The following is a 62947-nucleotide window of genomic DNA, read 5'->3' as shown; positions in this document are numbered from 1 at the left end:
TTCCCGTCTCCACTCGCGGGGTTTTGCGAACCCCGAGGATGCGGGTTCAGCAGGTGAGCAGACACTCTCATTAATTAGTGCATGCATGAGGATTCGCATCATCTTGCAATCGAAGGAAAATGCTCTCCTGAATCATATCATAGAATCAATGTTTGCGCAGCGTCAGAAATCGAGCGTCGAGTAAACACGGAATCCCAACCACCAGCGCGTAGAGAGAGCGAGACGGGACATCTGCAAAGACCACTTTATCGGTATCGATCGATGACGCAGGTTGATGCCGCGGCTCGGATTCGATGCTCCTACCTAACCGGACAGAAACTCATCTCGACAGATGTTCCCTTTCGTACAAGACCTCTTTCGAGTTACCGCCATATAATATTGTCGTGTTCCAGAAACCAACGAGGAAACTCTCTCTTTGAGAAACTCGATGCAACGGTGCTCCGAGGCTCGTGTCTCGTGTCATTTTCATGTCCGGCGTACGCAATCGACTTCGTTGTCGAACGGATTCGGAAAGGCATCCTGCCGTGGGGTCGCTCATATCTCATAATACATAGTGGAACGGATTCGTAACAAAATTGTCAGATCTCCCGCCAATATTAATCGTCACGTTCAGCGTGTAATCCGCTACCAAACAATAGACGTGACCTGTGCGTCATTGAGTTCGTCCTGAGGGGACCTGCGGGCTGCCGGCCGCAGTCAAAATTATTTTCTACGGACTCCCAGAGAACACCGTCGAATGACGTTGGGTTTGCATTAGGTGACTAGCCGATGCTCCTGTCGAGCTTACCCGAGCTTCGAAGGTTTTAATGAATCTGAATGTCTTGAGGACCTGTGGATCGAGTGCAGCCATGATGGACATTCCCGTACATTCTGGCCGGAACACATATGTTCCCGTCTCTGTCCGCAGCGGACCCATTGCAGGAAGGCAAAAAGTTATCTGGAGCATGACTGCGGCGACAATGACGCTCCAAGTGAGTAAAGTCGAGGAGGACAGTGCGAGCGGCTCGCGTCGCTCAATCAAAGTCTCTCAGGGAATCCTGGAACGCTCGATAATGCGCCACTCTGGCGGTTGGGAAATCACTTACGACTCGGATCTCATAAACTACAAAGACCCTTCCCATTAGGCAGCCATGTTGTTTCTCAACAAGACAAACGATTCCGCGGACAGCTGTGCTGATTAGACACTGATGGCCGAATCCTGGGAGAAGAGGAGACTGTTTTTCTCGCTCGGACGCTTGATTCCGCACTCATTCCCACTCGAAGATAACTAATGGCAACGCGCTCGGCCGAGTGCCGACGCTACTACACTCGCTACTACACCTAGCTCGGCACTTACACTGCCCAGCGACGATGATTCGGGCTCCGATATTCAATTCGGTGTCATTAAGCCGGAACGAGGGAATTCTTGCGTCATTCTCGCGTTCATCGCCCCGGCGAGCCACTTCCACCGGAACAGTTGCTCTGGTGCAATAATTCATCGACTTCGTGCTCCGGTTCTGTTGATTGCGTCGCTCGAAGGACCTCTCAGAAGGTCGAGATCTCCGAAGTCTTCATGTCGGAAATTGGATTCGGAACTGAATTCAAACCGGATGCTATCCGATGTAAAGTATTGGCAGGCCATGACGTTCGAAAACCCCAGAGACTCATAGAAAAACTACCATATTACGTGAGCCGGGGCGCTCGGAGTTAGAAAGCTGCAGGACGGTCGGAGGCTCACGCTCGGAATACCGCTCAAGCCTCGAATTTCGGTCCTACGCCATCAGACTCCCTTGAATACAGAGAATGTTCTCCGATTTCCGAAACTTTGTTGCGATCAACGGGTACAGCAATCTCGCCGGAAGTATCATCATTCCGGAATTCTTCGAACATCAGGCTGATGGCTATTTTGCCGATGTGATCCTCGTCAGCGGCAGAAGATTGTTGATCGAATCGAGCACGTCAGAAAGAGTATCGACTCCCTGAAAGATCCGAACTCTACTGTCAGACTCGAATTTCGCTTCCCATAACCCAACCGAAAATAGAATCTCCACGAGCAGAGAGAGAGAACTCCAGCCGAAGATATAAGCATCTCATATCTTTCTCGGTTGGCATCGGGAGTGTAGGCTAGCGTCGTGTGCGCCGCTTCCCCGAATCAGACAGCTCCTATGGCATGACGAGTCGTCGCGCGAACCAATAAGTTGAAAAAGAGTCCACCGTTCTTTCTGCGACGCGACAGTGACGCTGGAACGACACGATGGACAAGTTTCCCATGGAAACTAAAATCTCCGGAAAGCTCCATTGTGAGTGGAAAAGCTCGGGAATCCGAACTCGATTCCAGGTGTCCGATTCCGACGGTTTTTCGGTTCCGCCGACATCTATTCTAAGCAGGTAACGTCCTAATAGAGTTTTGTTCGGTCGGCGCTGCGGAAGCAGAAGCGAATGGTCAAAGACGCAAGAGATCGAGTGATTCTCGTTTCCTTGAACACGGCTGACCTTAAGCTGTATGTAAACGGGGCGGATGGCACGACTCCTCAAATATCGTGAGCCTTCCGGAAGAATTCCGGTCCAACAATTCAGGACCCCCGGGTCTATCCGAATCGCTGAGAGGCGATCTCCCTCACGGCGAAACCGATTCCCGGGATGGCGATGAGCCCCGGCGGAGAGCAGTCATACAAGTACGAGATTCACTCGTTGTTCGAGCCCTCTTTCCCGGGAAGAGCAGGAGAGCATCAAACAACAACAGGAGCAGCAGCAAGCCACAAAAAGCAGCATTCGGGCTCGTCTTCGGTGAATCGATACAATGTACACATAAATGCCAGACGTTGGGGTTTTATCGAGCGTTCACTTGCTGCACAACTCGCCGGAACCCAGTGAGCACCAGGAGGGGATCTATTTCAGAGGCTACGTGCTCTCGGATTGATGTGCTCCTGCTCAAACAAAAATGTTCTCATCCCATCATGACCTTCAGTGACCTTCTTGTGTCTGGATTCGCGCCATTTAATGCGAGAGAGCATTCTGGCGAAAACACTCAAGCAGAATCTGGGAGATATGTACGCTGCCTATCGTACACTCAGCGGAGAAATTCCTCCAACAAACGAGAAATTCTGGAAATGGCAAACGAGGTAAACAGCCATTAGATCGACGCGATCTAGTGGGCGGGACCCTCCTCGCGCATAACGTCCTACAAGAAGTCGTTTCCTCTGTCATACGACCGGAGCCGAATCCCCCAATCGCTGCTGAAAAGGAATTCTGTGGCGGGAGCTCAAATTGATTCTGTGCCTTACGAGCCAGACGCCAGCTAGAGGCCGCTCTCGAATCTTACGTCCTGAGGCGCTAATTGAGGGAATCTCCCTCTCGTTCGGGACTCGTGATCCGAGTGCGGGGAACCAGCCTCAAATTACCTTCTGCCAGAAGTTTGAGGCGAAATTTATTCGAGACTTCCTCCTCTGTGAGAAGCGTTTGGGAGCCGATTGCGACTTTAGGAGCTATCGATGTTTACACCCCGACAATTTCGGGCTGAAAGCGAAACATCCAAGTGATCAGCTTCGACGAGACGAATGAAAGTGTTTGCTAGGACTCGTCGTTTATTACTCTCTGAGCAGCCCGGTCGGCTTTCTCGAGAAGTCGGTTAACCGGCCCTCCGGCGACCTGCGGCTACCACTGAAGGTCGCTTCCTCACCGCTTTTCTTTTTGAAAAAAAAAACAGCTCGAGACTCAGGTCCCGGACGATCGCCAACTTTCGAGAAAATTTTTTCACGCGGCCGATTTAATCTGATTCAGGCTCATGGCACAGCGATCGTCATTTCACTGAGGCTCCTCAAAACACAGCTGCGCAAGTCATCAATCCGCACACGGTGCTCATCGGTGTACCGGGAATCGATTTCGCACCTGATCGAGCATTCGGGAATCTCTCGATTCGCTGATCAATTCAAAGCCGATCAGAGCCGCATGCCTTACGACTTACGGACCCGAAGCTCGCTTCATTGCCCCGTGTTTTTTTTCTCTCAAACACGATTTCTGTGGCGCCTTCAATGTGTTTTATTCCTTGCCAGAGAAACTATTGTCGGATAATCACGAGTACGAATGTGTTCAAATGGATTCGGGGATCCGTATAGCTCAGATTCATTAAATTCTTCTCGTATTCGGTTTTGAGCATCTCGATACTCGAAAGGAAACTCTTTATCTAGTTCTGGGAGATATGAAGTTCAATTTTCCGGAAACGAGTTCCCTGGTGTGAGCGCCAAATGTCTTCGTTTCTGAAGGACTTTAATCGGCTCAGAAACTATGCTTCTGGAGAATCGTCCTGTTGAGGCTTGTTCCTGACGTCGAATGAGCATGATTGTTTTAAGAATCTAATCGAAAAAGTTAATGGATCCCGAAACGATTCTTCGTTTTGAGAAATTCTCCTCTCGACAATCCATTCTGGATCTGGAATCTTTCCGTGAAACTGACGAGAACTTGATCCGGCGACTCGAAACTCTCTGGGGACTCTGTTGCGTCTTTGCTCGTCATCTATCCGCTGAGAGAAAGCAGTCGAAGGAGGTCGGCCGTCCGGTCTTCTTTCGGTTGACGGTCGCCTCAACCCCCCGTGGGGTTCCAAATTTTAAACGACGCTCACCGGGAAATAAGAGGGAGAATTTCTCAGATATCAGAATGTCACGATCACTATTGGCTTGAGACCGAGTCTCTTAGCGAAGCCCTCTCTCAGAGAAGAGATTTCGATGGATGCACGCATCATGCATCGGGGCTAGCCGCCAAGCTTAGACAAACACACACATGCGACATACGTATCACTTCAGTTTGAAACAAGTGTCTGGAGCCAGCGCACGAGCGTCCGCCGGGGGTGACCTTCATCGTTTGTTTTTTTGATTTACAAAGGTTTGTCGCGACACTTGTGTAATCCTAGGTGAAAAACGCCGAGACGAGTAGGACTCAAGCCTTGGCCTGTAGTCCGTGGTCGACGGTGATTGGGAAACGAGCTGGAGTGTGGTGCTCTCACTAACCCTCCCGGAGTCCGATCAATTCATGGAGGGATCCATCCGCGGTGATTGATCCGATGGAAGGTTCTCGGTCGGAGTGATTTCCATTTGGGAACGGGTGCGCCTATTCTAGTTTATGTCCCATAAGGATTCCCGGAGTCGCTCGGCTTCAGGGGCACCTCGACAGAGAAAAATTCTTGTTCTCCGCGCGAGTGAACGAGTTGTGAATTGTGCATCATCCTTCGCGGGATTCCGAGAACCCTACTCTCTGAGACATTGCCCTGATCATAATCTGAGGTTTGTTTTTCGATTGCTTTCAGATTGTTCTTTTTCGCAAAGAATCGCGAGAATGAAACAAACAGTATTCCGTCAGTGCTTCGCGGCTGTATTCGCTGTGTTGTTGGTGAACCACGCCGTCGCCGACGAACTGAGTGAGTATACGTGCTGCTTCGAGTTGCCCTTGGGAAACGCGAGAAAAAAAAACGGGTTTCCCCTGCTTTGCACGGACGAAACCGCGCACCGGGTTCTACTCGAACGTCAGAGCTCGAGAGACAGTCATCGGATGAGACGAGTGTTCAGCTCTCAAAGTAAAAATGTGCCACGATAGGAATTCAGAGTCGAAGTCTAGGTTATTTTTCAGTGTCAGGCTTTGTACAAGCGGCAACCAAAGAGGTTCTCAAAAGCTGGGTGCAGTCGCGAGCCAGAAGGAGTCTCACCGAGGAGCTCACGGCAACCGCGAGATCACTCGGTAATGAAATTTCATCTGGCGCGCAAAACGTGGCGAAATCGATGGCGATGTCACCCTTCTTGTTACCCCTCTGGCTACCCCTGCTGGTCCTGGGTGAGTGAGAGAAGCGTCCAACACCTCAGGAATCTTGAGAATTCTCGAGAGGAGGGGATTCACCCAGGGACATCTTATCGTACGAAAGGGAGGCTAATCGAGAGCTCCACTTGCAGGATCCGCTTTCTTTTTCACTATGGTGTCGCCGCATATGCTGCCCTCAATCATCAAAACTTTCAGTCCGGTTTTACGGCAAGCGAGCCTGATCTCCGGTTCCCTCGGCTTCCATGAGATATCCCGAGCCCTCGACCCAGATGAATTGAAGAGGAACGTGCAGCCAGGTAGATACGGGAACATCCTCAGACACGAAGATAAAATGGAATCGAAAAATGTCGTGAATACGCTCGTGTGGTCTGTCAGCCTCCGGAATTCGTAAGGATATACTCGAAGGTCTCCGCACTGTCTAAATGAATGATTTTTCGCAGGAGAGCTCCTGGAACGCGGTCTCGACGTGATGAGCGTCAAGGACAGTGGCTGTCGTCGCAAACTCTTCTGCGAAATCGGCTCCTATACTTTGGACAAGCAGCCCGCGATGGCGAGATTCCTGGACTTGTTCTCCGACACCATGACCCGAGCTCTTCCCAATTATTCGGAGCCTCTGATCCGGGGATTGCACGGCACCGAATGCGTCAAGCTATATAACCAGTGCGAATATTCGCCGTTCGGGAAGCTCCTGAACTATTACTTTGTCTAGATGCTAAGCGAGTGACTTGACCGAGCCTTGATAACTATATGAGGATTTGAGCTGTTTGGAAGTACAACGTTGTAGAAACTCCTCGAGATATCGCCGGAACTTTTTCCGGTATTGTAAACGTGGCCTTATGGTTTTTGAGTTTAACATGACTAGCTAAAACAATAAAAACTGGTGGTACCTACACCGAGCGGCAGGATCCTCGTGACCACACATCATCTTTATTTCTATGTATCAGCAAAAGCTCATCCGTGGGTCTCTGTATATATCGACGCGAGACGGGAGGTAATGAAGACAAATGTCTGTAAATAAAAGAAAGTTTGTCCAGAGTTGACCTCCGACCTTGAGTCTCTCGAGTTATCTTCTTCCCTCCGATGCTGGACGGCATCCGAGTACCTGTTCTCGTGAAGGGCTGCCTTTCGATTGACGATTCGTTCCCTATTCGTGAACGGATAATTGTCGCCCCCGGATCTTGCGGATGAGAAATCGCCACTCTCTGACTTTCAATCTGATACGGAGCTCTCGAACATGCCGAGGAGAGCCGTCAGCCGCGCCGCTCGGCTGAATGGAGGTCTACGGGGAATCTAAATGCGGAGAGACGCTCATTCGGTGCCGAATCCATACATTTGTTTTCACAGTCGCCTGCCGGCTCGTATCACAGCGACAAAGAATCAGCTCTACCGTTTACATCGCCGGCAGCTACGTGGTTACACAATTTTCCTTCTGAGTGAGCCCGATTCCATTTTGTGCGGAGAGACGCTATTTGCGACATTCGAACGACGCCCTCCTACGACCTACGTTGCTCTCAGATCTCCGTTCTTCGCTGGAGATGCGCGGATTCTGGAGGAATACAATTCACGACGAGCTTTCGCTTCGCACGAGCAACATGAAATTCGAGATTCCTGCCTCCAATATGTTCCGAGATCATACCCATTGTAAGAAAGCGACCTTTTCCCCTGGGATATTGAGATTTTAATTCCGACCGAATGTCTGGGATACGCGAGAGACTTATTCCGTTTGGATCGAAATCTCTCTACCGTTTCTGGGGAGCCAAATCACCTCAGAATATCGCCGATTCTCTTCTCAGGAGCGAATTCCGATCGCTCCATGCGAGCGTGCAGAAGATAAGGATGCATGATTGAGCAAGGTAAATTTCGAATAAATAACGCGATTCATCCAAAAGAGCCGAAGATCGCTCCTTGTCGGCTCATACTGGGCGGACGAAGTGCGCAAATTCCACTTCTTTCAGAAGCCGAACGCCGTCGGACTTATCGAGTTCATCTCCGATGCGTGTAGGCGGCCGACTTCGTCAATGGCGAATCAATTTTCCGACATCAGAATCTTTCAGCGGGGGGAGAGATTCACCGGCGCAATATCGCGGTATCTGCACGTAGTCATCGTGACGCTCAGTATTCACGCGAATGAATAGGATCTTCTCGATCATTGACTCTCCACGAGACTAGCAAACTAGCAACCAATGCTGCTTTTGTCGAGTTCGATCCGACAAGGTTTGATCTGGGAGCTTCTAGATTCTTTGGGACTGCCCGAAACTACGGACCGGCCGATCGATATCCGGCAGAGAAAAAAAATGCTGAAGCGACGGGCACACGACGCGATGAACTCCCACTGAGTTCGTCTAATGAAGGTATTTGGGACTATTGGGAACTATTTCGTAAGAAATAAATGACTGACGGAATCGGTAACCCTTCGCGCGTTGCACCCATGGATAGCTGAGCACTGCGCGTTCGACGTACACAAATTTCCAAACTGCAAAGTGTTTCACGCTGGAGCAATCAGTCTCTCGCCCCGATCGGTTCTCTCCCTCGCAGAACGCCCACAGGATATAAAAGTATGTACGCAAATGCTCCCTTGAGATCCATCGCATCTGGATATTTAGTCCGCCGAATCATCACGAGAAAGGTGAGCTATCCCGTGGTCGAATTTTTCTGCTTCCATATCCAATGCGTGAAGCGAATATGCATCCGGTGTGCGGGTATTTCCGAATCGGCGACGTGACGGAGCGAGCGCGATTGTGGTGTTTCGATTAATCATCGACGGGAGTTTTATACGCACGTTTAGCGTGCGGTCCGAACAAAGTTCCGGCGTACAAAGCATCTCGAAAGGGCCGGACTTTCCGGCTGTCCAGAGCCTCAATAGCACTGCGAGGGCAGTCCAAGTGGGGCCTCGGACTCCGTCCGAGTCTCTCGCGAGACATCGACTACTCCATTCCACGAGACTTCTGCCGAATAGGTTTGACATCGCGAGTCGCTGGTGGGTAGTTTCGAACGTTTGGGAACTCGTAACGATGCTCGACATGTCGACGAAACTGCCCATTGAGCGCAATTCGCGACTCCGATTTGCTCCACTTCACATCAGTGCGTTCGATTGCGATCCTCCACGTTCTCCAATCAGGTGCGCGAGAATGCGTTGCTGTGCACTCATTCGTCCGGACCCGAGTCGACCGCGAAACCTCAATGGAGACCGCGCGTGGACGAGACTCGGTCCCGACGATTCAGGGAAGATTCTCCGATCCCGTACCGCTCATTCATCTCTGGCGGCTCGAACGACTCAATCTGCTCGCTGCTCTGTCAATCACGAGTTTTCGGACTTGCGAAAGCGCTGGACACGCGATGCGGATCTCCACCGAGTGAGGGGAAGAACGCGCGTTCATGTATTCTATTATTTGTCAGATGTATTCAGAAAGCCAGCGACGCCCACCATTTCGGAGCCATTGATCCTGACAACAAAATCGTGTGGGAAGACTATTCTGGTCCGCGGATTATTGCGTAACTTGAACGAGCGAGAATGTCTGCACATCTCTCGGTTGATCTGATTTACGACCTGAGAAGTTCTAGGGCATTCGAGGAAGCATCAACGTCTCGTGCAAACTCAAGCTCACATTTCGGTCTTGTCTCAGGATGACGTCACTCACTTCGGAAACCACGGCAATCTACGCCCATCAGTGTCCGAATTTACGGGCGAAACTCCCGTTCATCAATTCAACGCAGGTCGAGAAATTGGAAGAACACTTCCAGCAGGACAAGAATCCTCAGATAGCTGATGTCGTGATCATAGCAGCGGAACTCGGCCTGCCTGTTCAGGCCGCTCGGGTGAGTTATTCAGGATCTTTCCGTGGGGATGAGGAGGCGCTCGGACAGCGAACCACGAGCAGCCCGCATTTCTGGATTCAAGCCAGCCGAGCTCCTTCTCGGTCGCGGAATATGTACTTGCCTCGTCGGGACCTGCCCACACTTGCCTTTCGGAAGTTTGGTCGGGGAGTGTCGAATTTCCGGGGAGCTTCTCTAGGCGCTTGCGACGACTTCCCTCTGTATGCCCATTTTCTTCGCTTAGAAAAAAACCTCCCTTGATCCGCGGGTAGCGTTGTTTCGTCCCTCGAAGTGAGTTTCGAATCTGCATTGCTCAAGGCGGTCTTGTGTCCAAGCTTGTCGCGGCTTCTGCGCGGAGTCTCTTCCCGGCTCGCATGGGTACTCTGGCATCTGATTCTTTCGAGGGAGAATAATGAAATCGGGGCTTCCCGACGCGTCGGATAACAGTCGAATTATTCCATACTTGGAGCTGTTCTGCGATAATCCTGTTTTGCAATTCCAGATTTGGTTTGACAATCGTCTCTCGCAATGGAGACAATCCCAGGGACTTTCACCCAACTGGAAGCTTCTGAATCATGCATGAATCGTCTTAAAAATCAGGAAATCAATACATCAGCACAGACAACCCCCGTGATGAGCGACCCGGGATAAGGGAAATGATTTTCAGAATAAAACGCCCGGTCATCAAATCGACATCGCATTCGAATGTAGACGTTAGGAGGAAGAAATTCCTCTGAGGCTCCCTGTTTTGGAATTTATTTCCCGATTCTACCGGATGTGGAGCTCGCTCCAGCCCGGACTGCCGGTGTTGGCAGCTGACTCGCAGTCAGCGAGTATAAAGCGGTAGGCTAGTAGGCAGGTACCGATCTAACTACGGAGTCGACATCAAGACTTTGTTCGAGCTGTCGGAAGCTCCGTCCCATCAAACAGGATAAGCCCCAGTGTCGTGGGATTACCTGCAGGAGGAAGCGAGGCGAGAGGTTGATCTTCCAATAGATGGTCCTCTGAGGAGTACGGAGAGAAATCTCTAAACGAGATCGCTCCTGATAAAGTTTCGTGACCGCTTGACAGCGAGATTCCGTGGCTTTTTCCGTCCGGTTTCCTGCAACACTCTCAGCGGATGACGGAGGTTTCAAGTATGCCCATGATGCTGCGAATACCCGGGGATAGGCCGAGCGTATCATTCAAGCTGGATCGGATGCTTGTTTATCGGATGATCCATGATGAGATCAGCATACATTCGATCAAAGACGATCGTCGCTGGAAGACTGGAAGTTCAATTATCGGAAAACCTATTTACTCCGACCTGGCTTTCGCACGAGCATCGCTCCGAAGCCATCAAAGCCGATTCCGCGTTTGACCAATTATGGCTGATTGAGGTGATACGATTCGCCAGTAATCCAGTAAAGCGAGATTCTGACGACAACAACAACAGATACTTTGTTCGAGCCGAAGGTTGCGCTCGGAGCCTCTCCGGGTTCCCCGGGAGCGTCAAAGCGACTACAGGGCGGCGGTCAATCCATTGTACCAGTCAGGACGATTAATCAGGACAAATCGTCCGCCCGCTGAAGTCTAGAATTCCCAATGATCTCCACCTCTCGACGAGTCTCTCGAAGGCTGACGGGGTTGAATGGAAGAAGCTCTTGATTTATTCGAGAGGAGATAACTCAAGATTTTACATGAAGCTCCTTCGAGAGCCCAAAAACGAGAACGGCCGTCCCGAACTGCCGGAATGAGATTTCTCGCAACGAATCAAAGAACGAGAGGGGTCTGGTGATATGACGACAAGCCCGATCAGTGACCATCGTGTCCTGAACACAGTTCTTCACACTGTTGGACGTAGAGTTGTCGCTCGGCATATTGCCGGACCAGTAATCTCCGTCGGCGAGGCTGATCGTTGTTCGTTCGCATTCGCTCCGTGAGGAAATGGCTAAACGGATAGAGCTTTATTGCGTAACATCGCTCACTCCTTCTCTCCATAAACGGATTAACTCTTCTGCGAGCAAAGACGACAAGCGCTGACACCCTGATAAGCTGTTCTCCGTTGTTCAGCCCTCCCAGCCGATTCTCCATCCGCTGCCGAATGCCGATGCCAAACACCCAAACAACCCCCGAGCAGGGCGCAGGGGAGCGATCCTAATCTAGCCGCTTGGAGTTTTTCCCCTTCCCCTTAGCCTTGGGCTCCTCTGATCGTTTTATCATCGGTGAACAGAACACATCAGATGCATTGGCGACATCAAATTTATTGGCTATCGTGATTGTCATATTTCAAGTTCAATACTTGCACAGCATTCGTTTAATTGCTTCTGTCCCGAACCACTTTGACCCGGGTCTAGGCCGATCAGACTTAAAAATGTAGAATTCGGGATCCCGGCTTAAGCGTCTCTCGATATTTTCGATTGAACTCTGTCGAGTACTTCAAGGTTCCCTCCCTTAAACATGGGTCCTGACCACCGACACCATGTCGACATTGTGTGTGGGGGCCCGCTGAGGGATGGTCACGGGCAGGATTGACTTCACAGGACGAATTACGACCGGGCTCGTGATTGCGATTTGTTCAGAACGGAATGTCTCGCTTTTCGACGATTTGGTGAAGCTGGCGGAGGACGTGGCTACTGTCGTTGAGGTAACCGAGGAAAATGAGCTTTCAGGCGTGTCCGAGTGAGCAACAGTGCTCTGAATCACTTTCATCGATTGAGAAAACGCGGGAGACGCCTTCGACGGGAAGATGATCGTGGGTTTGATTGGGTGCACGCGATGGATTCCACCGCTTGGAGGCTTGGCATCCTGCGATGCGGCGCTTTGCAGCTGCTCGATGGGTTTCGCGGGCTCGACTACCGGACTTTTCACAACAGGTTTCTCCGTGGATGGCGATGCTACGGAAGTAGTTTCAGGAACAGTCTCTGTCGTGGTGGTCACTTTTGGAACGGGAGTCTGCACGGTCACCGCTGCGATGGAAGACTCGGCGGGGGAGTGATCAGCTTGAGCGTGGCTCGGAGCCTCTTGTGGTACCGGGGTCGTGACTGGCGGAAGGACCGCCGGTGACGTCACTATGACTGAGTTTTTGACGACAGGCTCGATCGTGGCCTCGGGGATGGGCTTGACGATTTCGGTTGGACTTTCGATCTTGGGAACAACAGGAACCTCAGCCTCGAGCGTCGGGGCGACTCCAGCTTCTGGGACTTTGGGAGTGACGACGGGGGACGGAGCTTTTACCAAGGGAATAGAAGTTGTGGTAGGAATGGGCAGCAGAGCAGGTGTAGAAACTGGCTCAGGCGAGGAGACGAACGGAATTGTGGTCACGACGGCTGAAGGTGAAACTCCACCAATCGTTACCGTCTCAGGAACCAAAACCTCAGGCACAGTTACTGGGGCCGATGTTGCCGGAGCAACCACTGCCGGTTTGACATCGACTGGTGCCTCGTCGACAGGAGCGGCCTTCGCTACTACACTGTCGGCAGGGACGGCCTTCGCCGCTGTGATGTCGACAGGAGCGGCCTTCGCCACTACAATGTCGACAGGAACGGCCTTCGGTTCTACGGTATCGACCGGAGCGACTACCGGGGCCGTCGATTTGGTCTGCACTGCAACAGGGGTTTTGACATCATCTGCCGGAACGATCGATACTTTCGTCTCGGTCGGGGGAGGCAACGTGGAGGGAGACTCTTCTTTGACTTTCGACACGGCCAGGGATTTCTCTTGCGCGACTGGGGTCACAGCGAGAGCTGGGGCTGCAGCAACGACTGGAGCTGTGAGCGGCAGATCCTTCTTCTCGGCCACAGCAGCCACGGCCGCAGTAGGTTCAGTCTCTGAAGTCACGGCGGACTTGGGTTGGAGCTCAGGCGCCGCGTGGGACGGCTGGGGTTCCGCTGTCACGAAGGGAACCTGCGCGATCTGCTGAACGGGACTGCTCTCCGCAACGTCCAAACTCGCCGTCAAATCCTTGGGAAGTTCGGTGATTTCGGGAGATGGTATTTTCGCTGGGAGTGCCGCTGGCCGAACGGTCCCGACAACGCTCTCCGTAGTCAAATCACTTTCGCTCCCGACAGTAGTCGATTGAGGTTTCTCGGTCGGTGTGGGTTCGATTTTACTCGGAATCGAGCTTGTCTCAACAGACACCCCCGTGGGCGTCGTCGGAGAGCTACCGTTGACTGACACGATGACGTCGACAGATTCCGAAGCTGCTCCGACAGGTTCGGGAGCAGCTTGAACGATGGGTTGCGGTTTCAGAGCGGGAACCGATTGCTGAGGATGATGCAGAGGTTTCACGGTCTTGCTCTTGTCAGGAAGGTGGTCGAGAGGAATTTTAATGGGCTCTACGTTCTCGTGAATCGAGAGTTTGGGGTCGCTGCGTTCGATTGCCGCAGGTCCTTGAGACTTCACTACGGAAGAAGTTGACGCCGGGGAAGCTTCGACCGGTGCCGCCGTCGTCGTCACGGTCGAAGCTGGTGAGGGAGCCGCAGTCGTGCTAGCCGTTTGAGCGCTGACTCCGTGGGGTCTCCTACGCCGCTGGATATCAATGAATTTCTGCAGAGAGGGAATTCGGATTATTTTTCTCAAATTGAGGCCGAAGAAGAAGAAAATTGATAAAGTCCTAGGACACCTGGACTAGAAGGAAACAGCGGTCTTTCCACTGTCTGGAAAGGGAGCTCTCGCCCGAGACTAATTATCGATTGATGATGAATGCTAAATCCATCAATACCGATTAATTATAATTGTGGATTGATTATTATAAATAGATTGATGATAATCAATCGTATTATTTTCAGTCTTATTTCTCTGTCTGGGACCGAGAGCCTACCTTCAAGCGGCTGCAGACGTTATTGACGTATTCTTCGGTCTCGTTCCAGAAACGCTCAGTCCGACGGATTCGGTCCAGCTCCTGGAGCGCATCTTGACGGAAGTTGAACCTGACGAAAGACGGAACGAAAAAGCGGCGCGCGTTGTCCTTCGCGAGGGTGGTCACACCTCCTCCGACACTGTTCAGGAGCAGGGTCACTGGCTTGACGACATTTTCCGAAAGTTCATCTGCAAGATGAATGACAGGGATGATTTACGACTTGACAGGCGGAGCGCGTCCTAGCCGTGCCCGCCTCCAATCTGGAGATTCGATGGCGGCCCGGCTCTGAGTCTTCGGTGTACTGAATAAATTAATTGACGGGGCGAAGCGCCTATCGGTATCGTTTTACTAACTGGAGTTTTTCGAAGCGTCCTGGTATACGGCAGGGGTTGCAGCGGTCAGGATGGTGGAAATTCTGGCAACGAGTGCAGGTATGGCTACTTCGGCATCAACCTCCGTCGATACGACCAGAGCCGGGTGATCTGAAATGCGAAAACGAATTCGAAAACCTGAAATCCGATCTGAAACCCATAGCTAGACTCCGATCAGGGACGGAGACAAAGCACCTACGTAGACAAAGTACGAAGAACTCACCAGATTTCTCGGAAATGTGATTGACGCCGTCCGCGACGTCTCGAGCCACTTCGGCCGTGGGGGCCGCTTGCGCCAACCCAACAGCCAGACATAGGGCACCGGCTATAGCCCAAAAGGTCGTCATCGTCACGACCTTCTCTGAAACAAAGAGAAATGGCATTCTGAGATTCGGTGTCCAACCATTTGGCTCGTGATCGCTGAGGCATATAGAGGTCCAGTGATCCGGAGGTGTGCGTCACATCGAGCGTCACCCCGAGGGAATTCACGGTCCGGGGAGGAGGGAGAGGCCGCGGCGACAGAGCGAGCTGCTGCGCGACATTGAGAGTCGCCGATTCAGAATGCAAAATTTGGGATCGTTGAGTCACCCCCATAAAATATGAGTGCTCACTTCTTCGGACGCGTTGAAAACTTTCGCCGAAGAATTCCCCTCATGAAGAGCTCGGCCTCTGAGTACCCGATTTGCGTGACGACCTTTGCCGCGAGCGATTTCGATGACATGCGTGGACGCCGTAATTTTTTTCGCAAATTGTGGGCTCCTCCCATGCACCGCCCTACGGGTTCCTCGGCAGCAGCGCTTGCGCACTTTTTGCGAGATTGGAACCCTGAAGACGAGATATCTCATAAGCTTTCGGACGACGTTTCCCAGACTTGGCAGAGGACGGAGTAGTGACCACTGGCAGCTGTCGGAATGACGCCATATGCAGGCACATATCCGATGACCCTACGATACACTCCAAGGTTCCGTGGGGTTCTCCCTTATCTGACTGAGATTTCATCTGAGGACTCTTCCTCATCAGAGCGAACTACATTCTCTCGATTGTCATCAAAAAAAGCACAAGTCATCGAAAGCACCCTGTGGGCGATGTGTCTTGACATCGTCGTCCTGTCTGACGTCAGGTCGGGGACGTAGAAATGCAGGCTCCATGCAGATGCTCTACTTCGGGAGCGGATGACGCTCATGCAGTTTTTCGTCAGAAGGCAGTCTTTTTGACATCGGTGTTGAGAGAAAAATCCAAGAGAGACACTCACCCGATCAGATTGACGCTGAAGACTGGTCAGGTAGTTCACTGGCACGCGGTTTTTGAGGAGCTTCTGTCTGCCACTGCGTGAGGAGGCTTTATGTGTGCCCCAAGGAATGCGAGCTTTGCAAGGGGTGCAGTGAAGTGTGGCGTCGAACTCGGAGCTTACTGCTGTCGCTGCTGATGCCGCTCTGTCAGGGGTGAGGTCGGCTACGACGATGACTCAGCCAACTGCGCAGTGAGTCGCGGTCGCCATAAGAAAACCCAACTCCACGACGCTGACTGAGACAGGCCAATGACTATTAGAGCCCCACCTATTTGCTTGGGACTTCGGAGCTGGCGGACAACAGTCGCCTCGATTGATCGGCCGGGAGGAATAACGGAACCGCGCGTATTCCCTTTGATTCGGTCGCGCTCTTCTGGGAAGCGGAGGTCGATCCTCTTGACTCGTGGCCCGGGTCCGAGCTCGATGCTCACTCTGCCTCTGAGCCTGTGCTTCGAGGAAATTTCAGAGCGTCTTCATTAATGCTGTGCTCCGATTCCGGAGATGACAAACGTACACCGCCAATCGGCTCGTTCGCGGTAATACGAACACTGTCGGACCATCGGTCAGACAACACGAGGAACTTTGGTTCGATCGAAGTATTGGGATCCATTCGGATCGCAACACTTGATTCCCAGAGCTGCACCCTCTATGGAGTCTGGATCCGACGAGAACGGTCGGGGCCGCACCCCGACACCGATAAATGCATCCAGTCTAGAATTGCCCTCGAGGAGCCGCTCGCTCCGACGTCCCGAGCATCAGCTGATCCATCCCGATCTCGCGCGTGAGACGGACAACGCTCGATCCGTCGGCGTTGTCTGGACAAAGGTTCTTCTGACCTCGTCGTCTCGTGACAGATTCCCTCCGCGAAGCCGAATCTCTAGACCGAGCGAATGCTTCATCTGGCCCAACCCCCGACTGGTCATCGTTCTCGAAAGATTCTCTCCTTGTCTGGAACTGGTAATTCTCCCTTCACTCGGTTATTCATGTTCCACATTCTTCAGTTTAGGATTCTACCATTCAGATGGCCTCTATGATATTCATGGACCTGGAAAGGAGTCGCGGAATATTCCACAGCGTCTGTTATTTGTCTGATTTTCAAATGAGTTCACTTGGGAGACATTGAGTCCTTCCTGGAAGTCGCTCAGCAGCCTCTCGAGGTTTCCATTGCCGCCAGACGCTCGAGGTCTTCCATCAGATCTTGTTCGCGCATTGAGCAACGAATCGAGCGAGGCTGCTGGTGGCTCAGATCGATACCTCACGCAACTCCATTGTATCCATCGACGAGTGGCTGCGCATGCCGAGGCCAGAGCGGATCGCTATTCAAGTGTCACGAGCAGCTGAATCGTACAGAAATCCCCCATCGCGGGTCAGAATGATCCACAACAGGAGATATTCTAGGGATCTCAGTGTTCGCGTCCTAGAAAAGTGCTAGAGAGCGGAAGCTCGAGCGCCGTCCTGCCGTCATCCAATCGAGAAACTCTTCCAGTTCCTAGTAAGTGACGGCGGGAGCCAGCAAATTCCCTCTCTGCTCCGTCTGGCCCTGGTAGCTACCGAGAGAACATTATGATGGATCGCGTCTCTGCGTCAAGAATCGCGAGGAGAGCTCCGCATAGGATTGATTTATTAAATTCCAGCCGAACAAGTCGCACTCCATGCGCGGCCTGCTCGACTACAGCGTGACACGCATATGCGTTCTATGATATTTTCCGCGACTTCCTCTTCTCGACGCACCCAGTACGAGCGAGGTCCCTTCCACCTCAATTGAGCGATCGCGTGGGAATGTCTTCCTCTCAGGAGCCTCCTCCTGCTTTGCAGTTCGATCCTGCAAATCTAACCATTTTCCGCTTCCAGACTGACATCCGTACTGACTTCAAAGTGCTCCAATCTGTCTCCTTGCCCATCGGTCTGGCTCCCTAAGCGAAGGTTTAATTCCCGCCTTCAATCGACCTCCGATCGTGTGGACCGACGAAGGCCATGCGTATCATCATCCGCTATTTCCTCCCAGCTTCTCCGGCTAGTAGGAGTATAGAGCAAGGATTCGAAAATTCGAGGGAGGAGATAGCGTCGTCCTGTTCCGCTCTGACATGAGTCCTGTCTCCGCGCGTGATTTGGATCAATGGTGGTCTAGCGTGTAGCAGATCTCTCCGGACCGGCTCGGATGCCTCATTTATACCAATATGGGCAGCCACAATTTATTATGCAAAATTGCCTTGCCTCAGATACGAGATCGAAAGAGGGAACTCGTGATCGGTTGTCGAAATCGGATCTTCGCGGGACGGTGCGTTACATCGGCCTGCGCATGGAAAGTACGTTAAACTTTCAGACCTCTCCCCTCATCTCTCCTCGTAAGCTCCAGTTTCCCGTAATAATTCATGCCGACTTGGCGATGGGAATATCCCGCATCTTCCCCACCCCCAAACTCAGGGTTCTTAGTGCTCGAGAGTTCCCCTGCCTGAATGTTCGCTCACCTTCATGCCTTACTGGATGCGTCGCTCGGTATATAATAATGACGACAATAGGTAATGAGTAATAAGATATCGCCGACTTACGGGTTCTGTGTGATACAGTAAAAGCTCGTTATAACGACCCCCATTACAACGAATTTTTCGGAACAACGAACAAGGAATTTCTCCTGCTTTGGCCAGCTCGCCATAGGGATAGTGTTGAGCGGCATTCTTTACAGCGAAAACTCGGTACAACGAACCAGTTTCGTCGGTCCCCTCGTGTTCGTAGTAACGATCTTTTACCGTACCACGATGCGGGAGGCATCCTGTCAGATTAATGGGAGAGGGATTCGAATCGCTCGGCGACGACACATTCAATGAGAAAGCCTCTTCCGGAGGCTGGATTAGTCTCAATGCCGTTCTGCGAAACCCAAGAGCCGCATTTACGCGAGAGCTCGGGAGGTCCAACGCGAGCAAGGATATTCGACCCGAACATGAAAGTTTTGTCTGTTATGTAGTGTAGTAGCTCGCGAGGGAGTGCAGACTCAGACGCCGCGCTTCCAAGGAAAAAATTCTCGGCGATTCTCCGCGCGTACCGAAGAGCTCTCCTCCTGGGACGAATAACTGAAAAGCCCCCATTCACAGAGTCAGAATGAGGCCAAGGTGCTTTATTCTGCCTGAACGATGCCCGGCTATATTCGGGACGTAAAGTGAATCGCCAGTCCTTGCGGAGGTTCTTTCCCTTCTCGCGCGAGAGCCACGGCGATCGCTTTCGTTGTATCATAGTACCTTTTCGCTGCCTCCGAGAATCGTGCCACTGGGGTCGCTGGAGAAGAGGGTCTTGGGGCGAATTTCGCATAGGTGCGCGCTGATCGCGAAAGTCACGACGTTCTCTAGCTCTGCGGTTCTCAACTCTCTCCCGCTCGCGGCACCCTTCAGCCTCTCGGTTTACCCCGCGGCACCCCTTGAGATCAGACTCGGAAAAACACGAACGAATCGCGGGTTCCGGGGGTAGTGGGAAGAATATAGAAACTAAAATTCCGAAAATAAATTCTGCGGTGCCGTGGCACCGAGGTTGACGCACGCTGCTCTAGCTCAACCCTAGGACTCCAGGGTTCTCGACAGAGGTTTCCTCTCGACCCCGAGTGACAGCATATGTTCCCTATCTCCCGGTAGCGTCCCGGCAGCAATCGGAAATCAGGGTCAGTGAATCGCTGTTTTATTATTGTGTCTCCAAACTTTCTCCAGAAATGTACAGAAATGTATCCATGGGGAATATTTGAAATCATGCCTGTGTCTGATTTGCTGGCAATCGATGCGTTTAAGCAGAATAGATTTTCAATGTTCGATCTTGACTGACCGAAGCTACGAAAGAGGCGTGGTGTCCGAATCTCACACCCATGGCTTCGGCAGTATGGTCCTGGAAAGTGGCGACGAGATCCCACTGTTTGCTCAGATACACTCGAACGTCTTTCCCTGCCAGAGCGAGATACTGACCGCTCTGGTCGAAAGTGAGGTCGTTGACGACGTAATTGTCTTCGAGTTGTATCGTCTTGATGTTTTTCAACTTCCGCAGATCCCAGATCTTGACGGTGGAGTCTTCAGCCGACGTGGCCAGATAATAGCCGTTTTCCGAGAAAGCGATACCTGTGATGGGGCCATTGTGACCGGGGAAATAGGCGACGTTCTGTCGCTCTTTCAGATCCCAGATCTTGATCAGGGAATCCGAAGTTCCCGTTCCGAAAATAAGACCGTCGGGATGGAACTGAGCCGCCGTGAGGGTGTGGTTATCCACAGCCTGAGAATCATTGACTTTAGCCAGAATTTTCCCGGTGCGTATGTCGCTGAAGGCCCAGTAGTCGTCGTTGGCGGTTGTCAGCACGTAATCTCCGGTCGCATGAAGCGAAAGCGCCGACACCGGACCATCGTGAGTGCGCAAGAGCTGAATCGTTTGAGAGGTGCCAATGTGCCAAAGGCGGACCGTGGTGTCAGGACTGGCTGTGATGACGTGCTCTCCATCTGGATGGTAGATGGCATGGGTGACCTTCTTCTGATGGCCTTTGAGCACAGTGACGATTTGCTCGCTGTCCTTGTTGAAGATGACCACCTGTTTATCGTTCCCGCCGGTAACGAATTTGGAGCTATCCTTCGGGTTGATGTCGAGAGCCAGAATTCCAGGAGTTGACGAGGCGTGAATCGAAGTCTGAGACTGAACAGTCTTGTAGCTCTTGATGTCGTCTGGCTTCGCGAGTTCCTCGGGAACGTTCCGGCCGCGTTTCTTACGCTCGGCTGTGAGCAGCGTTGCACGGTCTGTGAGTTTCTGGAGACGAATGCAGAGAGGGAATTATTTCCGGAAACCGAGGAGGAACATCCGGGGGAGCACGAGCGACTCGTTCGGACATCGATGGAGTCATCCTGCGAACCGGAAATTCGGAGTGGCTTCTTACCTGAACAACTTCCTGACTCATTCCGATGACCTCGTCTTTAGACGTGGGAGACTCTTGAACCTCCATGTGGACAGCGTGGGCCGCTTGGGGTTTGAGCGTGGCGAGCGCTTCGCGAGCAGCGGTAACCTCCTTCGTGAGTCGCGCAATCACCCGGCAGGCTGCATCGTGTTGGTACAGAGCGTGCGAGAGCTCCTGACGCGCGGTATGCAGCTGTTGCCGCAGCGAGAAGCTGTTCAGCATTACAGCGTCCCATTCGTCCTGTAAATTCGGGGATTCCGAGTCAGCGAGGATCGATCGGCATTTGACTTATACGGCCATTTATGAAACGCCACGAGTAAACAGCTCCCGGCTGGCGCCGTTCCTCACCTGGAGCGCCTTGAGAATAGCGGGGATACTCGTGAGCGATGGTGGTCTCGGCTTCACGAGCGGCGGCGTTTTGATTTCGATGAGTTGCTCGGCCGAAAGCTCTTTCTGATTGATCGGATCACAGCCATTATCTTGAAGGTATTTCAGGATAAGCCGCTTCTCGAACACCGCTCCCGAAACCGGCGAGATCACGGGGCATTCTGGAGCTTCGTCGCTCAACGCGCACACGAGTGCCATTTTCTGAAAAATTCGAAGATCCAAATCAATGACAGTGCTTGCAGTCGTTTTCTCCGTAGGAAAATCGAATCGTCACATGCACAGAATAGAGGCGAAACGAGACGCCGGTCGAAGTTAGGCCTGCACATTCCCTCTCCAAGCGATTCCTGTCACCGCGAAGAACTCACATCAGACGGTGTCTGAGGGGGAACGGATCACTGTCTCTGTGCTTGCAATTGAAACGTTGACGGCCGTTTCTGAGCCTTAATTTCTTTACGGAACAACAATGCTCCAAGCAACGCGCCTAGACTCAGAAACGGGGGTCTAGGACATTTGATGGAACAAAAACAATGGGGAAGGGGAGCGCCAGAAGGGCCGAGCGGAGCGCCAAATTTGAAATACTCAGGGCACTGCAGTCCTGCATATCTTTAGATCATCCAATGCTTACAGGCTCTTCTCCCCCGTTCGATGCTCCCCTCGATGCAGCTTCCTGTCTGTTTAGGAATCGACTATTCAGAGCATGGCACCTGCCGATTCCTCCGGGCAAGTCGGTTGGTTCCAGCAGAAGGGGCGACCGAGTCGGCAAGCGGCGCTGAGAGTCAGCTCGGCGCGTTTTTTCAAAACTCGGAGAGCTCGGGGAGTTTTAGCAACAGAGCACGGAGCCCTCACAAGAGAAAAGACCGAAAATGCTCGGTTAGAGCAACCTGATAATAGACGGACCTTGAGGGGAGGAGGGGAAGAAAGGAAAAAGAGCGAAACATTCCGAGGATGAGGGTTAGGAAGATATAGTATAGTCCGCTGAACGGGACCACATGGGGACCGATCCGTCCTGGCCCGAATAAGCAGAGAGCGGAGAGTTTGATTTATCGCACGAAATTCATCTGGAAAACAAATTTGCGACAGCGCATTTTGGTCCGAAAGTGCGGACGTCGGACGTGCTGCTCATCCAGTGGCCTCTATCGGGCGGGCTATGATGACTTATTCCCTCATCCCCATCTTTTTTCCGGGAGGAAAATTAAGTGTTCCTGCACGCGCCGCGATCACCGTCGCATGATCAGCTCGGTCAAAGGCCGAGCGCAATCATTGGTGTGATGTCGAATGTGGAAGCACTGCGCCATATTTCGCCCGCAGCTGGAAACTGTGCAGAAATCTAGCCAAGGATTTGAATTCGGATGATGTCGATTGATCGTCTACTAGACGACAAGGAAGATAGGGCCTCGCTCGGGAGGTCCACGAGTTGAGAAGAATTCTCAGTGATTCGAAATTTATTTCGTACGCTGTCCCAGTAATCGAATGGCCGAAGAAACAGCTGGGACAACCCCAGTCCGCGGGTTCTGACAACGGCCTGAAACGCTGCCTTAACCCAAACAAGAGCCCTAGTCGATGGGTGAGGAAGTACGAAATCAGAGGAGCTCGTATCGCTCACAAAGATGCGAGAACCAAACGAGCCTGATTCGGGTGTCGTCGTGGTTGTCGCGCCAAGCGGAGCTGCGCGTATCCCAGAATACCAAGAGGGAGTGAGGAAAAGGAAATGAAATGAATACCTCGGAAATGCCACATGCGCCACCGCAACAGACGGAAGCAATGGAGCAGGGGCATTTGCTTCCCGACTCTTGCAGCGTGCAAGCTTGCACGGACCTTCCCGCGGAAGGTTTGAGGAGCCGTAATAGATCGCCGCTGACGGAACGTCCTTCGGGCAAAATAGATATACCGCTGGCGGCCGGACGGTCAGCGGCAACACCTCTTCACCGCTCTTCGAAAGGGCCCTCGAGGTGATACAAACCCTGAAAGGGCTCTAGGCCGCTTTTCCTGCCCAAAGCAGTCGGTTAGTCGCTTGAATAAAATCAAGACGTAAGCAATGACGAATGAGCGGTACTACGGATAGCTTCTCTTGGGCTCAGATGCTTCGTGATGGCTGATTTCATTTTAGATGGTCATCTGGCGATTCTGGGTGTGAACGGGATTTGCCCTAAAATCCGCCTCATCGAAGAATCGGAAAACGGAAGCGAGTTGAGCGTAGTCTACGAACATGAAAGTTGTGGGGATAATACAGTGATATTGGTGAGCTGTACGCCGTTCCAATCACTCAATCATTCGCTCTCCTCAAGTCCCGATTGCTCTCGGATAATATCGGATCGACATTCCTATTATTCACCTTAATGAAAGAATCTCTTATCTTTTAAGTGGATCGGATCCCTGTGTGTCATAATCTCTTCGCAGAGCCCCTTCGCAGGTAAATGGAGCTTCTTGCCGGGAAACAGTGGAGTACCATGGTCTCTGACGGGGCGCCAAGGATAGGCAAACCCTCAACAATGATGAGAGCCTACGAGCAAGTGAATGTGATCCCGAACTTCGTCCTTGAGCGGCTTCTTCCCTGCGTGATCGTCATCAGCGGCGCGAAGAGTGGCATTGCAGTGAATATAACGTCACGGGCTGAGGAAGTCTGGGTGGGCTTGAAATCAGGATCAGTGGGGAATACTGGCAGCTCTTCTCCCTCGCCCCGTACAAGTTTATCACGCGTTAGTGTGGCCGACCGTGAGCTGTTCCGGGGTGCTAAGCGGGTCACAGGGAGGAGGCGTCGTTGCCGAATGCTCGGTGATGAGGCTCAACGCGGAAGGACGACCGAGGACATCGATCAGCTGTCCTCGGAATCTCAGTCAATTTCCAGGTTGCCCGTCCAAGAGTTCTCCGTGTTCATTTTCGTGGAAGCTTTCCGAATAGGGCCCCCGAGATTTCCAGGCTTCTCTCCCCGAGAATTTTCGGAGCTCACTCTTGTGAGGGCCGTGCACTCTGTATAGAGAAGTCTGCGAGAAGCATGTGATACGAACACAGGAGATCCGACTAGCCGCGGAGGGGGCCAGCCGCCGCGAAGTCCCAAGAATTGCACCCCCGCCATACAGTTTCTCTGGGGGAAACTCTTCCCGTGGATTTCATTATGGCACATCGGTCAATTCTCGAAGTCTCTCTCAGGGAGCATGGAGCCTACGCTGAGTTGCTCAGCCATCCTATTGCACTGTGACTGCTCCCTACGGTCAGTCCCGCTTGTGAAAGAAGCCCAGAGTCCTGAAAATCTTACTCAAGGAATTCGGATGGATCTTGGGCGAGCTCGGCTTAAGATATTTCAGCTCCGGAAATCTCTCGCTACGAATCCCGTCTGATCTCCGCGAAGGAGAATCCATCGATCGATGATCAATGGGAGACTCGAACTGTTCATGGCCTCAGAGTTGAGCTTCCCTAAGTACCTCGTTTTCCCTCCCGCCGTGATCCTAATTTGACTCGGGGGGTCAATCGTATTCGTATCTGGAGCGCTGTTCCTCGGGATCTTGACATGGAGAAGAACTGCGCTTGAATTCAATGAACAACAGTGCGATCGTAGATTCTCGAGCGAATATCCAAAACTGAGGATTCCCTCAGCGATTCAGCAGCATAAGCCCAGATCGCGGAGTCTATATCGTTGATTCCACCCGATCCTCTCTCAATTCGCTTAGTCGAGAAACGAGGGAAACGCATGGCAAACCACTCAGTATCTGCTCATTCCTCCTCGCATAATAATTAATCGGCGCCGAAAGCTCGTCCAGGAGCCGCCTCTCTTCCCGATCGCTCGCCATTGGATGAACCGACGTAGAGGACTTTTTGAGTCATTCACCCGAGGGAGCCACGCTGAACATGTCGAAAAACTCCCTCTCCAACATTGATAACATTACCAATCCGGAATATACGGGACGCGTCGTAAACATCCGCAAACACGACGACGTCGAGTTCGGGCGACAAAATCGGAACTGATCCACATGCGGCGCGACGCCGGCGCGAGAAGCTTCGAGCTGTCAGTCGGCTGTCTCGACCCTCGACTAAAGCTCGGTGAGATCAACGATTCCTTCTACACTGGCTTGCCTCAGTGAAGGAGTCACAGAACGACCCGGAGGATAAACGGCTATCTGGATCGGGGCTCACCGCATCGACGCGTTTGCTCTGTCATCTGTTGTATGCGCAACAGAATGCTCCGTTCCTATCCTCTCCAAATATCGCGGCTTTAAGCCACCGCATCCCGCGCGCATCATCCAGGTGAGATAGTTCGCGTGTGACGTGTCCGTAACGTCGTGGATTGACGCGGTCGACATCTCTCCTAGTTTCGTGCTTGCTCCAAGTTGAGTGGAGGAAAGACCGCCGCCGCCGTTGCCTGCACCACCGTCGGTACCGTCATATTCAGCCTTGATCAAGACTCCACAGCTGACCGGCGGCGAGCAACAACAAATTCGCTTTGACAGCAGGTAGGTGCTTAGCGAATCCAGAGAGATGTGATTGTCTTCCGAGAAACCTCGCCCGAGGGCAATCATCCGTGTGATCCGCAAGATGACACGTCCATCGAAACCGGAATCGCCCGAGTGAGCCCTGAGCCGGAGAGCTGAAAGTTCTAGATTGTAGATCGTCGATCGTTTTTTAAAGTAGACGTCCTCTCAGCTACCAGTAGAGCGTTCAACCCTATCTGGAACTTATGTGTTGCGTTCCTCGCGTCAGAGTCCTACGGCAGCTGTCGCCGAATACTGTTCTCATTGCGAGAATTGTCTTTCACTTCGGATAGAAATATAGTTCCGCTTTCCCGGGGCGGCTGCTTACGTGAGCGCTCTTGGCAGTATAAGCCCTCTGCGATATTCTTCATTAAAGCTCCTACACCAGTAGCCTGGATACTGGATATGCGTCCCACATTCGGGTGACGGACGATAATCCCTCTGGGATCCGTCCGTGTATTGAAATTAACTCGGAGCTCGAGTTTTCCTCTCCTCAGCCGATACCCGACCCACTCTATCGATCTAGTGATTTTCCCTAAAGAACTTCCTCGCTGACTGCGTTTCGTAAACGCTCTTTTTATCGGACGATAACGTAGATATGGATGTGCTCCTCAGGATGGCGAGTCTATCCGCGGACCATGGTTTGGATATGAATGCCGCCTTCGGTGCTTTGTTCCAAGTACCGGATACCCTGTACAAAGCCTGGGAAGAAAATGTGCCGCAGAAAGCGCAAGATACGCTGACGAGAGCTTCGGAGGCCAGCGGTGTCCCTCGGAAATACTTGTTATGTAAGTTACGAGCGATAGGATAAATCGAGCGATTTATTCCCTCGGCTTTTCCTTGGATCGTCGAAGGAGTTCTTGCTCAAAATGGAAAGTCTCCGTTTTCTTCCAGGGATTGTTCTCACTTTAGGGTTTTACATCTTGACCGGTAGAGCCGGTGACATCTGTTATCGTCTCGTGGCCACGCTATACCCCGGCTACATGTCGTTTAAAGCGTTAGAATCAGCCAACAAGGACCGATCTACTCGCTGGTTGAAATATTGGGTCATTCATGCTGTCATCGAGGTCGTGTGCTTCTTTACGCCGAGTTTCTTGGAGCGAATCGCCTCCTTATCAATGATGAAGGTAAGTTACCAAGTTTATGGCCCTCATCTTGTAAGTCGAGTAACCCTTCCTGCGTCAGGCGAACAGCATCTCGCTGCCGTTGCGAACCTCCCATTTTCTCGCCATCCCTCGCCTCGCTCTGACTGGAGGAGAAGAGCGAAGTGATGTAATACTCTCGCTGATAAGTCTGAGGATTAGGTGATGTTGCAGTTCGCTGCCAATTGAGCAGCTGTTCGCTATTCACTCGGAGATTGACGCGACGTGATTCTGCGATAACGGCGATTGCCCAAAGAGACGAATCATCGCCATGATCGGGTCGCACCAGAGCTTGCGCTATGAACTCTGAGTCGTCGACGTCCGCTAACGATTCAGAAATCGTGACAGACCTGTCGCGCTCATATCAGGAGTTCTTGGGAGCTTTGTTCCTCTTTTGAGACGCTCCTACGGGCCACTCTCAAGCCATTGTTGTAGTCCGCGTTCCCTCCCGTTGGATATTTAACTGATAGTATGTTTTGAACGTTCCAGAGCGTCTTCGTGTTGTGGTGCATCCTGCCGATCCGGCCGTCGGGAACCGACATCGTTTACGGTAGGGTGCTCTCAAAGTATTACGAACCTTTGAAGAGTTGGCTACAGAGTAAATTCCGCAGCGAATCCCGCGGCGACACAGAATGAGCTCATCGATGACGCGAAACCATCCTGACCTCAAGCGCCGAATGAGAGGCTCACTCAGTTTGTGGTGGTCGGTCCACGGCGGAGCCTGATCCCAATCATAATTTTTTAGATAATTTACCTGCGACTAGCGTGGGTTCTCTTAATCTCAAAGGATAGACTCCGTGGAGAAACTGTTAGAAAGGATACAAGCTGAGCTTGCGGGCACTCCCTCACCTTCGATCGTTTCGAGAGCTAGCCCTCCCGACGCCGATCTTCGTTGTAAATTTTAGGGTTTTTATTATGGTCTGTCACCGTTCATAGCAGTTCTTCCTCGAAGCACGTCGTCACAATTGATTCCCTCGAATAAATTGTTTTCAAAGTGTTCATAAGGAGAGCCCTGAGCTTATCCTTGGCATCTCTAGCTCATCATAGCGACAATCATTCGCGCAATATTTCGCTCGTCTTTCTTCAAGAAAACTTGGGCTCACACAGCGCTTCGCCCCACAGAGTACCTCGGCGGAGTTTCCAAGACCGTCAAGAAACTTGCACTTGAATCCGTGAAGCTTCTCTCGGAGGATAGTTTCCCTGGGGACCGCTCTGAATGCGTTTCAGAAAGACTAGGACGAGCGTTGAGCGATCAGAAGTCAATCAAGGATGGCTCACGCACGAAGCGATCGGCTTGTGGCGATTATCCGATTGACAAAGTTAGAGAAATGCGTCTGAAACATATGCAGAAACGTAAGAGATCTCACCGAGACCCGGAAGCTTCCCTTTCTTCAAAAGGACATCGAGCACCACGAGTCCTGAAAAGACAGAGCCAAGGCGTTACCGCTCTACCGGGCCATGGAGCGCCCAGAAGATCGGGACGAGAATCCTCCGGGTCCATCGTGGTTCCGCAGGCGCCTGCGGTGCAAGGGTCTCCGTCAGTCACGTTCGCGGTTCCTGTCGAAGCGACAGGCCAAGCATCGACTCCTGAGGAACCTGTCAGGACCGAGGTTCCGGTGGGAGCTCCAAGCTCTCCCAAAAGCTCGAAGACGGGTTCCATCGAGGGTTCGAATAAGGGCAAGCAAGCAGACAACTTATTCGAATTGATAAGTATTTGCGCGAAGGTTAATAATGAGATGAAGGCCAAAGCCAGATCACGAAAGGGCAGAGTTTCGTCCGAAGAGCGCAATCGCAGGTCGGCGCTGGAGAAAGCAGATCCGAAACTCCTCGCTTTCATCGACGAGAAGAAAGCTTCCAGATACAAGAAGAAGTAGAAATATAAAGTCTCTAGCAACATGATTATTTCCTGCTCGCGTCTGCGACATTATTCCATACCTTCGATCATTGCATTGATTCCCCCTCGAGCCGTATGACCGCGTATTTCGAGCCCTCGTTCCTGCAGGGAACTCCCAGAGTCCCCCAGTGAGACCCCGAATCAATCGATGCAAGGTCTCATTACCGAGAAATTCTGCACGTCCCCGGAGCTCCGATCGTTCGCGTGGCGCGGAAAACTTGCGAAGCCCTCAAAAGTAGTTCGTAGTCGGGAGACTCGGAATTTCATGCGTTCTTGGAACCGAAATTCAAGGTTTCGCTATTCAGTGAAGTCGAGGATGCTTGCCAACGGTTCAACTGCGTTCTCAGCGTGGAGCGGGCAGTCCGTCTTCCGTATTGTTTCCGCAACGAGATACTGCCAGAATCCGTGCTGGAAAAATGTCGAACCATGAACCGTTGAGGAAGCTTGCCAAGGAAACATCGAGGGACTTCACTTGGCTCGCCGCGAAGGAGAGAAGCCCGGGACAGATGGAATAGGAACATCCCGGCCCTCGGATCGGATGATAGTCTGGAATCCTGATTCTCTGATTCTCGTTTCTCCCTTTAAGCTAGGGTACATGTACGCGAGAACATAATGCATACTCCGGATATCGATGATGATGAGAAATCGATCGATCACTTAGCTTTTCGAAAGTCACCACATTTATTTCTGGTTTTCACCCAGCTCCCTCTCAGTGCAGCACCGAAGGTTGTCGGTCCAACCGTCCTGCCTCTGATCGTGATTATTTCGCTGCGGCTGATCGATAATTTCTATTTAGATTCATAATTTCGATCCGATCGCATGAGGATCATGATTTCTTCAACTGTGTCTCTCACATTCCCCAATCTCCTCCGCCCGTGGGTGCTAACATAGAATGCCCTTCGAGATACAAGTATCTGTTTCAAATCGATCACCAACGCCAAACATAGTGCATCCGAATCGAAATAGGTCCACCTCTGAAATCATCATCGGACCGTCTCGAAAGTTGCTGATAGCTTTGCCTACAGAGCCGCCTTGCTCACAGTTTGGATTCAATCGTTGTCTGTTGCGATCACCTTTTGTGTGTCCATTATTGTTTCGTGTCATGGAGGGCTCTCCGTGGCTGCCGATGTGTGGCACAGGCGACCCGGAGGTTGACGATCCCTGTCGGAGATACCCCCTGCCCCACCCCCTTGAACTACCTCACATGTCCACCAGGAATCGGTCTACCATGATCCGCTTCCATTCCGGCTCTTTAGAGAAGGTGGCCGCCGAGCTACTATACAGCTGACGAGCGGCGATGCATTCATGGACGAGGATATCATATTTTAGATACTCCTCTAACTACACACATGGCTCGTGGACTCACATTTCCTTGAACTGACCTCGGATAACTTCGGATAATTATACCTCGATGACGATGATTATTCGTGGAGTGATTCGGTGATGATCGCAATCATGGGACCATTCTAAATAGACGGCCTCCCATTATGCCGACTTCCAGACAATCACATTTTTCCCAGCGATCAGCGCTCAAATTTTCCAATTAAACGGACGAATTTCTCCTCAGTGTTCCGCAGTGAATCTCGATAGCTCGACAGATAATGACGGGGTGTTGGTCGCGAATCCCGATTGGAACAAGGGATCAGGATGATGACCGTCGACTGATTCCATCGCCGGAAGCATCATCGCGATGGCTCCGGTGGAAGAATGAATCTCCTCGAGAACCCTAGAGACTTTCCGTCCAAGACGTCAACATCACGAGACTTTTGAAGTTAATGCTTCGATGTCTACGAAGGAAGAATAACGATACCTCCATGGAGGAAACCTCGGAACTCTAGAAGACCCTCGAGATGTCGTTTACGAGTTTCGATGGGTGATCAAATCAAGTCAGCCAATCAGCGATTTCATTCGAGAGAAAGAAAGACATATGCGATGTTTTTCTTAAAGTTTTTTCATTTTCCGCATTGCTCCTCTGGTCGCTCATATATTCCAGATGGAAAAGTGTGGTGATTCCTCGCTTTGAGTCCTCCTTCACATTCCTTCTCTACTCGTTACAATCATGATCGATGTGACATCCAAAAATGTTCTTGTCGGGCTGGTATTCTTGTGATTCTCGACGGTCGTTTTTCTAAATAATTTTTCCCCCATCCCATCAAGAATAATAATCGGTAATCATCGATAAGGTCGAGTCACGCTTCCTTCCAAGTGAAGTTTTGGACCAAGAGAGCTGATAAAAATCAAAACAGTATTCGCATCGATCGAGCGAGCGAGCGAGTTCACATCATATTGCAGATCCGAAACAGACGAAGCCACTCCAGAACCGGGATTCGGAGTTGGATCTCCTCCATCTCGTCGTTCCTCCAGATGCCGATTATTCTCGGTTGCGAGGACTCTCTCTGATCGAGGAGTAACGAACCTCGGGACTGAAGCCTAGCTGAGGCACAGAGCTCGCCTGGCTCGTTGATTGAGTTGGGAGGGGGGCTCCGGGCGCAATAGAATTATAGTTACACTGATGCCCGAAGCGTCCGATAGCGACGCATCATCGACCCATCAACCCAGCCGTTCGTGACTCGGCTCGCTGAACAATCCGTGGGTGACAGTTTCCAGGAATTTCACCACATCATTAAAATCATTCATCAATGCTCGTACAGTTTGGAGGTTGTCGCCTACATGTTCCAGCGTGTATTCGAGGATGGTGTCTGGTTGGATGTATTGAGTTTGATTGTATGCAGTATGATCTTTTGTATAAGATCAACACTCGCGGAGGAGAAATTCCGAGCTGAAGGACCTCTCAAGAAAAATTCTGAACGCGCCTTTGGGGCGTACTTCACTAAAGTATGCCCTACTTGATCAAAGATCATCCTCATCGTCATCGCCGCCGTTGTCAGCATTATGGATATAACAACGAGGCAGCGCCATATGTACTTATCATCATCATCATATTCTTAATCGTTCTACACGCTTAAGCCGTTTTCTGCTGGACAAACGGTCGCTCCACGACGTTCCTATTGTACAACTGCCTCAGATCCTTGATCCTAATCGTACACGTCTCCTCCTCCGCCATAATTTCGTAAATCAATCATGTCACACCCTAGATCCGGCGTCAATTTTATACCATTAACTAGCTAAAACCCAGTGGCGATGTAATGTCATCCAACCGGGAAACCTCACACGTTTTTCATCATCGATACAACTTCTGGGTTCGAATCATCATCATGGTCATCATCATCATCAACAAGTTTGCAGACAATTCTAGTGGCGGCCGCGGATCTACGACGACGTCGACGACGTCAAGGTGTAAATGCTGCGCCGGCTGCATCAACTTCCATGTTGATTCGCACGCGATAGAGAAACGGAGCGGACGGATCGGAACCGTACGCTATGTGGCGGATGAGTCGCGGCATTGCGATCGAGGGATGTAATTTCACCGTGGACCTCGTTGTTTCGCCGGTTAGGACGACGGGGCCGCACGGGTCGGGGGGAACATGTTGGGGGAAGTAATGTTTGGGATTGGTTGGGGAAAGCGCGGCATCGTACATAAAACCACGGTGGAGAAAAAAAAAGAGTAATTCATCACATATTCAACAATCGTCTGCACTGACGAATTCGAACCCATCGGTCTTCCGATCGATCATACACGCTCAGGCATACAGTATTATCTTGTCTTAAGTTCTTTGATACAATACATAGCTATTTGCAGGATTGGTTGAATGGCTCCAATAATGGTGAAAGCCAAAATTAGAAAAGGATGTTCGACCGGTGTTTTAGCCGTCCTCCTTCGGGGGTGTGAACCAGCCTGAGGAGAGAAGGAATTAAATTAGATATTCGGTCTGAGATTCAGATATCGATGCCGGAAGAACTCGAGGGGTATCGGAATTTCATCGATACGCATCGGGAAGAGAACAAGCCCTGAACTGGTCCGCGGATTCAGGTGTCTGACAGTGGAAATCCCGAGATCGCGCCGATCGTCGACTATTCTACTTCCCGGTCAGCCTAACGCGCCGAGCACGTTATGTGTTCACGGGGTACTGAATGAGAGAGATTCTCCTTACCATTTTTCTCATGTATTTGAACGAGGCTCTTAAAGCTCTGTTGGGCTCTTGCAAGCGAGTACTGTCCTCTATTGCCGCCGAACTGGATGCGTGCTTTGCCTTTTACCAAGGTAGCGGCGATCTGCACGATGATAGCTTCGACCGGATACGCCGAACTCCAACCTTGTTTGGTTAACAACTCCATGCAGATGGCTCCACCGCCCAACACGTAGCCTCCGGAGATTGCAGGTGTTACCACTCGGATAAAAGGGGGCTCGAACGGGTAGTTATCCTGCGAAATTTGGAAGAAGAAATTGAGAATGGACTTGAGGCGGATCAAAGCCAGAGCTCGTTGGACTTCGATGTGGGTATCCGGATGTCATTTGAACGAATATAGGGGGTGCGTCAAAGCGACGCGGTCGCTCACCCTGAACAACATGTTGAGGAGTATGTGGTCTTTGCCCTCCTTGTCCTTGAGCACGTTCATGTCGGAGTGCAAAGGAGAGTCGGGGTCGACTCGGAAGAGCTTCACGTTCCATTCGTAAAGAGAATCGTTCACAAGCTCTACCTCGAAGACTCCGCTTTTGTACGAGTCGCTGCGATACACCTCCTTGAGTTCTTTCATGAGGCGGTCAGTGGCTTGCAGCGATCCCGACACGTTGCCTTCTAGGTAGTCCTTCCGCTGATTCTGCCGCAGTCGTTCTAACGTGACGACGTGCTCCACCGATAGGCCGTCCACTGTAAGCGGAAAAATAAGGCACGGATTGAAACACACCGTCACTGTGTGATCGAGGCTGCTCACGTCCGTCCTTGGCAGGGACATGCGACAATATGTCGAGGAATATCCCCGGCCTGCTTGTGAACGAGGGGGGGGGTTCTCACCTTCTTCCTTGTTGTTTTCAGTGGCGCTCTCTTCTTCCATTTCGATGTGCATATCCATCTCTTCCAGTTCTTCGTCGTCGTCCGAAGGAGCATCCGAGGGCGCCGACGGGGGAGGTGAAAGGAGAATCGCCGATGCGGCTTGCTCCATTTTTTCCAGCTCGAGGGGTTCGCTGAAACTGTGCACTTTACACAACTCCCGCACGAGAACGCGGACCTAGAAAACAAGGATTTTCGTCAGCAAAGGATATTCAACGCTACAGTAGCGTTCAAGTATATATGGCTAGCGCATGGTCGGGCATATAAGGATCGATTTCAGCATTTCTCGAGAAGCGGTGCACGGGGAACTCAAGGAATGACCAACTTTCCCGGGAACCGGATCCCCATCGCTGTATTCTGATCGGGGTGGTACGAGCACCGTCCTGCGGCTCTCGGGCTCCCCTCGCGGTAGACGAACGACTGTCTACGAGACCCCCCTCTTCTAATGATATTTATTTTTTTCGCCTCGAATCAAGTCGGCGGCTGCACCGCGCTCATGATCACGATCATGATCATATCGAGCAATCAGCTCAGCTCAAAGATGTATCCGGATCAATCAGAACATCGCAATGGCGTGGACGCTCCTTGAACCCATGAGACATTCGAAATTTTGATTCAATAGCGTAGGCGCTCGGGCAGTACCGGTCGCTGTTCAGTGAATACAATACCTATCCAGTCACATATTCCATCCACAAGACTGGAATCACGTCAATGGAACGTCGGGCTGGAGTTATCGGGAGCGGGAGATCGGGTCCGAGCGGATCCCATCACTTCTCCCTTCAACTTCCGATTTCTCTCATCGAGAAAAAACATCGGGTCATTCGCAAGAATGCCTTGAAAAGTCCCAGTGAAAAGTATAATAACAGGCTTGCGGATCGGATGACCTTCAGCGCCGAGTTCCGCTCAGAAAACGACCAAACTTGACAACAGCAATTCAAGAGTCCGAAGACATCTAAGGGCACAACAATTTTCGGCGAAAGTTTCACTCCGCATCAACAAACGGCACAAAAATGGAGATCCCTGGCGTAGAATTCCCCCTCGGACTAGAAGTTGCAGCGGAGACCATAACTCATCCGCTATTTCCCCAATTAAGTCGACTTAGGTGAGGGACGTAACACCATGCGATACGAGAATCACATGAGATACTTATACCCACCTGTGCGAGTATATGGTTGTCCGGTCCGGAGGTGTTGGTCAACATTTGCACGATGTTAGTTATAGCAGGATCCTCTGTGTCGCTGAACCATACCGGCGGCGTCTGAGGGTAGGTTTCCTGGAATTTAGAAAAACGACGGAACAGATTAGTCGGGCTCGTGGGGCGGGAGGAGGACGGAAATCTGGTCTCCTATGTAAATACTTCGCCGAATGAAAGAAGCAAGACACGAGACACCTATCGGGACTTCGACATCTCTATCATCTCATCGACTGGCATTTCCCGACTCCTCCTTGAACTCCGAAGCACGCAGTTACGTTCCGGAGTGGTCCGCTGCATGCGGGATTAGGCTCCAGATTGGTAGACGGTCGCCTTCGAATCCAGAGGCCCCAGACAGCCATTGATCCCCCCTAATTGGATTGGTCCTAGTTCGGAACACACGTTGTTGTTTGCGCGCCTTCGAAACTTCCTCTGACTTCGCTCGTGTCGGCCCTCGATACTATTTAGTTACTTTGTAAGTAAGCGACAGCGAGGAATACCCGTAACCGAACGAGCGAGGAACTAGAACAACTTCCACATCGGGAAGTCCGATATCGAAGGATGTATTGGCATGCGACGGAGGAGACCGTCCGTTCTCTAACGGAACGACGTAAAAAAGGGTGCAACGACGGCACCCGATACGGATCTTCCGGCTGTCATAGGGAAGCAGGTACATATGCCACCCGTAATGGAGCTCCGTCGCAATTGAAGACACCTGCATCTGAGGTGACGCCCCGTCGATTCGCTTGTTTCACACATTCACGGTGCAACGACTCGCCTGTGCGTCAAACCTCCATGCAGCTAGCTTCTGCCACGGATAGCAGCGCGGTATCCGTTCGGGTAGGTGAGCCCGCCACGGACTGTGTCATAGGAGCTATGAGCCGCTTGTTTCTGCGACCAATGAATCGAGGGAGCAGAAATCGATAACATGACGCCACGAGGAATCTTTCTGGAGGTTCGATAACGCGGCTTTGATCTTGGACTCTTCACTGACGATTCGCTCGTACAGAGCAAGGACCTCCTCATTCAGAGTTTCCGTTTTCTTCCCTCTAAATCGAGCTGAGTGTCCACGGAAACCTAAAGTCGGATCTCCGGATGACCCCAAGCCCTAAAAGGATCGACCCCTGGCTGTATCCTCTGGGAGCCGTTTGAGCTTCGACCATGAAGAGCAAGGCGTAAGAGTTCGGTTCAGTTCGAGTTTGGAGTCTTCGTCAAAAGAACGGCTGAAAGTCTTGGCAGCGTTTGGTGGACTGTGCCTTCTCAGCGACGCTTATATACAAAAGACTTACGGTGAGAGCCCGCCGCGCAGTGGTTCGTCGGAACGCTATCGGGGAACTTTTCGAATAGGTGAATGACGTCATTGAACGAAGTCATTATGCGATTTTACCTCGATGTTTCTAATTCTTGATTCTCCCTCGACGGACCACTCGAGCTTATAGAACCCGTCTGGAATGGGGATCCTGATCCGTTCGGGAAAGCTTGACTCGCCGAAGACACAGGAGGAAAATAATTGAACTCTCACGGTGAATGAACCGCTTCTCGTGAGCGTACGCGGAACATTCTGGTGAATCCTCGAAGCGACGGGTCAGGGAAGCCCATCCAGGAAGGAGAATGCGTTCACTAATAACGGCCGAGTCCCATAAGATATAGGTAGTTGTAGTCGATGGTCCGTAAGGTTTCAGGCGCAACCTTATTTTACTCACGCAGGTCACGGGATGCCGAGGGACGGCGAAATTGCGGAGCAAGAAAAAGAGCTACATCCCTCAAGGGTTTCCTGCTCGATTCGACTCGGAACTTGCCACCTTGCGTAGCTTTTGCGGCGAGGAAGAAAACCCGAAATGATGCAAGAATAGGAGGCGCGCGACTATGGGCGATGATAGGTAATAACAGAAGCGATAATAATCTGATGATAACATTTCATTCCGAGCGCTAGGGATAATCTCGACGGGGCCACCACCGTTCAGCCATCCCTCTTAAGTCTATAAGCGAATATAAACGGAGCAAAATGCAGACTCTAGGATCGTCATCGTCGTTTTCGCCGTCTGATCACGATAATGATGGCGATCGAATGTTGTTGCGTCAAATCGTCGCCGTGTGTGACCGACTCCCTCCGTGGCTGACTGACTGACTGGATCGTTGGTTCGACGCTCATTCGTTCGCTCTTTGACAGCGTGGCAGACCGCGGAAGTAGCTCAGCTGAAGACGATATTCCACCATCACCCCACATCACACGGAACTTATGAGAACCGTCCGAGTCGCTTGTTGCCCCGCTCTCGCCCGCTTCCGTCACCGAAAAACAGCTACAGTCTTTGTAGGCATTCGTTGTTACTCGTATGGAGTGGGCGCCATAGAATTTCGCAAAGGACTTCGCCCTTGTGCGCACCCTCACTGCTTCTCCCGATCACGGCCGGCTCGTTCGCAGGCGGCTAGCCTCGCTCGGTGAGACGCTTACGCACCGCGCCTACGACACTGCATATCGTACCGCTCAGAAGACAGAAGAGCAGCCGAAAATCGACGAGATTTCAGCGCGACATTCAGTTTCCGGTCGGGAGACGACGCGAAAATAATTCATGTTGAGTCCGATGCCTCACCGAGGCAGGATTATGAACTTTATACCCTCTCCAGCGATATCGAGAGCGGTCGGACCTTCAGCAGGAAGGGGATTCCGGCCCGAGTTTCGAGGGAGAGCCTTAGGTAGGAACATTGGAAGAAAGTTCCCGAAGGCGCGACATCGTACAGAATACGGACGCTTTCTGATAGCGCGTTCCGACTTTCTTCACCCTTTGTGGGAGTCTCGTTTGTAAAAAAGAATAAAATGGGAAATAGAAAGAAAGAAAAAAGAGATTCCAGCAGCGAAGGTCACAACACGCTTTCTCCATTGTCCGGTTTCCCTTGCGGAGCTTGAGAAGGGTTCCATTCGGTCGCCATTGCCGGTTCGCTCGGATGGATAGGTGGTCATATTGCTTGCTCACCCGCCCGCCCGTCCGTCCGTCCGTTCGTTGGCTCGCCGCTTACCGACAGCGCACGCTAGCGCCGACGCCAGCGGCAACCCGAAACGCTCCTGCGTCACTTCCGCGTAAAGGAAGGGGTGACTGATAAGTTGAGTTGCGCGTTTCGGAACTGTTGGCAACAACAACTAACTCCACGCCACTTCAAAAAGAGGAGTTCAACCGCGATGCTTGAACCCTATGACGACGCTCGGCCATTCTAGGCGTTTGTCGGCGCCGATAGAGCGACACAGCTGAATCGAAGCTGGTCCGGGTGATGACACGAGTTGTCTACGGGTTCGAGCATGGGATGGACTTCAGTGATCGCTGCGAAATCCACAATCGATCGTCATTAGTCGGACTAGAGATCTGTGGTATGAATTAATGTCCTTGACTCGTGACTCGTCGATTTCTAGAAAGGAAGAGTCTCATCCGAACGATATCCCGAAAGAGCTTTTGATGTCCCACGAGAATAGAAAACGGTCGCCTTGAAGGTCCCGATGTCGACCTCACATCGAATGTTCCAACGTCTCAACATCGATTGCTCCTCATTTTGCACTGGAACCTCCAGTACACTTGATGTCGCCAGTCATTCGTGTCGGATGAGTTCACTGGCGGTTCAGAAGCGACGGATTTCGCCGTAATCTGATCGAGCTACATCGAATGATTGTCGTGTCCGACCGGAGACAAGAAACGCTCAAAATATATAGCAGCATGTGCACATGGAAACTCGTCAGTGTTTCCTCACGTTCCGGTTTCCCGCGATTCAATGCGCTGGTGGCAGCACTCGCACAGACACAAAAGCCCCAAAACTCGACAGCCAGGAAGCAGACGAGGTCAATGCTATTCCAGATACTGAGCCACCGCTAGAGCCAAACAAACGCTGCGGAGTCAAGTATGATGCGATTTTAATGCATTCAATTTCTTCTCAAGCGAGATGTTTCTTTTCTTATCCTCATTCTGATCATTATTGCGTGCGATTCGAGGATCCTGGATTCCCCTTAAGAAGAGTCATCGGATGGGGCTAGGGTGGGGTCGTGTAGTATGTCGAGCATCGCGATTCGATTCCATGATCCCATGGATCGTTCCATGTGTTCCGTCCACTCCGTCAACGGAGTGGACGGTTCCTGAAGATGCTTCTTCCTGAGCTGCTCCTGAGCAGGGAAAGCAGCTTGCGAGTTTTCGCATCGACCGTCGAAACTGAACTATATTATCGGATGCTCAGATTACGGCAAGGATACGTCTCGCGATCTGTGACGTTGATGTCCCGAAATAGTTCCCCTATAATGAAGCCGAGTTCCCATTTGGATCGTAGGATGAGATGTTTACAGAAAGTGCGGACGCGTGACCGTGCGCCACGGATGTGGAGGACGCTCCTCACGAAATCTCGAATTAATCCTTGGATTAATGAATATCTCGACATAATCAAGCAAAAGATGATTCTGTACATCGGCGGCCGACTCGGGTCTTCGAATGATACGAGCCACCGCATTCTGCCCTGCGAGATGTCCTGTCATCAAGCACACGACAGAATCGAATCGGAGTCAACAGATCCAGTAATGATTAACATAAATTTCACTGTCCCCGCTCCAAAAGCGCATGTGATGACGGTACGAAGAGAGGGAATGACATCGCTCAATCGTTACATCATATTCGAGTGGATTCTATTTCGGAGAGTCTCTTCAAGCAGAGAAAATCCGAGTAAGCATTCGACTTTTCTGGGATACCTTGAACAAACAGCATCCCATCGAGGAACAGAATTCTATCTCGCGTTGAAGAGAGAGAATGCGCCCGCCGACACTGGCGATCGAATGCTCAGAAGTAGTGGGCTCATTCAGAAAAAAAACGTCCCGCTGAAATCGGAAGTTCAGAAAGGAAACGAGATGTGTGAGCGGGAAAGTTCTCCAAGAAGAATCCTTGCACTCGGGGGACCGAAATTACTCCGGAATCGGAAGGGGAGGCGAAGCGTAGCATTCCCTAGAATCTCGGAGAGATGTTCTCTTCCGACTTCCGACCGATGACACGTGATAGCCATCATCTCTCGCAGCGTTAACTACTCTGTGACCTCGACGAACAGGCTCCTAGCTAAATATTCCACCCGAATTATCCGATGATACGTTTCCAGGCTGCCATTTTTTTCCGCCCTACACCGAGTGAGCCGTCATGTACCTTCCATCCGACGCTCGGAATGCGTTCATTTTTCGGATCCGACGAGAATTGAAATAGCGCTAGCTTGTAAGGTCTGGCGAATCATCGGGACGACATGTGACGTCATCCGGCGATGAGTCCGACCAAGTGCGTTTGGTAAACTCGGTCGGTGTCGTCCGCTGAGTGAGTCGAAGACAATTTTCTCTCAGCGAGAGAGGGAGGGGAAAAAGGCGGGGGAAAACAAAGCGGAACGCGATGAAATTTCTCCCTTAAATAGCTTCAACGGTGAATGACACCGATGTCGACGTCAAGCAACATTGTTACACTACAAAATAGCCGTATGCCTCGCACAAGATGAATATCGCTTCTCCCCAGCTGACTGACTGTCTCACAGACTGACTGTTCCGTTTGCAAAACGGAATCGGTCCCTTGCGGAAAGTTCCTCAACCCTGGAAGTTAGTCAGCGCCGCAAATCGACGGGCAATCGACGACGTGGGTAATTCGCTCACGGCTCCGCACAATGCTGCCGTTGATCGCGAATGCTACCGCGCATATACTGCTGCAAGAGCCACCGCAGGGGCCGCCGCAAGTACTACCGCAAAGGCTGCCGCGAAAGCTGACGCAAAGTCGTAACTCGGCGAACGATGACATTCGTCATTCCCTCGAAAGAGTCATTCTATGGAGACGCTTCTAATGAGACTTGGGACTCGGTGCGCGAACGATGGATCGATCATGTCTTGGATTTTTGGCGAAATTCTGTACCGCGGCAGCTTTTCCAGCGACCGATGGCAGTAGCAGCTGGCCTCGTTGAGGCTAGGCTTTGTGAAATGAGTCAACGAGGCGTGACGGAAACCGTATGGTGCAGTGTTCTTATTTATCGTTTGTTTTTCATTCTCCTCCTTCTGTCGGCTTGTCGTTCCGCCGATAGGACGAATTCCTCCGCAAGGAATTCTCAGAGCCTCCTCCACACAGCCTTGTTCGTCAACTCCGCGGGCGGCGCCCACGACTGCCTCTTCGTTCAACCTGAGCAGAACTTCTGCAAACGGGACTTCGTTTCCCAGCTGCCGAGCCGACGGTGAGAGATTCATTCCGTTCGTCGGTGAAACCATCAGAGAGTGTTCGCATGGACTCCGATCCTTCACCAGCTGACTGCAGCACGCTTCTTACGCTACCAACGCCAACTACGATTCACTGATGATGCTCGTTGGTGAAGCTTCCGCGTATTAGTCAACGTTTGGCAATGGGAGCTGCTCGGTTCGGAGAGTTCGACAAAAGTGAAAGCACGAAGTCATCCCTTCCCCCCTCCCGATGCCCATTGGTCCGTGCGTTGATCGCTTATCGACGAATGCACCGCCACTATAGACAACAGCAGCAGCAGCAACAGCAGCAGCAGCGACATCGACAACAACGATGGCATCAGCTGATCCTTCATCTGCTGGGGATGATGCTGCTGGTGCTGAGAAACGACGGACGAAGCTGGGCTCGCTCATGAGGGGGCCTCTTCTTCGACGCCCAGACAGGCTGAGACAGACACCCCTCTGAACATCGCGGTCGCTGCCATTGTCGTGTGGTATTTTCAGAAAATCCTTCTTCTCCCGAGTCTTATGAACTCGCCAAATAGGATCAAGAGTATTCCGTGGATCTACGGCTGACGGCTATTCGCGGACATCCAGTCCGAACAGAGCCGAGGGGACGAAGGGAGGGACATAAAATTCGCGGAGACTATTCTCTCGGCCGGCTGACGGCGGAAAAATTCAGTTTTCTTTTTCCCCTCCGGAAACACAATGGTCATTCAGGCAAATCGGCAGACGGCGTCGACGCTCGGAAATCCACTCAGAATCGGTCCGCGACAATATTTCCAAAGCTCACTCTTAGCCCGAATACTGAAGCGAAGAGGGAGTGCGGAGAAAAAAGTTCGACCGCTTGGCAGTCCCGATCCGTATCCAGAAATCAAAGTCCGCGCAGGCATCCATCCAGGTTTCTCGCCTCGACTACCAATGTGGCTCGCAGTGCGAGTTTCCGACGGTTTCACTGAGTCATTATAGTGGTCGGCGAAACATAGAACTCCGATGCCAAATTGGCTGCCATCACCGTCGGGCCAATGCCCCCGACGGGAAAAGCGAACGCTCTCGCATGCCAAAAGTACCACAATTCAAGCGAATGAGCTCGAGCGATCACGGCCGACCACCGCGAGAAAAGAGAAAAGGTCGATCGCACACAAATTCTGCCGGGCAGCGCTCGGTCTCGCACCCAACCCCGCGCCGGAAAACCAGGAAATCGTACCTAACTAAATCTCTGCCCCCTGCGCGTAACGCGGAAATCTTCGATGGCTGTCGGACTCCCCCGAGCGCTATCGGAGTCATCCTCGGCCGGTTTTTTGAGCATCGTTCCAGCTGACCAACCGTTTTCCGTAATGATCTGAGACGTCCGTCTACAACGAGAGGAGCTTTCTTCGCTATGGATCCCAGGAATATCTCCAGCATGTTTGTGGAATTCGATAGAACCAACGGCCGCCGAACGGAACACCTCTGAGGCGTCAACCGGAATCAGTTCGGTCAATTATGCGATCAATTGATCACTCGTCGGAATCGGGGGAGTATTGCTCGAGATTCTACGACGACCACTCGGTGACGGCGAGTCTGTCTCGAGGAGAAGCTCGGGAAACCACAACTGCGTATATCAGTCTCGCCCGGTCCACGTTCGAGGGTGTGGAACGGAAGGAGGGTTCCGGGATATTCGTCGATCTTAAACTTGCGGATTCACCGCGACAAAGATTCTGAACGATCGAGATCGACGGATCGAGAGCTACATAATACACATGTACATATATCCAATCGAAGCGCAGCGAGTTCTTCGTGAGAATTAAGTCGAAACGAATGTCGTTGCTCCACTTGACAATCACGATGTCAAAGATGGCGATGGTGGCGAGATGCAAGTGACGAAAAGACCAAGTGCGTAGCTCGCTGCGTATGCACACAAAAAATTGTGGGAGCGTTCCTCTCGGCCGGATTCTACGATTTGAGATAAAAATGGAAACTGTGAACATGAAACAGTTTCGGGTGATGCCATCCCTCCGCTCGTATGACCGGTGAGGCAATACAAGCTGAAATGTCGTCTTTCAATAACGGAAGCGAGTATCAAAATAAACTTACTATTGTTGCGCGGAAGCACCGGCCATCTATCCGATTCTATGGCACTGCTCTGATGGCGTTCTCTGATCAACAGAGGAATTCCCCGAGATCGGTACAACAGTCGATTACGATCTGATTTCCAGACCTGTCCTCGACACTCGGTTCAAGTTTTCCGGTCGCATTTCGAAGCTTTCGGAAACTCTAGCGGTCGACGACGGAAATCCCCAGCCCACAGCTGAGTCGAACTGTCGCTCAAATGTTTCTGATGGTTTATTAATAAGACATATCTCGGAGCTCAGATTTCTAAGTTTGGCTCGAAGCTGGCAGGATTGCCGCTTTTCGGCGTCGCCCCGACCGACCGCCCGCCCCCCCCCCGACTAGTCGGCTCAGAGAAATCGACACCGAGTCGCACCGAGGAAACTCAGAGCTCACATCTGCGTCACTCAGACTCGATTCTCCGAAATTCTCTCCGGGAATAAAACAAGTTCACCTGTTTTGCGCACACTCTTTAGAGAAAACCGCGGCCTCGTCGGCCGGCCAAAGAGCATTCATTCCCATGCTAACGCGTAGAGGAAGTAGCGACACTCCAGTACGACAGGCGAGCAGGCAGGCAGCCAGCCAGCCAGTTACCCAGCCATCCATCCAGCCTCGACGGCAGCCAGCAACAACGCACTGGGCATCTCTTCCGTATTGAACGCTCCGCAACTCGAGAAATCCTCAGAAAGGATTCGAGATAACTGTTGCACGTCGCGTTCCGAGCGTTTTCCTCGAGAAACTTACGAAAAATTTCCCCCAGCTGAGCCCTAATTCGATCGGAAGCAGGGCCGAGAGCGGAATATCAGTCGAAGAAGGTGTCACCAAGAGATTCAAGGCTACGTATTCTCGATAAAGGCTGTTCCTTCCCGCCTCGAGCTATCGTAGTTGCGATTCGGGAACTCGAGAAATCGCCGCTGTCCCTTCATTCGCGTTTGAGGCGAAGAAATTCGTCACCGAAGTGGAATCAGTGAGTAGGACGAGCCACCATCGAGCCCCTCCTCAAAATCAATCGAAGCTCGTCCCGCAGTCGCACCTGGGAGCGATGCGAGACAGCCGGGACCTACGTCGTACTCACCGTGATATTCGCGTGGATCTCGTATCGTTTCGAGTTGCGTCCTATGAACCGACAGATTAGCTCGTCCACGGATGCTGTGACTACCTGGAAAATTTCGTGGTTCTTGGGAAAGGACGCTTGCAGCGTCTGAATGTCTTGTTTCAGCTGGAGGAGGCAAGCCATCACGAGCACTGCATTCCCGAGCGAGGCCACAACACCACCGCTCAGTATTTGTATCACGAACGAAAAAACTTCACGAGTGAACTTGCACCAAAGTAGCTCTGCAGCAGAGCGCACAGTAATCGTTCTTGCTCGGAGACACGGTCAGACTTTACAGCAACATGGCGAGCCCGTACCACATCGGCGGGCTGAGCTCCGCCGTCGAAAGGGAAGCGTACCGCGGCGGCGGCCGCGGCAGGGACACGAGCGCCGACGACGAAAACAAAGCCTCGGATTCGAATGGCTGTGGTGTTTGAAGCCGGTGACTACACGGCGAGCTCGATGCTCTGCTCGAGTTTCACCGACTGAGTGAGCTAGATTCCGTTTAGAATCTATCTGCTAGGCGGGAAAGTTCCGAGAATCCAAGGGATTGGTCCTCCAGGGTCGAGTGTGTTCGTTTCGAACAGGGAAGCGTCTGCAGCCCTCTTCACGCGGCGCCGCCTACGCGCCCTCACTACATCTGCACTCGCTGTCCGAAGTCCTGAGTGGCGATCACTTGGATGTGCTGGGAAACCGAGTCTCTCGTTTACGTGACGAGCTCCTTCCGCGAAACTTGAGGTCGTGGATGGGAGAGGAGTTCTCGCTTCGAGATCTCTCGGTTTGCGAATGGAACTGCGCGATTCGATGCTCTGTCTCCCAAGTTTTCCCCCCTCGAGACCTGCATTCCTTCGCTTTCTAAAACATTCTCAGAAGCCACGAGCAGTAAGTCATAGCTCGGAAGGAGCCATGCGCAAGGTCGCACGACTTCCAGTCGCGTCCTTATGTTTTGTGGAAAAGGGCGAACTGGACTGTGCGAATTCGATCCAATGAATTGCTGCGCGAAATCGAAAATCATTCGTTGACATGGGCAGTCGACTAAGGATCGAGAAGATCCAGGCCGTCCGATGGAACCGAAAAGTATGAAGACGACTACTACGAGCGTAGTGTATAAATACCATGCTCGTAGTCATTGAACTGACATGCTGTTCTGAGCGCGGGTTCAATGCTCTGCCAATTCGATTGATCTGTGATCATGCTATAATGTAGGCGTCATTCCAGTAGCGACGGCCGCAGCGGCGGCGGGAGTACATTGCCCTTTCGTTCCGAAGGCCGCATGTTGACCAGAAAATCCAGAGGCAGACCTGAGACGTCAACGAGATGGCACAGCACGGGGCTTGGAAATGTGCGAGGCCAGAGGCTCGCTCTCGCACCCTCAGGGTACAGCCCGATCAAATCGAACATTTTCTCGCGGTGTCCATGAGGGACAGAGTTGAGGGTTTCGCCAGTAGCTCTCTTGAGACTCTTCCGCAAAACTGAAAAAAATTCGATCCCGTGTCCAAGCTCGCAGATCATCTCACCGAGAGCAGGCTCCGTTCCCGTTGAATTCGCGTCTAGTTGATCTCTAGAATTTATCATTCCCGTGGTTATTCGACCGAACGCGCGATTCGGGAACGGCTGGAAATCGAGAGGTTTTTCCCTAAAATGCGAATTACGCATCTTGCGCAATCTCCGAACATGGCAGCAGCAGCAGGTTTTTCTCTGCTAGGAAAACCACCTGACGCCACAACAAGTCCCAACTTTCTCTTTTGACTGTGGTACGTTCGTGGTACTACGCTTCGGATGAGGGCAACCCTCGAGAGGGGAGCTGCTAGTTTTCAGTTCTTGTGAGAAATCTTGGCGTCGGCATCGTTTCCGCCAGTCCCGGAACCGATTGTGGCTCCATCTGTGAATCGGTGCAGTTAGCGATAGAGTTTCGAGGCAGGTTCATGACAGCTTCATAGTTTCCCATGGCCTGGAGACTAACATCAATGTCAGTGGGTCATCGAGGCAGATTCAGGACGCGACACAGTTGCCTGTTTTCGAGGGGTTTCCCGAGGGGACCTCGTGGAGAGGGCCCTGCTCGAGACTCGCGGAAGTCGACACACATTTCCGATACGAGGGCCGGACTCGCTCGGGACGTGATCAGAGAGGTGTCGTCACGCACCACGCCCGAATCTGGGAGTTGCTTGCGTGAGATTCGTCGCGGTCCCCAATCACGCTGCTTGGTCGTAATTCTGATGTCCTGCAGTATCGTGACGTTTCATACGTGTTCCATAAATAGTGAATAGCGTTTTCCATGGGTATATATCTAGTGGATGTCTAGCGAGGATCTTCCCTAGCTTCCCACAAAGGATTTCCCGCAAGGGAAACCGTCTCCTGAAACAGCTGGCGCAGGTGACGAATTTTTTCAGGCCGTCCGCTGAGCCGGCCGCCTGAAGTCTCCATGGATCCTCTAGAATTCTATATGTACGCGTTAGCATCGATCGGACCATCACGTCCCCGATCTGGGAGAAGAAGCGAGATGCCCTAGCCTTTTTCTGAAAGGAGAGAACACAATCTCGAAGCACCTATCTTCTGTCTGGATATAGAGAAGGCGTATCCGAATTGACCTTCCTCATGGTTCCGATACGAGTATCTGAATGTGGTTACACATGCAATGATTCCTCAGCGACTTCTTCAACGATGGTCGAACATGAGAAAAGTCCAATGACCCTTCTTGATCCCTCCGAGTCGTTTGGAAAAATTCAATAATCTCGCGACGACCCGACGACTCCCTTTGCCAGGAGCCCTCGTTGCGGTGTAGTTCTCGGTAGATGTGACATCTGGGTTGCGTGACTCTTGTTATAAAACGCCATCCGTTTGAATCTTGCCGAGTCCCGATCCGAATGTGGCAGCGCAAGCAGAGCATAACTTCGCTTGCAGTCCCGGTTAACGACTCGTCTGACACCAACGGCGACTACAATAGAACTGGAGAACCAGTCAGCCCCGCCATGTCCGAGCGCCGAGAGTGAGCCCTGGCATCACAAGTTGGAGCTATGCTTATATTTAGCGCGAAAAAACTCCCGGGCCGCAGATGATCCGTTCGGAATGAGTTCCAGAGAATTGCCAGATGTTTATACCTATGGTATTCCAAGGTTTAGAACACGTTGAGAATCGCATGGAGGAGACACGTGACTTGAGTCGGTCGGTCCGCAGACAGCTACACATGGGAGGCGCTCGACGGAATCGGCGGAATTCAGGTTCCCCTTTTCCTGAGACTTGTTCCCCTGCTCCGAAGATATGAAGTCGGAGCCCACCTGAGATTGACGTCGGGGGCTATCCCCACCTCTGCCTTCATCGAAATTTCACGCAAAGGTCTGAGCACAACCAGTCGACTGCCCCAGGTCTCAGGACTTCAAAGTGGTATTGCGCAAGCGTACCGGGGCACGGTTGCACCGGATTCGCGGGATGTAGGGTGATGCATACTCCCGCTCCGTTGAGAGGACTCTAAAGCCTTCCTCCTTGATGTTTTTCCCGTAGTTTCTCTCCCGTGAGCTCATCTCTCCATCGGGAGGGCACTCTCCGAAAAGGGACGCCCCCGGAATTTTCGATAAATGGAGCTCCATCCGTCTCCGGACGAGCAGAGTCTCATGGACAGGTCTTGATACACAGGGGTATTTTGGAGTCATTATCGCAACAAGTTCTTGGGAGCATCCTGACGAGACTTCAAACATGTAGAAATACTAATCCCGCTTCATTTGGTTACCCTTATGAAAATGTTGACTGTTCGGTAGGCTATCATACAATGATCGTCCGAGCCCAATATGAGTTCAGCGAGGGCTCTCAAGTACGAAAAATTTTGCGAAAAGTTAGTCTATTCATCCTTTCATATCTACAAGTTCCATCCGAATCAACGGATTCATCATGATAAAATCCATACAGAACAAGCAACGATTGTCCTTCGGCTCTACAGGTAAATTTTTTCACCGAACGTTTAGTCCTCCGGAATGTCTCACGAGAGGTACGGACTGTCAAGGTGACCAAAACCGGCCGCTATACCTCCCTCCTTGCAATGTTTGTCTTTGGTTCTCAATATCCATCCGCAGTCCATCTCATTGAAATAAATTTCTCGCGCCGAAGCCAGGATGCACCTGGAAGATACGGAGTAGCGTTACCGTCGGGGCCTTTCGTTAACCGTAGTCCAGCGCAGCAGAGACAATCCATCGCGAAAAGCTTGAGCACCGAGAGTGTTTAATCAAAAGACGCACCCAAACACTCCCAATTCGTTCATGACATCCGTCAGATGGACTCTTTCTCCATTGACGAGATAATTCTTCGAAGAAAAAGCGTCGATCATCTCCATGGCTATGTATTCCTTGCGATGATCCTCCGGTAAACTCTCGAGGAATCGAGTGATATCTTTCCCATAGATATTGTTCCCTGCGGAAAGCAATCGACAGAGTTATCCATCGAGACCTCAAGGGAAATAAATCCGTATTTATTATCATCACGAAGCTTGATCGTGCGTCGAGTGGAGCCCTCGAACGTACCTCCTCCTTCACGCTGGGGCTTTATCACATATTGTTCTGGGGACTTCATCACCATCTCGAGGATTTCCGGCTCTTCGAGAGCGAAAAGTCCGGTGAAAACCTTGCGAATCCGACGAGCCTGAGCCTTATCGTCGCAGTATCTTTCGAGACTCCCGGGACGAGCCAGTTCTTGTTGGATTTTCTTGCAGCCTACGGAAATTTTCATGTTTCTTGCAGAAGACAGCGTAGGAATAATAATAATAATAATAATAATAACAAAATACTCATGAGTACAAGATACTTATGAACGGAAATACAAGCAAAGTCGAGAGCATTTACCGACTAGATGCCAGGCCAAGTTCGGACCCTTTATACACCGGGAACGTTCGACAGTCTCTCGAGCAGCCCAACTGCGCTCCGTTGGCAGTTGGGCAGGGTCATACCAGGTCCTCATGTAGAGAACCGCGACTTCTTGGTCCTTCACGACGAGAGCCCCGTTTTCCATGATCCGAGCGCTCTCGAAGTCTATGTTTTTCCTATAAACCACCCGATGAGCAGGGACGTCGAATTTCTCGACGAGGAGAAGCTCGAGCTGTCTCTGATCGAAGGGATTGAAGACTCGGTCCTCAATCGCGAAGCAAAGGACCGCGTCTGTGGTGTTGTGCATCTCGACATAAGTTCTCCAGGCTTTGGCCAGGGCGCGCGCGAGGTTGGTCGCATTGTTCTCCGGCGGGCATCTATTCCTCCCCAATTTATCCGCTACGTATTTATGTAACTCTCGTGTGACAACAGAGACTCCGCCGAACGCAGCGGAAATCGTATTGACTTCTACCTGTAATTATTCGAGAGATGAAATCCCTAGTTTTGAAGGCTATCATACGAGATCCGTATCGGTCCCTAAGGAAAGCGACTCACTTGTTTCGCGGCACCATCACGTCCGACCATGTAGTCTGAACGGATGATCGCCAGCGACGGTACGTCTTTCTGAGTCTCTCTGGTGCGTTCATACATGTGCCATAGCCGCCGCGTGAACTCGTCCTTATCGATAGTGTGCTGGAGACTCTCCCTCAAGAAATCGTAGTCGTTCGTGGCTCGATAATACACCGTATTTACATCTTTTTGTAATTGATAGGCCAAGTTGAATTGTTCCTCCGGGAACGGTGACGGCAGGAGAGCGAACGGGATAAAAGTCACCGCATGAGTATACGGTATGATATCGCTTCGACTCCTCATCACCATGCCACGAGCGAACGCGAAGCCTTTCGCATGTTCCGCGAGCTCTTCGAGGGCCTCGCTCTCGATAGGGAGCGGAACTAGCTGCTGAAGGTCCATGCTCCCCTCAGGCAGCTTTTTACCGCAACAACTGTAGAGACTAACTTCGAGAGATCCGATATCTGTGGAAGAAAAAAATTGTCAGCGACGATATGCCTTGGACGATTCCCCATACGAAAAAGATCAGACCTCCTCTGTGACTCGAGGTTCCCGACTCCAGAGGGGGGGACAAGAGAGGACTCGGTTGTGGTTATGTTCGTGATGAAGAGAATATGGTCCAGGGACGAGCGACGTTTTGACACTCGCGGCTATCGCTGTACGTTCGCCCGCTCCCGGAGAGCTCCCTCAATGTGGGAGAGAAATCCGAATCTAGAGATGTTGATCACATCTTCCTGGATCCAAGGGATGAGAGCGGCGCGGAGGGAGAGCGTTGAGATGACGATAAGTCTATCTCTCCCGAACGATATACTGATAAGATGGCGCCGATGATCGTCGCAGTGTCGATCTAGCGGAGAACGGCTCAGCGATCATCTTTCGTGCTTCAATTACCCGATCTCGTTATGCGTCGGCTATTGATCGATACCGACTGCGGAACGGACGACGCGTGTGCCATTCTACTCGCGGTGCGAGTCGCGCAGAAGGATCCCGACATTCGTATCGAAGCTATCACGACCTGCAGTGGGAATATTGAGCTCGCGAAAGTGCGCCCGAACGTGCTGCGGGTGCTGAAGTTGTGCGACGCGACCGATATCCCCGTGTTCGAAGGGGTTGGACGTCCGCTCGTCGAACCTCTCAAAGACGCGAGTCAGTATCATTGCGATGACGGTTTCGGTGGGGTATCCGGTGATTATCCCGCGCCCGAAATACCATGCCCTGCGGAGCACGCCGTCAACGCCATGATCCGACTCGCTCGAAAACTCAGGCAGGAACTGATAGTCGTGAGTTTAGGACCGTTGACAAACGTCGCGCTGGCGCAGAAACTCGATCCCGAATTCCTCTCGAACCTCAAAGAGCTCGTCGTGATGGGAGGCAGCAGCATCGGGTCCGGGAACGACACTCCGGGAGCCGAGTTCAATTTTTCTTGGGATCCCGAAGCTGTTGCCATTGTCGTCAACGAGATCGAGAAGGCTGATAAGTTGACGATAGTCACCATGGAAGCATGCAGGAATTATCCTTTGGATTGGAGGTGGTTCGACTCACTTGACGAGTCGAATAAGTACATTGAGTTCTTGAAGAAGATCATGGGGAGCGCGGCGAAACGCTGGCGAGCCGAGGGACATCTCGGGCTGTACGTTTACGATTTGACAGCTATGGCAGTCTATCTTGACCCCGCTATCGCTACGAAAGCCCTCACCTGCCCAGTAAGTTCGCGACTTCGGTCATAGGGATGCCAGCGACTACTAAATAATTTCTCTCTGACGGAGATAATCTGGAGAAACCTCTCATCTGTTTCAGATCTACGCCGAGCTCCGCGGACAATGGTCAAGAGGCGCGATAGTGCTCGACCGAAGGATTCCGCATCGATGGAACAGAGAGGCGAACGCTCGAATCGTCTCCGATATCGACACTGATCTCCTGAAGTTAATGTACAACCGCATGCTGTGAAGTGAGGACGTCTCATAGACTCCTGAAGTCAAAAGGCTAACCATAGATCCGTCGGTGACTCATGCCGAACTCCAGCGCGATCACAGGCCACGTTCAGGGAAACTCCCATACCAGCGCATTGTTCTGTTGGGGAGCCAATTCGGAATGATTGAGCTCTGGCTCAGGCGGTCTTTCCGTGAATAAATGTTTTGAAACATGGAGCCGCTCATCCTCACCGCAGATTCGGTGTCCCGAGCTAGCGGGAAGAAATCGTTGATGAGGAGCTCCGCTTGTCGCGGTGGAAAGTGGAAACCTCGTTGAACTCGAATCACTCTGCTCGATCCGACACTCTGGATATTTCCGAGTACTCATTTTCCGCATGATCACTACTCTGACTGAGACTCAAGACCTCAAACACTGGAGACGGACGCTGTCGAGTTAGTATAGTGGGGCTCTAAAGACGCAGGAATCGACAATGCCAAGTCCAAGTGCTTTCGGCAAAGTGCCGAAAGATGGGAATCACCCACTCAGCAGACTCCATTTCCCCATGCGAGGAGAATCGAAGAGGGCTCATCCTTACTAACCGACTTTGATCTCGACCAGCGTAGGTTTTCAGGGATTTTCTGTCACCCGACTCCATCGATCCATCCTCCACCGAGAGACCTTCCGGAGCGCGGGAAACCTCCGAAAAACCGAGCATCGCGAACCAGATACGAGAGCGAGACTTTTCGGAATGAGGGAGGGGAACTCCCCATACATTCAATTTCCCTCTCAGACTTTTCCCACTTCCGAAATCATTGGCCGACACCACACAGGTCCTTCATGATTGGAAGCCGGTATGCTGCTCTCCTCGAGACCTTGACACCAAAACGGTCGCTAACCATCGGACAGTGGGTTCTCGGCCACGTGAGGCAGGACGTCGGGAGTCCGAAGAGAAGGAACATTCCTTGCCGGCATGTTCGATTAGATCGCGTGCATAGGAACTATTCCGATCGAGTCGGCTGTCAGTTGACGAACGTTCGCGCATGTTGAGGATCGGTCGGCCTCACCTTCTCGCTGACACTATCCGAGCGAGGCGTTGAAGCGATACATGGGGCACGGAGCCTCTTGACAGAAAGCGATTACTCCACGGAAAAATTCCACACCTGTTGTACGAGGTAGACCCGAAAGTGACGGCCTGGAATGACTGTGGGAGAGCGGAGACAATGATGAGGATGATTGCTGCTGAAAGCTTACGCGCGACCGAGCAGTCTCTCCTGCTCTACCTCCTTCGATTTCTACAAGGGCTTTTGTTATACGAAGGCTCGAGCCAAGACAAGATCACGCTGGATTTCTTTGCTCCACGCCGCTTCACGAATGATGATATTGAATGCGGCTCGATGAAACCAAGTCAAGCTGAATGACAATAGATCGTTCCGAACGACATCGTCTGACGTTCCTGGGGGACGTATCCGAGTTCCCGAAGTGAGTCTCCTCTCTCACACTGGGGAGCTATCTGGTCGTTGGGCTCCGACTGAATGAGATTCGCGACTCCCAAAAGCGCAAGATCCCCCATTTCGGGTAAAGCCCGCTTTCAAAAGAAAAACATGTACACCGTCCGAAATCACTGAGAATTCCCGAGGACTCTCCCACCTTTCATCCACTGCTCGGTCCCACTGACGACGACAGTCGATCCGAGCCCACGCGAAATCTCATCCAATCGTTAGCCTGGGTGCACGGTGGTAGTTCCGGGGGAAATTCAATGGGAATCTCGGAAAAGAGCCCGAGAGCACCGTGGTCCGGATAGAGGCAAATGATGTTCCAGAGCAATTGCGTTTCTCCGATTTCCAGGGATTCCGAACAGCAGAGATTCCAGAGAGGAATTCTTTTATCACCGTAACTCTGACAAGGATACATGCTCAGCGTAGCACAGCGTCCGCCCGTTCATTTCACGCGAGAAGCCCACCAGCCTCGAACTTGACCAACCCTCCCGCATGCTCTCTCCACAAGATGGCAACCTCAAAAAATCTCGCGCACGCTGTCAGTCGCCGGTCGACAAAGTTCTAGCGCACCTGCGCCGGAGCGTTCCACATGGCGAAATTATGAATACTCTCAGAAACGATTTGTTTCTGAGAGACATGCTCCACTGAACTCCCGCGATCCGAATCGGTTTTCTCTTCAAGAGCGCGAATGAATCGTTGAAGGTGGGTTCCTGAGCGAGCTGAGCTCGTAATTTGAGAGAGAAGGAAGTGAGAGCCGAGACCCTGGGTCGTCTCCCAGTCAGTGGTAACACAAAATGTACAGCATATGACGCTCTCAGGATCAGAATGAGTGTTTTGTGGTAAAGTTTTCTGAACTGTACTCTCCTCTCCCCCACTTTCCTCCCGGATCCCACCGAAGCTCATGTACGTGTTTTGTCACGGGTTCTCGAGCCGTTTCCGGAAGAACGCGGACCAGATTCTTCCAAGACTCATATTTCTCCGCACTGGATTTCGCACTCGGACTTCTCCTGAAAATCATCGATATGTGACAAAATGGAGTCCCGAACTGTGTTCGAATGTCATTTCGATTGATCTCATCCATTTAGGAGCATCGGTTTCAGCATGGACCAGCAGAACAAGAGAGCTCTAACTCTATCCGTGGGATTACTGTTCGTCGTCCTTTTCAAATTCAAACCGATCGTGGAGTACCTGAAGAGCTGGATTCCGGATAGATCTCGATCCGATCCCGGTGAGACGGTGGGCGAACGTTGGGGAATGGACCTTCATCCCCGCATTTTGGAGCTCCTACCCGAGCCGAAAAAGTAGACTACTGAATAAGCCGCATGCTCCTTTCTAGATGTGTATTCAGCTCTAGACGCGTATAAGAGGGATTTGTTCTGGAATCTCAAGTTACTGCGGCATTCGAAAGAGAGTTCCGATATCGATGAACTGAGAATATTGGAAGTTTGTTACAATCCTCTGCTCGCCGCGAATTATAAATATTTCCCATACTGTGAGTCGACAAGATCCATGCTTTCGTTGATTCTGGGATGATCGAGTTGGCCGAATACCATGAATCGGAGAGATCATTTTCGAATGCTTTGCAGATAGCACGAGCACAATCGTCTGCGAGGATCGCTCCCTTCGGAGGGTCAGTGAGAAGAGAAGCTACATGACTATCGGCAACCTGGACGCCTTACGAAACCTCGCGGATAAGACTTTCGACGCGGCTGTCGTCACATTCGTTCTCTGCGCTTCGAAGAACTTGGAGCGAGACCTGTGCGAGCTCCGTCGGGTGCTCATCGATGGGGGTCATCTCTATTTTCTCGAACACGAACCTCTTCCTGAAGGACAGCCACTGCGGTCGGAGACATCGTACAACCCGCTTCCGAGAGTCGCCTCATCAATCGCTGCGATTTTCAGGACGAAGCCATATTCTATAGCCGAAACAATTCGGAATCAGCGTTTCCTGCGATGCGAAGTGATACAGAGAGTGCTCCTTCCACAATATTACCCAGATCGAGAGTTCGTGCTTGGATTCGCGATCAAATAGCCAAGAAATCGACGGAATGTTAGTATACACCGGCACGGAGTCCCTAGTGGGACTGAGAGAAGTATCCAGTGAGCCAGGGATTTCAAACAAGTCATGACCCTTGTTCTTCAGCTGGAGACCTTTCATATACGGAGCTGAGTTCTCAGTCCACATATTCTATATACTGGGGAGATGCTGTATACTTTGTACGTCTTGTACATCTCATTTTGGCGAGGAATCCCGAGCATGACCCGGTATTTTGAGGATTTCTAGGCTCAGCTCCGGAATTCTATTCAAGAGTGTCTTTCCGCGTAATTGAGTGCATTCGGTGCTATTTAGCAATGAGAAGAATAAAGATGGATCTGGTTTTACATACATCTCCGGCGAGCTGCATTTTCTCCGGAGCGCTAATCTTGATTCCCCGTAGAAGCTCAGGAACTCATCCCAGGATTGGAATATGAGGTGGTCACCCTGTCTATGCCTATTTTGGGCACGGATGCAGACTCGTGAGAATCGTTCTAGAATATACAAGACGCTCGGACGTTCCTCTCTACTGAGTGAAAAATAATTTCCGGAGCCGAGAGGATCTCGTGGATCGCATAAATACTTCAAGTATCGATCATCGAACCCGAGTCGCGACGAATTCGACTTGGAATCCGACCCTGCCAAGGGAAACGCTGGTCTACCCAGGTAGCTCCACGAAGTCACTTGGTTTCGCGGTCCGAATCGAAGTATCCGCTTGTGAATCCCTTTGAATCCTGTGTTGGATAGAGCTCTCGATCATCGACCCTGGCGGACGATATTTGCCAACAAGCCCGCCGGAAGAATGTTTCAGCAATGTCTCGGGCCGACGATTCCGTCAGAAAATTCGACTTTCGTCCAGTGATTCCTCTTGGGAGATGTGTGACGATCTCCTGATAGCCCTCTTTTTCGATCACAAAGAAGCAATGAGTTTTCACGGTTCAATGTGAAGGCTTTATAACGCAGCCACGGAATGACTGCAATATCGGTCGGAATCTAACCAGGGAACGGGATCTTTCATCGAGGAATGCATCAGAAGCGATCGTGAGATTGAACGACGATATGGGCTAAATCCGGAGCGCAGAGAAAGAAGTCCGGGGCCGACCCATTCTGCGGGGCTGAACTCCGGGCCCACGGAGCGCGGTTCTTGCGCCAAACCCCTCTACGCCCTCGATTGTGGTTGTTCGCTAGGACTCCCCGACAGCTGGGGAAGAAGGGCGAATTCTCAATCTGTATTTGAAGGAGTGGCGTGGGACAGCGGCGCGCTGCCGGACTGTAGAATTGTGTAGTCTAAAGGGCAAATCGCTGTCTTCAGACAATGAGGAAGAAATCGATCGCATTTTCAAAGGGCATGGCGAGAGAAGGCGACGAAAGGTGCGAAGCCGGGAGCTCGCTACGCCACCGCTCAACAAGTGACTAATCGAAGCGATTATAGCTTCCCATTGACTTTGACTGGTGTGTGACCCCCGCTGATCCTCTCCGTGGCACTGAATGAGTGTCCGCCAGGACGGGGATGCTCGAGGCGCAAATTCAAATGCTAACATCAACGATGCACAATTACCGCGGACGGCGATACAGGACACTGCGAGGCATCGGATGAGTTGCGGGGGAACCTCCTTCTTGCTTCTTCCTTGCAGAGTCTACGCAAGTTCTGCCGGTCCGCATCCCCAGAATCGAGAACTCGTCGCTTGATGATTTTTGCCCGGTAATCCTAAAAATGAGAGTCTCGGAGAAGGATCATCCCTCGACGGAGAGAGCAAAGGGAAGAATCTCATGGGCTGCTCGAGACTGAAATGCAGCGGAGCCACGGTTTCCGCAGAAGACGCGGCCTGCGGCCTCGCATCATGTGGTTATTCATCTCGGATCGACATGTTAGGAGCCTGGCGGTCGTTCCATGACCGCATCCTCGTGAGCTTCCTCTACGTCAGAGGATGAGTGCGTTTTTCGCTTGTGAGCAACGTAAAAGGGTTCCCAGCGGAAACTCAAATTGGAGATAAGGAAGTCCCTACGGAAACAGGAAGTTAAAGAAACTCCCCGACGGAGTAGGCTCTAACGAGCTCGGGCGGACAACATTTCTTCCGCCATTTTGCTCACCCAACCTAAAACCGCGCGTCCGTCCCTTGGAGCTAGGTGATTGAGATACGCTTCGTGCTGGCATTTTCGTTAAAACGGCCGTTCTTGACCAGGGTAATATCAAATTATATCCCTCGATTGGTCTGGAAATATCTCACGCGGGCGAGAGGAGCCGCAATATTAGGATTATCGAGAGCGACTTATGAGCCCAGTCAATCCGCGGGTCAAAACTGCTCAAGTGGTTTCACTTTGCGCAGGGGTGGGATATTAATGCGATCAACGAGAAGGAGGTCGACCGTCCTACATGCTTCCAAACATCAGGTTTCGCGGAGTAGCGAGTCCTTCGCTCTTCTCTTTTCCGCTCTCCTCGCTTTGTGGTTCTACTTGGTCGAATGATTTATTGTACTCAAGGGAAATTCTTCGACGAGGATGATGATAATAATATGCCCCCTGTTCGTCCATCCGGAGTTCCCCCAGGCTGTCTCTCAAGTCGCTAGGCCTCGGCTCCCCTCGTTTTTCCTTCAAAGCGTCTTCTCGAAAGTCACCCATTCTCCCTCCCTCCCCACCCACTCTCACGAAAAGATGAAACTCACTTCAGTGTCAGCAAACAATTGAAACAGCGAGCAATCCCTTCATCTCGTTTAGAGTTGAAACTCCTTCCAGCTCGGTGGAGAAAGAAAGCTTCTAATTATTCGGACGAGTCTCTCTGCGACAGACGGAGATTCTTTATGAACACAGCTCTTCTGTGACTTCATGATTATACATCAGACATACATAGGTGGATATGAGCGGGGGAATGTAAAGGGGAGACACTGATTTCAGGCGCGGCAAGGACGGCAGCGTCGGCTCCCTGCCTCCCTAATCGATTAGACTGAAGGACATCGAGAGGCTGAACGAACATTTTGCTTGAGGAGTCGCATCGGGACTAATTGTTCCACACAGATAAATAGTAGAACACAGAGACGAGTTCGGAGCTATGCGTAAGAACACAGAAGGGAGTTTTGTACTTGTGTTTGCCCTCGCGGTCTGATAATAATGATGATGACAATGCCGACGATGATGCTGATGATACATCCTGCCTGAGGGCTCGAGAATGAGTCCGCTGCGCAGCTAACTTAATAGGAAAGTCTGGTTTCCCTGCATTTGACGTTTTTTTATCTTCTTCGACGACCCACCCTCCCCACAAGCAGCCGGACCGTAAGCCAGTAAGGCTCACTCGCGCGTTCACTCACTCACTGCCTGCCTGCTACTCGCGGGAAGACTCGAGTCGCGCGAATTAAGCACAAATTCACCCGTTTTTTCTGCGCCTCCTCCTCCTACTCCGCGTCGTTCTTCTTTTTTATCCTTCCGTCGCCACGATCTGCTCCCAGATTGGAACAGTGATTTGCGAACGTCTCGAACCCGTCGAAAATAGGCAGGCGCAGCACAAAAAGCCTGAGGAGAATGAAGAAGGGAAACATCTCAGACACCGCGTCTGCAGACGATGAATACGCATGAGAACGATTCCGGGGTGGAAAAGAAATTAGGGAGCGATTACGGTGGGAGTCTGGACAGCAGACAGCGGTGTCGACTCGACGATGATGCGATCCGCACAGCTCTTCCGACGCAAGAATTAGCTTGTTTTAACGCGCTTGCGAAGGAAGCATGGAGTCCGGCGGGTATCTTCGTGGGGTATCTCTCTGGGATCTAATCGATGGACTCTCTGGGGTCGTTGAAGCGCTCACCTGTCTTTACTCGAATCGCAGGATTAGATTTCGACTACAGGACCTGTTTCGAGTTGAGGAATGCCGAACGACCAACATTTCATTGGACAAAATTTAATCTCTCCGGTATCGCACCCCATTGATGATGCCAGCTTCCAGATAACTGAGACTTTTAGCCCTCGTGGAGAATTATAATCGCAGAGAACTTAGTGCGTGGATGTCGAAAAATAAGCGACTCTTGCATAAGCCGCGCAGGCGGGCGCTCAGAATCCGCTAGTGGCCCATGCTTGAGGACCGCGGTCCGAACACGAGGAATCGAAGTAGGACGCTGTCTGAATTAGTTTGGGATCCACCGAAAAACTCCCATCTGCAAAAGAAGAAAATGAACACAAAAACGATATAGCTCCAAAGCTCGTCGCCAGCACTCAGATTTCCTTGTTCAGTTCGACCGATGCGATGGTGCAATCCAGGGCAGATCTTGCTCTTCTATGCATTCCGTCGGAGGATCTTGAACCGACACATGGACGGGCAGACAGAGGGCCGGACGAGCAGTCAAACAGATACACCACTGGACTGGCCGCCCCGGAAGATTGGAGAGGAAGAAATAAGCAAACGCTAGAGCCAAGAAGTTTCCCCTCGCCGCGCTATTCGAAGTAAAAGCGACTTCAAGGGCCATAAATTCTCTCGCAGTCTCTCGGTGATTCTCGAAGTTTGTAAGTATATGGAGCAGGCGGGCGAGCGGGGCCGGAGCCGTACACTCGTCGAACGAGAAGAACTATTGTGTTCTTGTTCTTCAGAGAAGTCAATCGCTTTTAATTCAGATCGTTATCTGAACGAATCGTTTCGGAGCGAGATTCTTGGCGCTCATTCCTTAGCTTCCTTTCTGCAGTAGACTGGTGCGTAACGGAGGGATTCGGAGCGGGCTCCGAGGGATTCGCAGCGGAGCTTATAATAATTCAGCCGGTAAACGTCCGGCGGCACAAGTCTCCTAATCGTCCGCTGAGCTTCTCCTACTCTCTCGCGGAGTCTTCCATATCTTGGAAGCGGTGCTTATTGGGAATTTTCGCTCGATATTTAGACGATTCCGCGTTTCGGTCGGAGATTCTCGGTAAGCAACGATTCCTCGAAGGACTCTGCTGCTACTAAGTGCGCGAATCTGGGGATCCGACAGAAGGGAGACACGTACCTGGCCGCGAGATCGTGCCGCGCGACCGACGGCGCGGAAAGAATTGAGGAACAAGAAGTATGGAAGGGAGAAGTAACTGCCAAGTCATTATCCGTACTCGATGAATAATAATTAGCTGCGCCCTAAAAACAGTGATGTCAATCATTTTAATGAAATTCCAGGGCACGCAACTCGGCACTCGAGGCTCCCGCTGAAAATGGTGCAAATTGAAATCCTTCATTTCCCCACTGGTCGTCCGAACTCCTTTCTCCCGACTCCTTACCCCGGCAAAGGGCGAGAGGCTCCTTTTTGGTCTTCCTCCCCCGTTTCTTCCTTATCGTTTTCCTTCTTCTCCAAGTCGACTCGAATACGAGAGAGCACTTGTCCCGCGGCCCGCGTTCCCTGTTTGATGGACCACTCAGGGAACTTTGATCCTTCCCATGAAAAATTCTTTCTCTCGAAGCGAACTCCGAAATGCATATGATTCAGAATTCACAGTCGAGAGGCTCCGGACCGACTGCCGTTGGAATTCAGCTCCCAGAGGCTCCCAGAAACCCAGATTACGGATGTGCAACGGGAACGGATTTTCGATCCGGAAGCGTGACGTTGAGCGGAAAGATCCGCGCAGATTCCTGTCCACTTATTGCCCATCAGTGCCTGCAGCATCTGTGTCGTGTGACTGAGTGGCAAGCTTCGCGACCACCACCGGAGCACTCACTCTTCCTCCGGCAATAAGAGAATCGTTTTTCGTTCACAGTATCGAGCACCTAGATATTCGCGATGTCAACGACGAACCACAATCTGTGCTTCCGCGATCGAGAATCTTCCGAGACTGAGACGACTTGATAGCTGAACAAAAAGCTCGAAAAGTTATAGCGGACGGGCGTTCTCCCCCTTACAGCCATTGCTGCAGCTGCCTGCCGTCGTTGTTGTTGTGGACGTATACATACACAAAGCCAGTATTATCATCGCTGTTTTCGTCACGAGAAAGTTGCTGCAAGCGTCGATCGGTGTTAAAAGATAGATAGTCTACGGTGAGCTTGCCTGCTTCGAGAGGTTGCCAATGCCCCTCATAGCGCCCACCGCCATCCCTCTATGCAGATGACTCGAACGGGGAGATTACACACGGAAAACGAAGACGATAAGATAAGTGCCGCTAAGAAAGCTTAGTTATCTAGAAAGCCTACCTAGGAGGGAGGTTTGCCTGCCCGCCTCTCCCGGGCAACGAAGCTATCCTGAATGACAGCGAAATCCCCCACTTGCAGCTCGCCCTCCTTCAGCCGAAGGAGAGAAGCGCGAGCTGGGGACGAGTCGAGTGACTGGTTATGCGAAAGAGCGAAGCCATTGAAAACAAGCGGAGCAAATGGCGAGCTCGAAATCTCGCGAAATACCATCACACCCCACCCGTTGAACAGTGTCTGCAATTATCGAGGGAGAGAGAGAGAGGAACAGGGGTGAACGACCACGGGGCAAATTAGGGGAGGAGGCAGCGGCATGAAGCAAGAGAAACATGATGTGGGCGAGGAGAGCGAAGCACGACCGAGAGACCAATATCAGGGGGAGGGATTCTCTCCTTCGCTGACTGGCTTATCGCACTGCTTGTCTAAAAACAAATCGCTCGAGTCTGGCGAGATCTGGCCGCTCATTCACATGGCGATGCTGCCGCAGCTCCTGGTGCAGCTCAACGAGTTTTGTAAGGGATCTGAGCTGGACGGAGCGATCGGGCGACTGTTGGAAGCCCTCGGTGTCTATCACGAGACTCCATCGATTCGACCGGGAAAAAACGGATCGCGGATTGGTAACTATCTGGATCTCGCGTACCAGACCGGATTTTGCGGGACCTGGAGTGGAGCTCCTAGGTGAAGCCTCCGCGCGGAGGAGTTGTTCGACTTTTATTGGCCTGGCGGTCCTGTCTCCATTCGAAAACAAAGTGGACGACTGTTTTTCAGCACCCACAAGGATCGGAATTCCGCGTAGGACATCCACCGCCTTACAAATGAATTCGAGTATCGTGGTCCCGATATACGGCACCCGTGACATGAGAGTCACCGTGAGAACTCGGCGAGAAGCCCCTTCAGGAAACGCTCGCTCCTGGAAGCGGACCGACTCCTCGACGTTGAATATCCTTGGGACTCTCGAATTTCAATCTTTTGAGAAAAATGCCGTTCCCCGCGAGCGACCGATCACGACGTCTGAGTATGAACGGCAAGCCTGAACTCGACTCGAGGCGAGCGTCCGCGAGGAACAATAGAATAAAAAAGGAACGATCTCGGAATTAACGAGGAATTGCTTGTTCCTGGTCGGTCTTGATTTAGGAGAGTCGTGCTGGTCGGGCAATGGGCGATAAATTTTAGGGTGACTTTCCATAGTGTTGCCTGTTGTAGGGCCTGATTGGATTCGGGGTTTGCCCGAGGCACCAGTCGTGCTTGCTGGTGGCTTTCTGCCTGGCTCGCTTGTTCGGTCGCTTCGTCATCGCTCGGTTGCTTGGTTGGCAAGAGTTCTGTTGCTGCTGAGCAAACGACCCTTTATTAATAAGTAAACCTTGTCCCGGAACAAAGTTTAAAAAACCAAACTGTTGTGGGCCGGTCGACGTCCCGGAGACGTAATCGTGCCTGATCACCAAAACTCTCGAGTAGGATGGAACTCGTATACCCGATGAGCTTATTCGGGCATTCGTCACTCCCTCCGTTGAGAATATCGTGTTTGCGACTATGGCGTCGTTG

At 51.7% G+C, this 62947-nt stretch overlaps 8 protein-coding genes and 1 non-coding gene across 9 annotated transcripts; 5 read left to right on the top strand and 4 right to left on the bottom strand.

Annotated features, from left to right (window-relative positions):
• Positions 1-4762: 4762 nt before the first annotated feature.
• On the top strand, positions 4763-6837 carry LOC100898627 (uncharacterized). Its single transcript, XM_003738679.1, has 5 exons — positions 4763-4857; positions 5279-5389; positions 5599-5799; positions 5916-6080; positions 6225-6837. Exons 2-5 carry the CDS (start codon positions 5308-5310, stop codon positions 6491-6493), a joined length of 717 nt encoding a protein of 238 aa, XP_003738727.1. The 5' UTR covers positions 4763-4857; positions 5279-5307; the 3' UTR covers positions 6494-6837.
• A 1524-nt stretch (positions 6838-8361) lies between these two features.
• On the top strand, positions 8362-10257 carry LOC100898487 (uncharacterized). The gene is made up of 3 exons (XR_001951248.1): positions 8362-8410; positions 9408-9600; positions 10100-10257. It is a non-coding gene; the product is annotated as an uncharacterized LOC100898487 (transcript).
• Positions 10258-12030: 1773 nt separating this feature from the next.
• LOC100901862 (calphotin) lies at positions 12031-16124 on the bottom strand. Its single transcript, XM_003738700.1, has 5 exons — positions 16061-16124; positions 15032-15169; positions 14791-14919; positions 14399-14625; positions 12031-14124 (listed from the first exon to the last, which is right to left on the bottom strand). Exons 2-5 carry the CDS (start codon positions 15153-15155, stop codon positions 12031-12033), a joined length of 2574 nt encoding a protein of 857 aa, XP_003738748.1. The 5' UTR covers positions 15156-15169; positions 16061-16124.
• Positions 16125-19737: 3613 nt separating this feature from the next.
• Positions 19738-21904, bottom strand: Prp19 (pre-mRNA processing factor 19). Its single transcript, XM_018641796.1, has 4 exons — positions 21758-21904; positions 21354-21593; positions 20988-21245; positions 19738-20860 (listed from the first exon to the last, which is right to left on the bottom strand). The coding sequence occupies exons 2-4, from the start codon at positions 21588-21590 to the stop codon at positions 19862-19864; spliced, it is 1494 nt and encodes a 497-aa protein (XP_018497312.1). The 5' UTR covers positions 21591-21593; positions 21758-21904; the 3' UTR covers positions 19738-19861.
• Positions 21905-25501: 3597 nt separating this feature from the next.
• Positions 25502-28871, top strand: LOC100901717 (receptor expression-enhancing protein 4). The gene is made up of 6 exons (XM_003738699.1): positions 25502-25837; positions 26471-26643; positions 26750-26982; positions 27487-27547; positions 28120-28316; positions 28512-28871. Exons 2-6 carry the CDS (start codon positions 26472-26474, stop codon positions 28869-28871), a joined length of 1023 nt encoding a protein of 340 aa, XP_003738747.1. The 5' UTR covers positions 25502-25837; position 26471.
• Positions 28872-31802: 2931 nt separating this feature from the next.
• Positions 31803-44689, bottom strand: LOC100898104 (ubiquitin-conjugating enzyme E2 Q2). Its single transcript, XM_003738675.2, has 6 exons — positions 44410-44689; positions 34997-35113; positions 33805-34018; positions 33350-33660; positions 32944-33214; positions 31803-32687 (listed from the first exon to the last, which is right to left on the bottom strand). The coding sequence occupies exons 1-6, from the start codon at positions 44569-44571 to the stop codon at positions 32656-32658; spliced, it is 1107 nt and encodes a 368-aa protein (XP_003738723.1). The 5' UTR covers positions 44572-44689; the 3' UTR covers positions 31803-32655.
• A 3708-nt stretch (positions 44690-48397) lies between these two features.
• Positions 48398-52944, bottom strand: LOC100901576 (glutathione synthetase, chloroplastic). The gene is made up of 6 exons (XM_018641788.1): positions 52820-52944; positions 49830-50308; positions 49254-49746; positions 48936-49124; positions 48654-48825; positions 48398-48536 (listed from the first exon to the last, which is right to left on the bottom strand). Exons 2-6 carry the CDS (start codon positions 50244-50246, stop codon positions 48398-48400), a joined length of 1410 nt encoding a protein of 469 aa, XP_018497304.1. The 5' UTR covers positions 50247-50308; positions 52820-52944.
• LOC100897957 (non-specific ribonucleoside hydrolase RihC) lies at positions 50562-51985 on the top strand. Its single transcript, XM_003738674.3, has 3 exons — positions 50562-50600; positions 50696-51547; positions 51642-51985. The coding sequence occupies exons 1-3, from the start codon at positions 50562-50564 to the stop codon at positions 51789-51791; spliced, it is 1041 nt and encodes a 346-aa protein (XP_003738722.3). The 3' UTR covers positions 51792-51985.
• Positions 52945-53809: 865 nt separating the features above from the next.
• On the top strand, positions 53810-55546 carry LOC100901431 (methyltransferase-like protein 7B). The gene is made up of 4 exons (XM_003738697.2): positions 53810-53953; positions 54337-54479; positions 54588-54743; positions 54838-55546. Exons 2-4 carry the CDS (start codon positions 54353-54355, stop codon positions 55281-55283), a joined length of 729 nt encoding a protein of 242 aa, XP_003738745.1. The 5' UTR covers positions 53810-53953; positions 54337-54352; the 3' UTR covers positions 55284-55546.
• The last annotated feature ends 7401 nt before the right edge of the window (positions 55547-62947 follow it).

This window comes from Galendromus occidentalis, unplaced genomic scaffold, assembly GCF_000255335.2.
Source record: "Galendromus occidentalis unplaced genomic scaffold, Mocc_1.1 scf7180000076295, whole genome shotgun sequence".
In the NCBI taxonomy this organism is placed as follows: domain Eukaryota; kingdom Metazoa; phylum Arthropoda; class Arachnida; order Mesostigmata; family Phytoseiidae; genus Galendromus; species Galendromus occidentalis.
Note: the sequence above shows the minus strand (reverse complement) of the source record. Positions and strands in the feature narration are given on the sequence as shown.

Coding starts and splice junctions, on each gene's coding strand:
- LOC100898627 (XM_003738679.1), top strand. CDS start 5,308: ATGAAACAAACAGTATTCCGTCAGTGCTTCGCGGCTGTATTCGCTGTG. Junction 5,800..5,915: donor GCTACCCCTGCTGGTCCTGG/GTGAGTGAGAGA, acceptor CTCCACTTGCAG/GATCCGCTTTCTTTTTCACT. Junction 6,081..6,224: donor GAAGAGGAACGTGCAGCCAG/GTAGATACGGGA, acceptor GATTTTTCGCAG/GAGAGCTCCTGGAACGCGGT.
- LOC100901862 (XM_003738700.1), bottom strand. CDS start 15,155: ATGACGACCTTTTGGGCTATAGCCGGTGCCCTATGTCTGGCTGTTGGG. Junction 14,626..14,790: donor GGACGCTTCGAAAAACTCCA/GTTAGTAAAACG, acceptor TTCATCTTGCAG/ATGAACTTTCGGAAAATGTC. Junction 14,125..14,398: donor ACGTCTGCAGCCGCTTGAAG/GTAGGCTCTCGG, acceptor CCCTCTCTGCAG/AAATTCATTGATATCCAGCG.
- Prp19 (XM_018641796.1), bottom strand. CDS start 21,590: ATGGCACTCGTGTGCGCGTTGAGCGACGAAGCTCCAGAATGCCCCGTG. Junction 21,246..21,353: donor CTATTCTCAAGGCGCTCCAG/GTGAGGAACGGC, acceptor CCGAATTTACAG/GACGAATGGGACGCTGTAAT. Junction 20,861..20,987: donor TGAGTCAGGAAGTTGTTCAG/GTAAGAAGCCAC, acceptor ATTCGTCTCCAG/AAACTCACAGACCGTGCAAC.
- LOC100901717 (XM_003738699.1), top strand. CDS start 26,472: ATGGCGAGTCTATCCGCGGACCATGGTTTGGATATGAATGCCGCCTTC. Junction 26,983..27,486: donor CCTCCTTATCAATGATGAAG/GTAAGTTACCAA, acceptor TGAACGTTCCAG/AGCGTCTTCGTGTTGTGGTG. Junction 27,548..28,119: donor GGGAACCGACATCGTTTACG/GTAGGGTGCTCT, acceptor TTCGCCCCACAG/AGTACCTCGGCGGAGTTTCC.
- LOC100898104 (XM_003738675.2), bottom strand. CDS start 44,571: ATGGCTTGCCTCCTCCAGCTGAAACAAGACATTCAGACGCTGCAAGCG. Junction 34,019..34,996: donor ACAACCATATACTCGCACAG/GTGGGTATAAGT, acceptor CTTGTTTTCTAG/GTCCGCGTTCTCGTGCGGGA. Junction 33,215..33,349: donor TCCTCAACATGTTGTTCAGG/GTGAGCGACCGC, acceptor CAAATTTCGCAG/GATAACTACCCGTTCGAGCC.
- LOC100901576 (XM_018641788.1), bottom strand. CDS start 50,246: ATGGACCTTCAGCAGCTAGTTCCGCTCCCTATCGAGAGCGAGGCCCTC. Junction 48,826..48,935: donor GCCCCAGCGTGAAGGAGGAG/GTACGTTCGAGG, acceptor TGCTTTCCGCAG/GGAACAATATCTATGGGAAA. Junction 48,537..48,653: donor AACGAATTGGGAGTGTTTGG/GTGCGTCTTTTG, acceptor CGTATCTTCCAG/GTGCATCCTGGCTTCGGCGC.
- LOC100897957 (XM_003738674.3), top strand. CDS start 50,562: ATGTTGATCACATCTTCCTGGATCCAAGGGATGAGAGCG. Junction 50,601..50,695: donor GGATCCAAGGGATGAGAGCG/GCGCGGAGGGAG, acceptor GTGTCGATCTAG/CGGAGAACGGCTCAGCGATC. Junction 51,548..51,641: donor CGAAAGCCCTCACCTGCCCA/GTAAGTTCGCGA, acceptor CATCTGTTTCAG/ATCTACGCCGAGCTCCGCGG.
- LOC100901431 (XM_003738697.2), top strand. CDS start 54,353: ATGGACCAGCAGAACAAGAGAGCTCTAACTCTATCCGTGGGATTACTG. Junction 54,480..54,587: donor TAGATCTCGATCCGATCCCG/GTGAGACGGTGG, acceptor GCTCCTTTCTAG/ATGTGTATTCAGCTCTAGAC. Junction 54,744..54,837: donor TTATAAATATTTCCCATACT/GTGAGTCGACAA, acceptor AATGCTTTGCAG/ATAGCACGAGCACAATCGTC.